We start from the raw sequence: 52,800 nt of genomic DNA on the forward strand, positions 1-52,800 counted from the left end.
TTATCTCTCGCCACTAGATGTCATGTTCCCAGGACAGCAGGACGGGGATCCCAGAGATATACATCACCCAATGGAGGGATTAATCCAGCAAATCAGTCAGCAACCCACAGAAAGCCAAGAAGAATCGAGCACCTTCAAAAAGCCCGGGCTCCCTCCATAATAAGAGAGCCACAGGCCAGAAGCTTTGATAGTGTAGTATGTATTTATTAGTGCAGTAATTTCAAATGGTAAAACACACATACAAAATTCAAATTGCAGCTAAGTAGTAAATCCAGACAGTTGGGGGGCACCTCCAATGCTGACTGATCTGCTGGATTAATCCCTCCATTGGCTGACCACAGAAGTCTCAAGTTTAATATTTTAATATTCTAATGCTTTATTGTAATCATGAATCTTGCTTAATTTATGTTTAATTTATGCGATCAGGTTAATTTCTAACATATGAGCGCTGCATATTTTTATTACATGTAATTGTACACCTATAGCAAGGACAAGATTCAACTTTGCTTTGTTTTTATCTACCAATGTCTCTTTTCTGCATAGGCAGTTTTTGGTAAAGGTAACCGAATCCATTAAGTGCATACATGCTATGTAATGTGTCAGTGTACCACCGCCAGGTATTAATTACTCCTCACAGAGACCCAGTAGGCTCCACCCACTACAGGAGGGGGCGTAGACAAGACCAGTCACCCTGCACAAGGAGAGAGAGCAGCAGTGACCGGTCTTTATTAACACAGATCTGGCAGCAACGCACAAAGCACACCAAGATCCAATAACACACGATTCTTGTATTTAGATGGTATTTGCAGATCCTGGAGTTCAGCTTTAACACTCCAGTCACACTGATCCGACTATGAAATCGTATGCCTTCTAGTGAAGTCACACGATTTCAAAGTCGGATGTCATTCCAACTTCAAGCATGACTTGCAAGACACAGATGTCTAAGCAAGTGTATAATCCAAACGCATTAAAAATGGCTGTGTGTATAAGTGGGTGCTGCAGCGACCGTCTGCTGGAACCGAACAGAATCAGCAAGCGAGAATGTCACCAGCACACCAAGGATCACCAGGATGGGTCCAAAAGGTTTAATAAACGATCACATAGTTACAGCAAGGCACTGTTTCGGAGTCTCGCGGGACCCCTTCATCAGTCATGTGGTGAGACTCCGAAACGTTGCCTTGCTGTAACTATGTGATCGTTTATTAAGACATTTGGACTCATATTGGTGATCCTCGGTGTGCTGGTGACATTCTCCCTTACAGATGTCTATGCAAGTCGCACCTGAAGCAGTGAATGCACTACTTTAGAAATTGGGGCGGCACCAACCAAGTCAGAATCTCACCGATATGTAATTGTGGACAATAGGGTGTGACTTGCCATGCGACTTTCAACTCGCATGGCAAGGCAAATCGCATGGCAAGTCGCACCCAGTGTGACCGGGGTGTTAGCCGCCCTAGTCAAATGAAAAATGTTGTGTGTTTAGAATGTATATTCAAGATCTCAGATTTTTCGTTTACATGTAGAATATTATTTATCCATTTTCAGCATATTTACCAATTTCCAGTAACACAAAAAAACAAAAGTCAAACAAATACCAAATTTATTGGGACAAACAAAACGTAACAGTTATCAACAGTCTCTGAGGAGTTATTTTCCTGGTCCACTTGGCATCCCAATGCAATGCCAAGGACCAAACACAGATTTAGGAAGGATTACAGAATAAATTGCAAACAATTGTTTTGCAAAAAAAAAAAAAAGTCTATAATGTCTTTTTATTGAAATGAACATTTGAAAGTAGTTTCAAGTAACAAAAATGTGGTCCCACAGTTCATATTGAAAATCTTCCTTTGTGATTGGTGCGTTCGGCGAGGAAGGCATCGGTCATACTGAAGTGACCTTTGGTGTTTCAGCTGCTATATCATTTTTAGTGATTATCAAGTTAGCCCCAAACAAGAGGATTTAACTGGGTATTTCAATACCTTTTAAATGTCCAACAGCTGAGTTGTAAGCATTCCATTTTTAATATGCTGAAGGGGGTCATATTGTCAGGTAACAAAAGGCGCCATCTTCTGTTGCAGTTTCTTATATTATTTGCTTCCTCTTGGATTGTAAGCTCCCAGGATCAGGGCCCTCCTAACCCTCTTGCATTGATCTGTATTGTTGCTGTATTGTCTCCCTTTATATTGTAAAGCGCTGAGCAAACTGTTGGCGCTATATAAATCCTGTATAATAATAATATTAATTTGTATGAAGTCCAATCCTGATTGCAATAAAAAAAAAAAAAGAAAAAGTACTGACCAGCTGCAATACCAGATCACAGCTGCAGGGGGTGTTACAAGCAGAATTTGTAACTTTAGTTCCCAATCCTGGTGACTTGAACTCATCCGCTTTTTTTTTTTTTAGACTTAAAACTAAATTCTTGCTTACCAGCAGCTATTATTGAATTACCAAGAAACCATTTCTGTCCATTGAGAGCATCTTGCCGCTAGGCCTCTCCATCTTTGGCAGTAAACCCTGCTCCTAGGTGTAAGTACCACCCACATCCTGCAAATGGAAGAATTTCAGTGGCCTATACGAGTGCAGTGGCACAGAGGATGGGTTATGCTGGGCTCCATAGTCAGAGAAGTATGGTCCCTAGTGACACAAGAAGATGCTTTTGCAGAATAACCACCTTTGTGGTGTCAGCTCTTCAGCTAGCCATGTTATGAAGGTAAGAAATGTAGGCTTCTTTCACGCAGATGGACTCCACTTTGCACATTGGGGGATCTGTCCACTGATCCCCCACTGAGCAGGTGGATGACAGGTCCATGTCCATTCAGCTTATGCAGAGCGGACATGGACACTATGGGCTCTCAAGTGTAAACGGACCAGCTGTCAGTTTACACCCGACTGCCCTCCGATCCGCCCAGACGGAGGGGAATGGATCCACTCCTGTTTTCTTTTTTCATTTTTTAGCGTAACAGATTGGAGGTAGGCGGGTGTAAACAGACACCAGTCCCTTTTACATCTGCTGCTTCATAGAGGTGAATAGAGGGTCCGATCGGGTCCGCCTAAAAAATGGATCAGACCAATCGTGTAAAAGGGGCCCTATCAATTTTCCCACTCATGCGGATGAACCAATCTCTCCCAGCAGCTATTGTATTCTGACAACAGGCACCTGCAGCTGTCAGAATACCTAAACAGTGATTGCATCTGATTGGTTGCAGCTACTGTGCGGCTGACAGTTTTCCGATTGAAGATTGAAGGATGCCGAGTGGAGGGTGCTAACAGGGCCACACATGGATTGAAGTTCATTCAGTGTATGTCCAGCCTTGCTGGCACATAGATGCCCTCTTGTATGGGATGGCCTTTAATCAGAAAACAACTTTAATAAGAACTAGTCACGTAACAAAGTTCTGAAGTCTGGACTAAATTTTTTTTCCCAAAAAAGGCACAAGTTACCAGTAAGTGCCGCATTTCCCAGATGTGCGTGCTACCAAGGAGTCCACTAGACCCAAACAGAAACCGAACCTTCACCATGCTGACAGCTTTGGTTCCACCAGTCTCACAAATATTCAATGAAGCCTTAGCCATCAAGAAGGAGCTGCCCATTGTGAAAAAAGAGGTAAACGCCAAAGCTCAAAGCTGGACCCAAGGCTTATGTTGGTGGGTTAGGTGGATTACCTAGATGCATATAAAAAAAAAAAAAAAAAGAAGAACTTTAGATGTGGCACTTTGCATTGTCTACCTTCAGAAAACCATGTTAGTTTAGGAACTGTTTGTACATGACCGGGGTTTTCTAAACCCAAAACCAAAAATTGAATACATTGCAGCTCCCCATTCATTCGATGTAGTGGCTGCATTCATTTTTTTTTTCTCAGGCTTTTTTTTTACATCCTGTGATCCTGCTAGTAACACTGCCTTTCCAAGGGTGACAACACTCACTATACTGTATATGTGAAGGAGCAGTGTTGTCACCCTAGGATGGGACTACAGATCACCTCTCTCCTCTTCTCCATAACAGGGAGGAAGTGGTCTGTTTTTCACAGAGTTACCTGGGAACAATGTAACTCACGGGTGTCAAACTGACGGCCCTCCAGCTGTTGCCAAACTACAAGTCCCATGAGGCATTGCAAGATTGACAGTTACAAGCATGACTCCCAAAGGCAGAGGCATGATGGGACTTGTAGTTTCACAACAGCTGAAGGGCCGCTAATTTGACACCCCTGATGTAACTGATAACAGCCAACACAGGATGTTATCAGCTCACTAGATTTCTGGCAGGATGAATTATTTATATTTTTGCATTTATTGAACAGATGTCACAAAATACTTTTAGTGGTATATTTAACAGACCAAAAAGGAGCAAATAAGAGAAGCTCATTGTTAGAGTTTACATATTCTTCAAGTAGGATGGCGTTAGGCTGTGGATAAACCTTGCTGACCAATAAAAATCCTGCTGAGTGTGTATAGATTAGATCCTAATCCACTGGATTGTTTCTTAATCACATACATTTGTAGTAAGTACTTTGCCATGTTGTTTAGAACATTGGCCCCTTCCTTTTCTAAGATTTTTGCTCATGGATATGCAAATGAAACACTCTAAAATGCAATGAAAAGCAGCAAATTGAGGCTCTATATTCCCATCATGCACATGGGTGTGCAGACTAAAGATGGCCATACACTAAAAGATTTAATTCATACGAAAATTCTCAGTACATTCAATTACTTGAAGTACTTCAATATTTCGTTTGCTTTTAACATCTGATTTCGGAATAAATGGACTTTTCCGAAATGAAAACCACATATACTGTTAGGAATCCGTTCATTAAAGAAAATTTTCAATTCTGCTCCTTCAATTTTCCTCGCCACTGCAATCAAAAAGGAATATTGATATGACTAATGATTAAAAAAAAATAATTTGAATGAACTTTTGAAGTTGTACCTACAGGTAAGCCAAGGAGGTACAGGGATTATCTCCGAAACTTGCGGTGTTTAGGAGATATTCACACTAGATGCAGCCGGTGATGTCACTGGCACATGCGCTGTGAAAAGATGGCATACCAGTGCCATCCCTTCAGAGCTCCGTGCCGTAAACACGCACTCCTGTGCGCATGCATGGGAGTGACGTCATCACTGCTTGGACAAAGGACTGGAGCCCGCAAACCCGGAAGGAAGACCGGGGGAAGATGGAAGCCTTGTCAGCAGTGACAGATCATCCCTGGAGGGCTTTGTTCTAAGGTAAGTTTTTCATAATGTACTAGTATGTGATATATACTAGCGCATTATGCCATTGCCGTGCAGGGGATTTTTTTTTTTTCTCAAAGGCTGCGGTTTACTACTGCATTAAAAACAAAAATATTGACCAAAATTCTACTAGTGTAAGGCCAGCTTAAAAAGAAGAAAGGAATAGAGACTCCACAGTAGACAATCAGTCTCAGAGTCGGAATTTTATCCTTTCCATTAAGCATCAAGGATTCAAACCAACGGGCATTTGGTGAGCGAACAGTGGAAAATCATTTATATCAGATGCTTTCATAAAATAAAGCAATTATGTTATTATCTACTAATCTTGGTATTTATGGGTGTTCAGTCTTTTGAAGTCTCCATGAGGTCCGGTATGGATTCTTAGTTGCAGCAGGAGTGCAGCATGGTGAGAACAGTCTTCATCGTTCTTTACAACAAATCCATCCATACGACAGAGCAAAGATAGTGTATTAAACACATACAGGAGAAGGATGTCTCTTCATTTAAAAAGAACAAGTCATATTGCTGAGGCTCCAAATCTTGATTGATCCTACAGCACTTTAAATGACCCCTTCAAATGACTGTGGCCCTTAATGGCAAAAGCAGGGACCACTGCCTATTGCAGCCATTCAGATGCCAACTGTGAAAAAGGCATGGAGCTTGCCAGTGCTAATCTCCTTCTGGAAATGCTAGCTGCCTGAGTGTCACGCTGACTTCAGTTTCACAATCCATCGACTTGGCATGGGCCAAGAGTCCAACTTTAGTTCAGCTTGTTCTGCATACTTGCTTTGGGTCATAAGTCCACTGGACCAGCACAATAGCCAAGGAACTAACATTTTTGGATTGAAAGTTGGTAACAGCAGCCACAGTATTTTTCTCATGACAGGTTTACTTTTAAGTGTTACTACCCTCCATTCACTCTATCTGGTCTCCCACAGTACACACAACATGGAAATGCAATTATTTTAGTGAATATAAACTGCTAAAAACCTTTTCTCATCAGCAGTATATAGAAGGCTTGTGACATCTATCAGTGTTCAGCAGAGCATAGGCTAAAGCTTGTAGATGAAGTTTTCATTTCGCTCTAGGAGGATGCACGACCCCTGACCTCTGTGCTGATTGGCCCTGTGCTGGTTACATGCACACTCCCAAGAAAAGAAAAAACCTCTCTAGCAATACACACCAAACTGAGCATGTGCAGAATGACTCCACACAACATTTCTTATCAGGAGCTAAGGGGGGGGGGGCACTGGAAGAAGGGAAGGATCAGGAAAGTCAGCATTTTTACACAATGCAGAGGATTAGCCCTGTAGCTTCTACAGTGAGTGTAACAAGCATGGTTTACTGCATATACAGACTGAATTTACTGTTATGAGATTAGTATCACTTGAAAGCAGAAAGCACATAAGGAAATAGCAGTAAACTCACCACTGACATCTCTGCTTAAAGTAAATCTTGGCCTTGCTCATGCAACAGGTTCTCTTTATTGGCAGGCCCACCATCTGCTAATAGTTGCAAATGTGGAAGGGCTTCAATAGTACCGGAAGGGGTGGAGCTCAGAGGGACAGCCCCCTCGGGCAATTTAGGAGGCCATCTGGGCCTGTCCTATTGTTGCTAGACCTCAGATGTCCATCGTTCAACCCTCGTCTTTCTGCCTGGCAAAATCACTAAGACTGGCTGTCATTCTGACAGCCTGGTCCCACTCTGTGCTGCAGGGTCACAAGACAGTGGCTCCTCTGTAAATGCAGCCTGTGAATAGTGTTGGCTTTATTGGTAAGTGAATATACTAAAATTTTAGTGTCATAAAAACAGTGGGGTAGATTTACAAACACTGGTGCACACAGAATCTGGTACAGCCATACATAGTAATCAATCAGCATCCAGGTTTTACTATCAAAGCTTAATTGAACAAGCAGAAGTTAGAAGCTGATTGGTTACAATGTACAGCTTCACCAGTTTTAGTAAATTTCCCCCAGTATCTAATTTAGTGCAGTGACAATATGCAAAGTTTAAAGTGGTTGTAAATGCTGAAGGTTTTTTTTACCTTCATGCATTATATGCATAAAGGTAAAAAACCTTCTGTGTGCTGCTCCCCCAACAGCCCCCCTAATACTCACCTGAGCCCCCTCTCGATCCAGTGATGTGCACAAGAGCCACGGCTGTCCTGGGACTCCCTCTCCTCATTGGCTGAAACTGCAGCAGGAGCCACTAGCCAGTTAGCCAATGTGAAGGCTCTATGTGTCTTATGGATGGATAGAACTAGGCTTGGGAGCAAGCACGCACCAGTGCCCCTATAGCAAGTGGCTTGCTACTGGGGGCACTGGTCAAGGACGACGAGCCAGAAACGCTGGTGGGGGACCTAAGAAGAACATTGGGGCTGCTCTGTGCAAAACAATTAACAGATATGTCATACTTACCTGCTCTGTGCATTTATTTATTTATTAAAGCTGAAGCTTTAATACCAAGTTAATTCCTCAGCTGATCACAGTTACATTGTGGAATTAGAGGGAATTATTCTCGTCTTCAACCTGCTGCTTTTGGGGTTCATTCAGCCATATAAGCATGACTACTGGTGCAGGGGGACCTGAACTGAAAACAGCCCAGGACCTAAGGCCCTCTTGTGGCACTAAAAGTTGTATTAAACCCAAAAGCAAACATTTATTATAATGCAGCTTACCAATTCTTACCAATGTGATGGCTGCATTAGTTTACTTTTTTAGTCTTTCTTTCCTATATTTTCATGTTGTGATCCAGCCAGTAACTATTGTTTTGCAGCAAAACAAGCTCTGTTGCAATTACGGGGATCATTTACCACTGACAAGGGTGCTTAAAATGATCAGCTTTATGTAAAACCCTTATCCCAAAAGGAAAAAAACTGTATGCTATAACTAATCAAAGTATGAGCCGGAGTTTGATTCAATTTGTTAAATCTGCTAGTCCCTCCCCCTAGACCAAGAGTGTCCAACTGGCGGCCCTCCAGCTGTTGCAAAACTACAAGTGCCATCATGCCTCTGCCTTTGGGAGTCATGCTTGTAACGGTCAATCTTGCAATGCCTCATGGGACTTGTAGTTTGGCAACAGCTGGAGGGCTGCCAGTTTGACACCTGTGCCCTAGACTGACAACGCTGCTATCCAAATGTGCCCCCTGTGCTCCTTCATCCAGAGTGGGGGCAATCTAATACAGAAGGTGTGTTACTGGACAGATCGCCAAGTGAAAACAGGGGGGAAAAAAGATTAAAAGAAGAAAACTAATGCAGCCTCCACATCGAACGATTGGTAAGCTGCAATAGATTACATTTTTGGTTTTGGATTTACCATTACCGTCCAAAAAAGTGCCTCTCTTTTCTGCTGGCTTCCTCTTAGACCTCATTTCCTCCAGCAATGCAAAGTTCTATAGCCAGAAGAGGACTATGGGAACATTGCGATGATTTTCCCTGCCGCCTGTCTACTTCCCAGTAGTTAGTGCTCTTGCGCCGATTGTTTTATGTCCGTAGAATGTCACATTTCTATATAGCTGCACTGAAATCGTTTAAACTGAGGGGCAATTCATGGATTTAGGCCGAAGCTTCAATGGCTACATAGCAGCTCAGTCATCTTAATAAAAGTACCTGCAATTCATTTCTACTCTTACCGATGAATTGTTCACTGAAGGAACAAATGCATCCCTATGGTGTGAGCTACACAGTAGCAGCGATTAACTGCACATAATCACACAATGCTTTAGTTGCAGGCAAAGCTACTTGCTATAGTGCAGGTTATGCCAAATCTAAACATTTGTTCCATTTACTAACAATCAAACCGGAATCTAAGTAAAAGAAACAGCATGGCTGAGCTACTAATAACAGCCAGTGTAGCTTACACCTTCAAGCAGACCAGTACAGGAATGTGATTGTCTGCTGTGGGCAATACCGTCTGTTCCTTTTCTCCACGTTACACAAGGGCCCTGCTCTGTTCTCAGCTGTCCACTTACATCACATAGATAAGAAATGCTACAAAATCAAGTTCTATTATCTCTATAAACAATACATTCCCTTATAGAGATCAAGGTGACAGATTCTGGGAAGGTCCAGAAAACCATTACTATGCCAAGCTTTTCCATATGTCATTTGTAGCAAGGATTGCCCAGGCTATCATTCCGGGCCGTTACACTTCGGCTACACCCTACAGTGACTGATTCTTCAAAAGAATACAAGGCTTTCAAATAATACAAGATAACAGAAAAAGTAATAAAACACAAAAAATAACCGGGCAATGCACAATCTCTATAAAATCAATTGTGTTCTCTTATGAAATGCAACGTGAAATTCAAACAAAGAAACACTTAGTGGCTTAGGCCCAATGGCCCGAGCGATGAGGCAGCTGAAATGCACTGTGGCCTTTCCCTTGAGCAACTTGGGTGCTACATTTATCATCAATGTAGTCATCGAACATGTGGCATAGAATGATGAGCACTTCAGGGTTCTGAACAGGTTTTCACAAAGCAGCTCCAAGGCCAGAAATGTCTTTAGTGCATTGGCTGGTCATGAAGGCCAGAGCAGAGGCACGTGGGAAAGCACGGCAAGTCCCGGCCATATGCCTGTAGAATAATCCTTCAATTAGGAGTGTACAAGGCATGCTTAACATGGTAACACTTCACCAAAAATGTCTGTCCATGTAACACATGTAGAAAGTAGCTGACCTGTCCTCAGGCAAGCTCCGATCAGCGCCAACTGTGTTGGCGATACCGTGAGCCTGATGGAGTGAAGTGTCCAGGTCACCATATTGTAAAGTCATATACAGCCATTAAGGAAAACTGGATCCCCTGGGGCTGAGGCCTGTGCACATACTCATTTGGAATCCTGAAGCTCCTTGGCTTTTTTCAAGATGGGCAGCACATCTCCATCAGACAGGGGGTAATCCTGCAAGAGAGAAAAAAGTGTATTCAAGATCAGGGTGGAGGTTAAGCAGTAATCTTCAGTGAATTCTCTAACAAAAGAATATTTTGTTTTTTCACAGAGTAATCATTATTAAAGTGATTTTAAATCCTCACATATATCCAGTGAAGTGATTGGCCTCAGGTGATCTAAGCAGATGAAAAAAAATCCGCCTACATAAGTTGTACCTGTTTATCCGCAGTCGTCTTATCTCTACATATGTTCAAAGTCCAAAATGTGTACAGCATGTTTGAGAAAGAAGGGGGCTAGGAGCTGAAGTTCCACTCTGCAGAGCTCAGTAAGAGCTGATTGGAGAGAAGGGACACATCCCTAGCACACAAGAACAGAGCTGAGGCTGTCAATCTCAAGCTGTGTGCTGGAAGTCCCTCCCGTCACCTTTTTTCTCTTGGTGTCAGGAAAACGTGTCAGAAGTAACTCATGAAGATAGCATAGGAATGCGGCAGAAGATAGAAAATGACACATAGGGGTAGACTTACTAAAACTGGTGCACTTAGAATCTGGTGCAGCTGTGCATGGTAGCCAATCAGCTTCTAACTTCAGCTTGTTTAATCTGGCTTGGAAAATAACACCTGAAAGGCAATGATTTCTCTATACAGCTGCACCAGATTTTGCACTCTCCGGTTTATTAAATAAATCCCTTAAAGGATAAGTTCACCTTTGCGAACATGTTCCACCCATTTTTAGGGTGGAACATGTAACATGTTCCCAATGCTGCAGCTACGCCCCCTCCCTCTGACACATAATACAGGGGGAAGTTTCCCCGTACTATCTGTCAGATTTGAAAACAGCGTGGCGTCATTCATTCATGGAATTCCTTGAATGAATGAACTGCAAGTCCCGGCAGCCTTAGCGGTTGTTGGCTTGTAGTTTTCAATGAACACTGAAGTTCATTGAAGCTTCCTGTCAGTATATCTGCTTGGCTGTACATCCCGTACATCAAGCAGATATTCTGACAGGTCTGCAGGAGACTTGTATGGCATCAGCCATCTGCTGATCGTTGGTGCAGTGCTTTACAGGCTCCTTTGGACAAAAATAATAAATGCACATTTTTTACCTGCAAAAAAAATTTGCATTTATTATTTTTGTCCAAAATGTGAACTTATCCTTTAATGCTCTGGACTGAGACAAGTACACACTATGAAGAGATATGCTTTTTAATATTTCATGTCTGAGGTTTACAACCACTTTAATTCATACCAAGGTAAAAAAAGAAGTGAAAGAGAGTGAAATAGAGAGGAAAATTAAAGAAAGGAAAAAAAAAGAGTGAGGGAGAGAAAAAAAAAAGAGAAAGTAAAAAAGAGAAAGGGTTTGTGAAAGAAAAAAAATGAGTGGAATAAAAAAAGAGGAGAGGAGAGAGCAAAAAAGAGAGGGTGTGTGAAAGAAAAGAGAAGAAAAGAAAAGGAAAAGTGAAAGAGAGAGAGAAGTAGTAAGCAAGAGAGAGGTGAGAGAGAGGGAAAGAAAGAACAGAAAAACAATCAGGGAGAGAGTAAAATGGAGAAAGGGAATAAAGACAGGTGCTTTATAAAAAGGGACAGGTAGATGGTGACACAGACATAAAAAGGAAGGATGTTGTGCAGCATAGGAAGTGCAAGACACTGAAACATGGTACAGCACGTTCTCTATCCTTGTCTCATCTCTGTTATGCTCACCTGGAGTAGCCTCATGTTCACTGTAAAGTCTCCCTCTAATAACTGATCACGGATCAATCTGAAAAAAAACAAACATTTAGCATTGATTGGAGAACAATGACAGTGGAAACAGAAATTGGAAAACTCTGCAATGTCCTCTGTGCTCAGAAACATAGAAAGGCCTTACTTTCCCCTATTAGCAAAAGTAAACCCTCGCCAAGCTGTTGGTATTATTTAGTAATATCTGTCCCTTAATATATACCAGGGCTCCCAGAGTGCCATCATATCAGTATTACAGCTGTCATATCTCATTTGGCCTACAATGACTATCAATGAAATGTGACATAATATATGTGACAATTATAGAATGGAGATTTTGCTGCCGGGGTATGCAAGACAGAAGAAGCCAGCAGCTTACACAGCTAACCAGGCACCTAGTACTAAAATATCCCTTCTGGGTTGACTAACCTTTTAAATAATTAGGTATAATTAAGTATTTAGTGTTTAAGGGTAAGCATAAAAATACACTATATTGCCAAAAGTATTGGCACACCCCTCTAAACCATTGGATTCAGGTGTTCTAATCCTCTCCATGGTCACAGGTGTATAAAATCATCACCTAGGCATGCAGACTGCTTCTACAAACATTTGTGAAAGAATGGGTCGCTCTCAGGAGATCAGTGACTCCAAGTGTGGTCCCGTGATAGGTTGTCACCTGTGCAATAAGTCCATCCGTGACATTTCCTTGTTACTAAATATTCCACGGTCAACTGTTAGTGGAATTATAACAAAGTGGAAGCAACTGGGAACAACAACAACTCAGCCATGAAGTGGTAGGCCACATAAAATGGCAGAGCGAGGTGGGGCATGCTGAAGCGCACAGAATAGCCAACTGTCTGCAGAGTCAATGGCTAAAGACCTCCAAGCTCCGTGTGGCCTTCAGAGTAGCACAACAGTACATAGAGAGCTTCATGGAATGGGTAGCTGCATCCAAGCCTTACATCACCAAGTGCAATGCAAAGCGTCAGATGCAATGGTGTAAAGCACGCTGCCACTGGACTCTAGAGCAATGGAGACGTGTTCTCTGGAGTGACAAATCACGCTTCTCTGTCTGGCATTCGGATGGACATGTCTGGGTTTGGCAGTTGCCAGGAGAACGGTACTTGGCAGACTGCATTGTGCCAGGTTTGGTGGAGGGGGATTATGGTGTGGGGTTGTTTTCAGTGGTTGAGCTTGGCCCCTTAGTTCCAGTGAAGGGAACTCTTAAGGTTTTAGCATACCAAGACATTTTGGACAATTTCATGCTTTCACCCTTGTGGGAATAGTTTGGGGATGGCCCCTTCCTGTTCCAACATAACTGCGCACCAGTGCACAAAGCAAGGTCCATAAAGACATGGATGAGTGAGTTTGGGGTGGAGGAACTTGACTGGTCTGCACAGAGTCCTGACCTCAACCCGATAGAACACCTTTGGGATGAATTAGAGCTGAGACTGTGAGCCAGGCCTTCTCATCCGACATCAGTGCCTGACCTCACAAATGCGCTTCTGGAAGAATGGTCAAACTTTCCCATAGACACCCTCCTAAACCTTGTGGACAGCCTTCCCAGGAGAGTTGAAGCTGTTATAGCTGCAAAGGGCGGGGCCAACTCAACATTGAACCCAACGGACTAAGACTGGGGGGCCATTAAAGTTCATGGGCGTGTGAAGGCAGGCCGACCAATACTTTTGGCAATATAGTTTATATCTGTTGCAGCTGAAATGCTAACATAGAACATGCTAGCCTGTGGCTCTTCGTTTACGAATTCTATATGATTTATACTTTCACTTATCTAGAGAATCATTTTAAGATTTAGCTTGAAGTGGTACTAAAGCCTAATTGTTTTTTTACTTTAAAAGGAGAACTGTTTGTCTCCCCCCCCTCCACTTCCACATTTTGCACTTTTTGGGGGGGAGCGTCATGGAGGTCTGAGCCAAAAGTTTGGCCCCTCCTCTCCTTCCCCCGCAGCCTTCTGTGATACTTCACAGGTTTCAGAAGACTGCGGGAAAGTTCACAGAGAGCAGCACGCTAAGCGTATGCTCAGTAGGAATCTGGCTGTGAAGCTGCAAGGCTTCACTGAGGGTTCCCTTACTTAAGATGCCGGCACCTGCACCAGAATCCGATTGGAGAATCGGCTCAGGTGAGGAAATCGCTGAACTCCTAGACAGGTAAGTGTCTTTATATTAAAAGTCAGCAGCTACAGTATTTGTAGCTGCTTACTTTTACATTTTCCTGGGGAGCCTGCAGCTCTGCTTTAAAGTAGAACTATAGGCATTTTTTTTTCATTTTGGATAGAGAACATGAAGGGTTATAACCCGTCAGATTTTTTTTCGCCATCTGTGTCCCATTGGAGAGATTTCCCTTCACTTTCTGTCCCATAGCCAAACAGGAAAAGAGAGGAATCCCTGCAAATTATGGGAATTGCTTGGGGACCCTCCAGGTCACCAGAACTAGTGTCCCTATTGGAAGATTTCCCCTCTATTACTTCTCTTGGCTCAACCCAAAATGTGGGGTTTTCTTTTACTTTCAATGACAAGAGTAAACAGGACAAATAGATAGGGTGAATCCCCTTAACGGGGACATAGACAGCAATAAAAACTGACAGGCATTATAATCTCTCTCCGCTCTATCCAAAACAAAAAAAGGTTTTGCCTTTAGTTATACTTTAAAGTGGTTCTGAAGACAGAAGGTTTATTTAGTTTTCAGCATTTCTAAAAAACCTTCTGTGTGCTGTTCCCCCCACAGCCCCCTCTCGATCCAGTGATGTGCATGAGAGCTTTGGCTGTCCACAGACTGTGTGTGTGTGTGCGTGTGTTAGGGATTAGCCAGGAGCGCCGGAGGGGGAACTGAGAAGAGGAGGATCAGGGCTGGTCCATGAAAAACCATTGCACAGAGCAGGTAAGTATTAAAAATATGTTAATAAAAAAAAAATCTGAACTTTTAAATACCATTTTAATGCATTCTCACACCCCACTACCTGTCCTAACCAACCACCTCTGCCCATTCCCAAACACTTACTTGGCTTGAGACAAGGAGTGTATTAGGAGTAAAGCTGGCTAGACACTTATTTTTTTCATTTTTTTTTTCAAGAAAAACATAACAGATTCCCCCATTCACACAAACAAGGTGAATGGAGGTAACCTCCTGCCCCCCAAACATTGTATTCATGTCCCTTTCACAGACGTCTAGCAAATCAATCTATGTCGAGCGAGGACATCAACACACTGACAGAAATTCAGCTAGTCCCTTCTGGCTGTGCTGTTACTTTAGTAACACTGTGTCAGGACTACATAACACCTCCCTCTCTTACAGGGCGATTTGTGTGTTTTGTAGTCTGTAGAGATAGCAAGGAGAAAAGCTAACTAATAACTGTCCAGACACAGAGAGCACAGGTAGTTCAGCTCCCAAGATTTCTGGCTATTTCTTTTAAACTTGAACAGATATAATAAAACACTTATAATGGTATATTTAACAGACCAATACAAGAGCAAATGAAAGATGTTTATTGTTAGCATTTACAGTATCTCACAGAAGTGAGTCCACCCCTCACATTTTTGTAAATATTTTATTCTATCTTTTCATGTGACAACACTGAAGAAATGACACTTTGCTACAATGTGACGTAGTGAGTGTACAGCTTGTATAACATGTAAATTTGCTGTCTCCTCAAAATAACTCAACACACCGCCATTAATGTCTAAACTGCTGGCAACAAAAGTGAGCCCACCCCTAAGTGACAATGTACAAATTGGGCCCAAAGTGTCAATATTTTGTGTGGCCACCATTATTTTCCAGCACTGCCTTAACTCTCTTGGGCATGGAGTTCACTAGAGCTGCACAGGTTGCTACTGGAGTCCTCTTCCACTCCTCCATGATGACATCACAGAGCTGCTGGATGTTAGGGACCTTGCACTCCTCCACCTTCTGTTTGAGGATGCCCCACAGATGCTCAATAGGGGTTAGGTCTGGAGACATGCTTGGCCAGTCCATCACTTTTACCCTCAGCTTCTTTAGCAAGGCAGTGGTCGTCTTGGAGGTGTGTTTGGGGTCGTTGGTTGGAATACTGCCCTGTAGCCCAGACTCTGAAGGGAGGGGATCATGCTCTGCTTTGGTATGTCACAGGACATGTTGGCATTCATGGTTCCCTCGATGAACTGTAGCTCCCCACTGGCGGTAGCAGTCATGCAGCCCCAGACCATGACGACACTCCCACCACCATGCTTGGCTGTAGGCAAGACACACTTGTCTTTGTACTCCTCACCTGGTTGCTGCCACACATTCTTGACACCATCTGAACCAAAGAAGATTATCTTGGTCTCATCAGACCACAGGACATGGTTCCAGTAATCCATGTCCTTAGTCTGCTTGTCTTCAGCAAACTGTTTGCGGGCTTTCTTGGGCATCATCTTTAGAAGAGGCTTTCTTCTGGGACGACAGCCATGCAGACCAATTTGATGCAGGGTGCGGCATATGATCTGAGCACTGACAGGCTGACCCCACACCCCTTCAACCTCTGCAGCAATGCTGGCAGCACTCATACATGTATTTCCCAAAGACAACCTCTGGATATGACGCTGAGTACGTGCACTCAACTTCTTTGATCGACCATGGCGAGGCCTGTTCTGAGTGGAACCTGTCCTGTTAAACCGCTGTATGGTCTTGGCCACCATTCTGCAGCTCAGTTTCAGGGTCTTGGCAATCTTCTTATAGCCTAGGCCATATTTATGTAGAGCAACAATTCTTTTTTTCAGATCCTCAGAGAGTTCTTTGCCATGAGGTGCCATGTTGAACTTCCAGTGATCATTATGAGAGAGTGAGAGCGATAACACCAAATTTAACACATCTGCTCCCCATTCACACCTGAGATCTTGTAACACTAACGAGTCACATGACACCGGGGAGGGAAAATGGCTAATTGGGCCCAATGTGGACATTTTCACTTAGGGGTGTACTCACTTTTGTTGCCAGCAGTTTAGACATTAATGGCTGTGTGTTGAGTTATTTTGAGGGGACAGCAAATTTACATGTTATACAAGCTGTACACTCACTACGTCACATTGTAGCAAAGTGTCATTTCTTCAGTGTTGTCACATGAAAAGATATCAAATATTTACAAAAATGTGAGGTGTGTACTCACGTCTGTGACATACTGTATAGGAACTTCAATGTTCCTGCAAGTAGATTTGCTGTTGCTGACAACTAGAAAACATTAGCCCAATAATTTCTGCAACACTTACATAAGCATGGCACAGGAAACTTTCAGAAGGAAGTCAAATCTGTTCTCATCAGCAAATAGAGAATCCCAGATACGGATGACATCAGGAAGCACAAACTCCTGTGAAAGCAGCAATGTCAGCCAGCGGAAGGCAAAGAACTGTGGCTTGATGTTCTGTTCTTGCTGCAAAGAGATAATTCAACACAGTGATGCACCAGTGTACTGCAAGGAAGAGCTATCCTTCTATAACATAACTATTCTCCATAGTGAACAGGGATATTATTATCATATGATTGTATAACTGAAGTCATTTTTTTAAAAAGAGAAGTAGGGCTTTCCCCCCCCCTATTTATACTTACCTATGTGGATGCAGCATCAGTCCGATGTTACATCTGTCCCCCGCCAGCTCTAAGGGGGAGCAGAGAGCAGGACTGTCATTCACTGCCATCTGCTCAGCCTCTCCAGCACTCACTGGAGCACTAGGCTGTGATGGGGGAGGCAGCAGCTGGCTCAGGATTTCAGCGCTTCGCTGAGCCAGGTGCTAATCCAGACTCTGGGGTGGATCCCGACTTTGCAGTTGAGATCTTTCCCCAGCCCGCACCGTCTGGGTGACGTCAGCAGACTTCAGTCCACTGTCAGCTGAAACCAGGTCACATGAGTGCAGAATGAACCTGTGATCCACAGAAGTACAGCCAAAAAATATTTGGCTGTACTTCTCCTTTAATTCCTAACTCCTTTAGTAAATTAGACTATGTATAAAGGCAAAATCAGCGCAGCACTAACCTTTTCATGCAATATATTCATATTTACCAATTTAAACTGGTGTGTGCAATTTTTTTCACTAATTTTCACCAAAACTGTAGTCTATCAATATCATTTTGTAGACATATTTTACTAAATAATAAAGACTTTTTTCTCCTAGCCACCTGGAACTTCATGAGATTCCCCAAGCTCAAGGCTTTCAAAAGGCAAATCTGACCCGCAGATTCTCAATCAGCACTATTTTTTTTTTCCTATTTCAATACATTTTATGGTTTTCCAATGAGAAAAATAAACAGGCTCATAGTCTGCCCGTGCAGGGGCTCAAGTGTTTAAGCAAACATAAAAATGACTAGCAGAAGCCATGTAAACAACGGAAATATTCCAAAACAAAAACAGAACCACAGGGGTTTCAAAACCTAAGGTCAATGTAGCAGAACCCCTAGGGCTAAAATGTTGCCATCTCAGGGCGGGTACACTCACAGGGGGTACACTTGTGGGTGCTAACCGCCTACAAGAGTATGATCTTCCGAGAGAAGAAACTGGAAAGAAACAAAGAATAAAAAAAGAGGAAACCGGGGGGAGATAGAAGGAAAGCAAAGCGAAGGGAGCAGGAAACAGGACTTCTTGGACTCCACGCCGCAGGTAGTGATTACAGCAGGCCAGAACACACCAAGTGAAGCATGGGAAACAAATTGCAGCTCCACGGTTCCTTGACTTCAAGAAATTTGGGGTGTGAATCTTTCAAAATACTACACATTTGCTTGTTAAGCATCAGAACGGTCATATGTGCTTTCACACCCTGAAAGACAACAGATGGGGTCTTCCAGGCCCGGGCAATGGTCCACGTGGCTGAGGTAAAAAGGTAGAAGGCCAACTTTTGTTGATGAGCATATAAGGCCAGGTATGGAACAATGCAGTAGGGCCAGCTTAACATCTTTGCCAACCGTCAGGTGGAATAGGGTCTTTAGTAGGCCAAACACCCTGGACCAGAACCCCACCAGTTGTGGGCAGCACCACCCAGATGACCACAATTTCTAAAGCATCTGTTGCTACATCCAGGGTATGCATGCACAACCTAGGCAGGGACCCAGTACCACCGCAGGAGAACCTTCTCCTGGTATTTAGCAGTTTATATTTACTAAAATAATTACATTTCCGTGTTCTGTGTACTGTGGGAAACCAGATATAGTGAATGCAGGGTCCTGACTTTAAAGCATTTGGTGACTGCTGTTCAAGCCTTGCTTCAATCTTCCATATTAATGGAGGTCTGGAGATCCCACTCCCATATCCCACTCCCATTGAGTCATACAAGAAAAGGGTGCTGAGGACAGATGGCTGTTCAGGGACACAGACGGCTGAGATGAGACCATGGGATCCCACGGAAAGTTGGCAAGTGTGTTCAAAATGGGTATTGCAAAATGGGTAAGTAGAGCTGTGAGTTACTTATGCTGCTTGCATTAGTAAATAGATAGGAAAATATCATATTTATTTGTTTTATACCTTTTTTTTTCCCACATTTGTTAAGTTACTTCCTGGTTTCCAGACCTAGGCAAATGATGTCATACATCCTAGGAGTGTTCAGGAAGGGGTTTGCTGAGCTAAGAACACCCTGCTGCCTGCATGACTGAGGTAAGAGCAGATGGATTCCAAGAAGTATTTACCAAAGGAATCATCTGCCCTTACGCAAGATGGTCACAACCAGAAACGCTAGGGGCTAAGTGATTTCTCAGCAAAATAAAGGACACATGGATAGATGGGTCAGTTGAATAACAAAATTTAATAATACAGCGTTTTTGGTTTCTGGAGCTCAGATGATGAAGTGTAGTACTGCTTTAACTTTCGGCAACCCACCCTCCTCCCTTGCAAGCATTCTGAGCATTAAACCTATGGATGAAGAAAAGGAAGGGCACATGGCAAAGATCTGACTGCAGAGCTAAAGCATGCCATCTGCAAACCAAATGCTCCAGGTCTGGAGACCACTCAGGCAGCTTAGTAAGATAAAGCAGGATTTCTGGGCTCACTGTAAAATCCTTTTCTTGGAGTCCATTGTTGGAGACCAGAAGTCTTAAACCTTGCGGTTGTACTGGTGCCTACAGGACTGGACACTGGCAAACAAAAAATTGCAGGCCAGCCCAAACTCTCAAGCTACCAACAAGCCTCACATTTGTAGCAAAGGAGTTCCGAGAGCATGATCATAAACACAGATCATAGATTCAGAGGGGTGGGGTATGTGTCCCTCAGTGGACTCCTAGAAAAAGGTGTGTAAAAAATTTTCTTTTTTTCCTCATCCTTTGAAGCTGGAAGTCTTAAACCTTCACTATTTCCAAAAGCAATCCATCTGAAGGGTGGGAAACACAGAAAAAATGCTAACAGGCCAAGGAAAGAACAGAAAACTGGGGACTGTCTGCAGATCAGAGAGCTGCATGAATGACCTTACGCTTGAAGATCCTACAAGTCCATGTGCTTCAGGCTGAGGAAGTCTAACTGCCATTTGTCTATGCCTGAAACATACACAGCTGACAAAAATGAACACGATATGCTTCTCAGGACAGGATCTTTTCTACCTTTCCTCTGCGGCAAGACCTTTGGTTCCTCCTTAAAGATTGATGTATAATTGTTAGATTGAATCCGGATCGGATGAGCCAGTAGGATGGTCCAATGCTGTTGAAACAGTCAAATTGCCTGAAGTTCCAATATGTTGATCAAGAGATGAGACGCCTCCAACCACCATGTCAGGGAATGCCTAGGACTCCTCTTAAGCTGGTGTCCGTCAAGAGGATCCTCCAAAAGATGGGAAGAAAGGACTTTCCTGATTCCACAGCCACATTCTGCAACTAGCATATAACTTAACCTGTTCAGAGACTGGATTGACTTGTTCCATGTCATTAGGGTATGTTGTGTTGTAGAGGTCTGGAGTAAAACTGGGCAAAAGGGACTGCCTTGAAAGAGGCCACCATCAAACCCATGCAAAAACAGAGTTGGACCATCAACTCAGACGGTAGATTTCAAATCTGTTTGGAAGACCATGTCTGAGCTGACTTACCAGCTTGAGATACAACTCCTCATCTTCTTCCTTTAGCATTGAGTACACTCGCTCCATCTTAGCGGTTATTCCACACTGAGAGTCATCCAGGCTTTTGATGAAGTTGTCCCGGATTTCTGCCATTAGGTTAGTGAAGCAAAAGAAGGTATCTGCTTCTGCATGTTCTATTTTGAGAAAAAGATAGTATACATTATAATACCTAATATTAGGGTAACAAGAAAGCCACCTTTGTCACCTCTCTTTGCCTTTACAATTTTTACCCAGGAGGCACCTGGAGGAAAGCACTCATCTATTTCTGCATCCTAAACACTGGGGTCTTTATTCTCTAAAAATCATTGGATGCTAAATTATCTAACCACTTAATGTAAACCTGTATTTTGCCAATGCAGATTAAAGATACAGGTTCACTAATGCCATCATCATCAGCTGCGCCTGCTTCCCACTGGCAGTGAACACAGCAAGCCACAAATAAGTCACAACTTTGAGCTTACACAGAAATAGGTACCGTCCTCCAACCCCGATGTGACAGCAAAAAAAAAAAAAAAGTATGCACTACTGATAGGACTTGCATTACAGGAAATCTATAGAGCTGCATGGGCAAAGTACTGGTTTCCCTGTTCACATGGATTTTATCAATCTCTATAATTTCCCCCAGACTGCCAGGTGGGCTGCAGCTCCCCCCCCTCTCTAGACTCATGAAAGTTCACCCATTGCAAACCAGCATGCTTGTAGAAAGATCCTTTGTTAGACAAATTGTTGTGCATCCAAACACCATCTAATATCTGTACAAAGGATCATTTGTAACTGAATGTAGCTATCTAAAAAATGCCACCTGGGCTGTTTTTTATTATTTTTTTTTTTACATCAATCTCTTGTTTACCTTCTACAGGCTTCAGTTTCTATTCTGATCCAGGAAGGGGATTGGGGGATTCAATATAACATGCTCTGCTTACTTTGCATCAACCTCCCTACATGTGGGGTGTGTCGGTGGCTACACAGTTCAGTCCCCCAGGGGCCTCTGCACACAGTGGTCACAGACCCTAGGTGTTTTAAAAAAAACTGCAAGTGAATTCACAAAGTCTTGGCATTCTCACCTATTAACCGCTTTCCCGACGCCCTATAGCATATATATACACCAGGGGCGGAGTGACCAGTTAGGAATTCGGGCACAGCCCGAGGGCCCAGGGTCAGTAGGGGGCCCAATGAGATGCCCCTGGTACCTTTCATAGGCTTTTTTGGGTGTGGTTTGAGTGTGGGCGAGGATACAGCGGCCCCATGATCCCCTATTGCCCAGGGGCCCCATGAGTTGTCAGTCCGCCCCTGATATACACACACATATATATATATATGTATATGCGTGTGTGTGTGATATTGCGCAGCCTTGCCGCCCTGTAGCAGTATATCTGCGCCCTCGACCCGGAAATGCAAAATCACACACACGTGATTTTGCATTTCCAGGTCGAGGGAGCGCATGCATGCCCTACCCGCACCACCATTGGCAACTTCAGCTGTCAATCACCGAGTCCCAGCCGGTGATTCCCTCGCCGGCACCCAGGGATCACTGAGTATCACTGATGGGGGAGAGCATTAGTAAATAGATATGATATACTTTCCTATTTATTTGTTTTAAACTTTTACATTTCTTCAGTTACTTCCTGGTTTCCAGGCCTAGGGAAGGAGGGGGTTTCTCAGCTAAGCACACCCTACTGCCAGCATGTCTAAACTAAGGGCAGATGGATTCCAATAAGTAAATGCTATATGAATCATCCGCCCTTACTCAAGATGGCCACTGCCACCAATGCTAGGGGGTGTATTTTGAAGTGATTTCTCAAAAACAATAAAGCACAAAACATGAAAGGGAGAGTTTGCTTTAAATATTAAAAATTAATTATATGCTGTTTTTGGTTTGTTTTGCTCACATGCCATGTAGTTCCCCTTTAAGCAATTAGTACTACTTTGATTGAAGCATGTTACTTGCACTGCAGCACACCTTACTGGCACCTAGTGTTTCTTCTTCTCCCCCCAAACTGAACTCTGCTGTACAGGGACTGCAAGAGGCAGATACCAAGTCACATTCAGGTATTTAAAAATACATTTAATCAGGTTTTAAAGAAAACACAGCTGCATTATTAGGTCTTTTATATCTGCCTGAAGTTCATATATTTTTTCTTCAATGATATACAGTTTGTACTAGTAAATGGAGAACATAATGCAGTTCACAGTCATTTACGGACTTAGATCCGCTTACATAGGACTGACATAGCAGGAACAAGACTATCGGGCAGAAAGATGCCTTGGTTTTACCTCACCTTTCCATGTGCTATTGGGGTTGGTGGCAAATGTGTAATAGATTGGCCCAACTATCTCATTCATTCCTTGCACATAGGCGATACCGGGGTTCAGCTTGGCATAGATGAAAAGGATTCGTTCTACCACCTCCCAATGGGCCTCACAGCCACTGGGCAGCGGCTCCAAGTCACTCAGGGAATGAGAAGCTGATGTCTTCATAGGAGAACTCACCTGTATGGAACATGAGAGGAAAAAAGAAATTAGATATCTTTTTCTGGGGGCAGGTGGACCTAAAATATGAGTGATAACATAAAAACACTACCATTCTTTTAACCACTTCCAGACCGGACACTTTTACCCCCTTCCTGTCCAGGGCAATTTTCAGCTTTTAGCGCTATCACACTTTGAATGACAATTGCGCGGTCATGCAACACTGTACCCAAATGAATTTTTTACCATTTTTTTGAGACAGATAAAGCTTTATTTTGGTGGTATTTATTTACCACTGGGATTTGTATTTTTTTTGCTATGTAAATGAAATGTCCAAAAATTTAGAAAAAAAGTGTTTTTTTTATAAAATTTTGCAAATAAATAATATTTCATCATAAATCTTAGCCAAAATTTATTCCGTTATCTTTTTAGTAAAAAAAAAAATCCAAATTAGTTTATAAGCAAAAATTATAATTTTTAAACATTTTTTTTACATTTTTATTTTATTTTTTATATTATTATTTTTTATTTTATTTATTTTTTTTTACATACTGTCACCCTAGCAGTACAGTGTCACCATGGTTACACTGTACTACTTGTGGGGGGTGATGAAGATTTTTTTTTTTTTTTTTACACTGATTGCTTTTACACCCATATAGGATGTAAAAGCAATAATTTCTCTTTCTCTCTGTGTGCATTCTTGCACTCATTGAGAAGTACTGAGTGAGCTGTGATTGGTCACAGCTTGTCACATGGTACAAGGCTTTTGTGAATAGCCTTGTACCATGTGACCTCTGTGATCATTCACAGATTTCACACGTAGTAAGCAATGATGTCACAAGTGACATCTTGCTTACTACTTTGCATGTGATCACTGATTGGCCAATCACTGATCACATGATCGGGACCTCGTATAGAGGTCCCGTCCGACGATCGGTGTTTCACTGTGTCCGGAGGACACAGCGGGCACCGGATCGCGGTGCTGCGCGCTCCCAGGGAGCGCGCACAAGCAGGGTGCGGGGAGGCCGTTTATAGACGGCCACCCGACCCTGCACTGCCACCGTCCGGCCATTTATATACAACGGCCGGACGGGAGGTGGTTAAGCATGTTTAAACAGTAGCATGTGTAGATACTATTGGCCCCTTGGGGTCCAAATTTTGGTTTTCCTTTGGCCAACCTTATGGTGTATCAGATGTTTCTCTGTGCCTGTAGTTCCCCTCCTGTCCACTATATAACCAGGCTCTGTGTTCAGCACTCATCACAGCCTCACAATAAGTCAACTGACAGCGCAGTGGCTGTGTCCAGCAACGTCTTGATGGCCAAAAACAGCATCAAGGGGGGAGGGTGGGAGCTGCTGATGTTACATCCAAGATGGCTGTACTCAGTAGTAGGTTGCTGCCAAACCAGCTGCTTACAAGATCTGTGCTTGTAATCACACTGGAAAAAATAACATTAAAAAGGTCCAGCTCACCTCTAGTCTATTCACCTTACTGTAAATCAAGCCCTGATGAAGAGGGCGCTCTTGGACCTCAAACGCGCTGACCACTTTCTGGATTGTCTCTGATTTTTATCGGAATAAGGTTGTATAGAGCGCTGTGCAAATTGTTGGCGCTATATAATTCCTGTATGATAATAATAATAATCTGGACCTCTTAGTGGTGAGGTGCTTCAATTTCCATTTTTGTTACATCCAAGATGGCGGCATCCAGCAGTAGACAGCGAGCAGTTTCTGCATAAGCACAGGGCAAACCTTTCCGAAGGTATCAACTGGCATAAGTAAGTTACCTGAATACTGGAACTAGATGGAAATGAGGTCTGATGAGGATAATGTGTGCAGTAAGTACATCCTAAGCAATAATGCCCAGCCACTGTTGGCGGGCATGCATGTAGACAGGAAGTGGCCAAAAGTGGCTGCAATAGATCAGCAGCACTGAGATTTAAAAAAAAAAAAAAAGAAAAAAAAGAAAAGAAGAAGAGGAAAAACAACATGCCCATTGTTTATGATACAAAAGTGCTTTCGTAAACTAAATTTTATCCACTTAGGGCTTACAACTACTTCATGCAGGAATGGAAATCACATGTTCTGATTCACAGATGACCCAAATGTGAACTTACTGACAATACAGTATAGATTCCCTGTACAGTGTGCAAACTGTCACGTATAGATTATTAAAATATGTGTTTAAACAACTCAGCATGTAAAAAAAATGTAGATATACCGGTCTGAGCCCATTCTTACATTAGTAAGGCCGCTCCTGTTCCTTGCCACTGTCTGAGACTTGAGCGTTGTCTGTTCCACACGTTTTCTCAGGGTCTCGTATTCATTCTCGGGATCCATGATTAGCTGACAGGGGTAATCCGTGGGGTTCAGGAAAAATGAGAAGTCAGGACACAGTCTCCTGTGTGATCACAAGAACATAGGCAGCTTATGAAGACAGATGTTTAGATGGACTGTATACACAAAAATATCAGCAAGAGATATGGTTCCTATAGGAGAGAATGTTAGGCTGGGCACAAGCAGTACAGTTCTGTCTTAAAAGGTCACTGTCACCTTTCCAATTCAGGGCAAAATGGTCATGTTGGGCAGCACAGTGGCTAAATGGTTAGCACTTCCACCTGGCAGTACTCGGGTCGTTGGTTTCGAATCCTAGCCACGGCACCTCCTGCCTGGAGTTTGCATGTTCTCCCTGTGCCTGCGTGGGTTTTCCTCCAGGTACTCCGGTTTCCTCCCACACTCCAAAGACATGCTGGTAGGTTAATTAGATCCTGTTTAAATTGGCCCTAGTATATGAATGTAAGTTAGGGACCTTAGATTGTACACCCCTTGAGGGCAGGGACTGATGTGAATGTACAATATATATGTAAAGTGCTGCATAAATTGACGGCACTATATAAGTACCTGAAATAAATAAAATAAATGTCTGTATACAGGAACCCTCCCAACCCACTAATACTCCCCTTGTCCAGCTGCTTCTCCCATTGCATTAGTCAGCAAGAGTAACAGGTGACCTCCTCTCATGTGACTGTGCTTTGATCTAGCAGCCAATCGCTAGGCCCGAGTACAGTCACATGACAAAGGGAGTGATGTTTTTGCACCCTTTAGTGTCCAACACAGTAGATTTTGCTGGTGGCTGCAACAGAGGATAAAGCGGCACATGTTTCTGGCAGGGCAAATGGGTCAGGACGTCCCTTTACACACAATGTAACCTTGCCCCAGAATTTGCATTTATTGCTGGGTTCTCATCACAATATCGAGCGATTAACAACTTTACTATCACCTGCCCGCATTGTACTGTACAGGTAGGTCGCTGCCTACTTCTGGGTTTCAGGCGCACCCAATCCCCCCACCCCACCCACCCGCAAAGCAGGGATGAGAAACTTATAATTCTCTTAGTAAAAGCAGCACACTTTACACATAGTTAGGCACACATTTAACACCTTGATTGCCCTAGATGTTAAACCCTTCCTAGCCAGTGTCATTAGTACAGTTTTAGCACTGTATTAATGTCACTGGTGATGTAGGTAGCAGTTAGTGTCAGATTGCCCGCCGCACTCCCATTAAAAATCACTGCTTGCTACCATTAGTAGTATAAAAAATGTTTGCCACCCCCCTCTGCCTATCCCTCCACTGGCTCCCTATCGCCCAACGCATCAAATTCAAACTACTCACTCTGACCTACAAAGCCGTTCAGAACACTGCCCCTAACTACCTAACCAACCTGATTCCCAAGTACCACCCTACCCGTACCCTTCGCTCTTCACAGGACCTCCTTCTATCTTACTCCCTGGTCTCCTCCTCACACGGACGTCTGCAAGACTTCTCCAGGTCCTCCCCCATCCTCTGGAACTCACTACCCCAATCCATCAGACTGTCACCTTCCCTCCTCACCTTCAGGCGCTCCCTGAAAACCCACCTCTTCAGGGAAGCCTACCCCACCCTCACCTAACTGCTGCTCTCCTTCATTCCTCCTACCACTCCATCCCCCACAGCCACTTCCTCCTGTACCACTACCCCCTCCCTCCTAGATTGTAAGCTCGAAAGAGTAGGGCCCTATAACCCCTCGTGTGCTGTTTGTAGTTGCTGTCATGTTTCATGTATTGTCCCCCCCTCTATTGTACAACACTAAGCAAACCCTTTGGCGCTATATAAACTCGATGTAATGTAATGTAATAAAAAAAAAAAAAACTAATTCCAGTATACACCATAGTTTGTAGGCACTATAACTTTCATGCAAGCCAATCAATGTACATTTATTGGGATTTTGTTTTTTCAATCAAAGACATGTAGCAGAATACATTTTGGCCAAAATGTTTGAAAAAATTTAATTTTTTTTTAATAGGATAGGTTTTATAGCAGAAAGTAAAAAATATATTGTTTTTTTACTCTTTTTACCACCAAAAGAAAGCCCTATTTATGTGAAAAAAATTATATAAATTTTGTTTGGACACAGCATTGCATGACCACGCAATTACCAGTTAAAATAACGCAGTACAGTATAGCAAAAAAATGGCTTGGTCATGCAGGGGGTAAAATCTTCCGGAGCTGAAGTGGTTAATAGGATTGTGAAAAAACATGGCCCATCCTGAAAAAAATCAAAGTGGTGGGTAGAGTATTAACAGATAAACCTGCAATTATTTACAAGACGGTTGTTATTATTATACAGGATTTATACAGCGCCAACAGTTTATGCAGCAAGGTTCCCTCGTTAAGGATTGTTATGCCATTAACGTGACTGACAGAGAACATTTGCGTTTTTTTTCCAAGAAAGGATTTTTACCCATATAGAACGAATAATTAGTTATAAGAGAATAATTTCTTTTAACTCTAGAGCTACACGGAGGGAACACAAGATTGATACGTGTGTTCCCTTCCTAAAGAAATGCTAACATCTCTGGCTTTCTAAAAAAAAAAGGAAATAAGTGGACCAAACAGCAGCCTGCTTACCGGACATCCTTGTCTATCTGTAGGAGCACCTCATTATCCTTGAAATATGTGTTCCACCGACTATCTGGATTAGGATTGAGAGGCTGAAAAAAAGACAAATACAAATAAAGCACTTTAAGAATAAAATGCAATCATTTTCCCCCTGATGAAGTCACGTGGTCCTGTGACGATACGCGTAGGGGGGGGGCTCTGACGTCACGACGTTGCATCGGAGAGGCTCGGCGATTCCAGCAGAAGCAGAGGCAGACAGAGAGGCAAAGGCAGAGTAATATACATCTACTGCTGATCTTTATACCCACTGCTGACCTGTACCACAATAGTGCCATATACTGCTGTGTATCACCGCACCTGGCAGCAATAAATCACTTTTTTATACAAGGATAAGGCACCATGGTCTTTCTTCTTTGTTTCATTTGATCTATATTCCCCATACTGGTGAAAGGAGGATACGAGGAAGAGGTGTCCCCAGGAGGGGAAATGGGAGATACTCATAGAGCTTGTTAATACTCATGCATGAGCAGTTGCATATGGAGAAAGAGGAGAGCACAGGAGGATTCCAATAGATCTATATTATCCTTGGAACATCTTGCATATGAGCACTATCCCATCAATCCTGGAAGGATTAAAAGTCTATTTGCCTAAATATATTTAGGCAAATATTAAGGTGAGCGCATATTGAGATCACACGGCACCTGGAGAGAGGGAAAAAGGAATTCACCTGCACATTTGCACATATTTATAAAAGACTTTATTTATGCACTTTATTGATTTTTGTACATCCACTAATGAATTTGCACAATATTGATTGATTGATCACACATGATATGTATTACCACAGATTATGATTTTGATTAATTTATAATATATTCTAATTTATTTTACTTTATTTACAAGTCACAGTAATTAATTTGACATAATATTATTTATGTATCAATTTAAGCACCTTTTAGTGTATTTATAAGTGTGAGATCATTTATAATTAAGGATTTTGTAAATAGGAGCGCGGCACTATAAATTAATTTATACAATTGAACAATAGGAACACAATTAAGTGGGTTTGTGTAAGTGCCAGCGAACCTAGCACACCATACAAGTAGATAATAATTAATAGCTTACTGAATACCTCATTCATAATAGCTCACAAGTATTCACTCTTTAACCTCTTGCCGACCGCGCATAGCCGAATGACGGCTTCACCGCGGCCGGCCAGTTCTGAGTGGACGTCATATGACGTCCTCCCAGAACGCGCTCTCCTGCGCGCCCCAGGGGGCGCGCACCCGGCGATCTCCGTGATCGCTGTGTCCTACGGACACAGCTGATCACGTGATGTGGTGAAAGGCCGATCCCACCGGCCTTTTACCACGTGATCAGCGGTGTCCAATGACACGCTGATCACAGGGAAATGCAAGTGCCGGTTCTCGGCTGCACTTTCCTCACGCTGTCAGATCGTGAGGAAAGTACTGCCGAGAACCGGCAGTTGTCAGAGCGAGGATCGGCACCGATCATCAGGGCACTGATGATCAGTGCCCTGATGATCGGTGCCCAGCAGTGACACCCGCAAGTTCCGCCCAGCAGTGCGCCCACTTGCCCCGCCCACCCGTTCCCAGCAGTGCCCCCACCTGTGCCCAGCAGTGCCCCCACCTGTGCCCAGCAGTGCACCCACCTGTGCCACTCTGCAGTGCCACCTACCTGTGCCCAGAAGTGCCACCTACATGTGCCCAGAAGTGCCACCCACATGTGCCCACCCACCTGTGCCCACCAGTGCCACCCACCTGTGCCCACCCACCAGTGCTGCCCACCAGTGCAGCCCAGCAGTGCTGCCAGTCAGTGCCACCAGTCAGTGCCCAGGGGTTGTGCCAGTCAGTGCCGCCAGTCAGTGCCCAGAAGTGATGCCAGTCAGTGCCGTCTATCAGTACCCATCATCAGTGTCACCTATCAGTGCCGCCTATCAGTGCTGCATATCAGTGCCGCCTATCAGTGCTGCATATCAGTGCCGCCTATCCGTGACCCCTAATTAGTGCTGTCTATCAGTGCCGCCTATCCGTGCCACCTCATTAGTACTGCCTATCAGTGCCCTTTAGTGCTGCCTATCAGTGCCCATCAGTGCCGCCTATCAGTGCCCATTAGTGCCGCCTCATCAATGCAAATCAGTGAAGGAGAAAAAATACCTGTTTGAAAAATTTTATAAAAGAAACAAATAAACTTTTTTTTTTTTTCAAATTTTTTGCACTTTTTTTAATTTATAGCGCAAAAAGTAAAGCGCCCAGTGGCGATTAAATACCACCAAAAGAAAGCTCTATTTGTGAGAAAAAAATGATCAAAATTTCATATGGGTACAATGTTGCATGACCGCGCAATTGTCAATCAAAGTGCGGCAGCGCTGAAAGCTGAAAATTGGCCTGGTAAGGAAGGAGGTATAAGTGCCTGGTAGGCAAGTGGTTAAAGAATAAAATACCCTTCTAATGCTTTTTCATGTTCATAACTTTAGACATTTGTGTGAACAAAGCCAACATCCTTCATTCTTTCATACTTGCACTTCAACACAACTGATCCTTATGCCGCATTACCCTCAGAAGTCTCTGCTCTGCTGTAATAAGGGGGCTGCAAGAGGCTGGCACTACGGCAGAATAAGATACTTACACTGCTTGCATTTAAAGGATAAGCTCACCTTTCAAAAAATAAATAAATGCATTTTTTTTTGCAGGTAAAAAAATGTGCATTTATTATTTTTTGTAGTAGGAGCCTGGAAAGCATTGCACCAGCGATCGGATCGCTGGTGCCGTGTAGGTTTCCTGCAGACTTGTCAGTTTATCTGCTTGTTTGTACACTGCTCAAAAAAATTAAAGGAACATTTTTTAATCAGAGTATAGCATCACGTCAATTAAACTCCTGGGACATTGATCTGGTCAGTTAAGTAGCAGAGGGGGTTGTTAATCAGTTTCAGCTGCTTTGATGTTAATGAAATTAACAACAGGTGCACTATATGGGCAACAATGAGACGACCCCCAAAACAGGAATGGTTTTACAGGTGGAAGTCACTGACATTTTTTTCCCTACTCATCTTTTCTAAATGTTTTTCACTAGTTTTGCATTTGGCAAAGGTCAGTGTCACTACTGGTGGCATGAAGGGATAGCTGGACCCTACAGAGGTTACACAGGCAGTCCAACTCCTCCAGGATGGCACATCAGTACATGCCATTGCCAGAAGTTTTTTTGTGTTTCCCAGCACAGTCTCAAGAGCATGGAGGAGAGTCCAGGAGACAGGCAGTTACTCTAAGTCAGGACAGGGCCGTAGAAGGTCCTTAACCCATCAGCAGGACTGTTATCTGCTTCTTTGTGCAAGGAGGAACAGGATGAGCACTGCCAGAGCCTTACAAAATGACCTCCAGCAGGCCACTGGTGTGAATGTCTCTGACCAAACAATCAGAAACAGACTTCATGAGGGTGGCCTGAGGGCCCGACATCCTCTAGTGAGCCCTGTGCTCACTGCCTGGCACCATAGAGCTCGATTGGCATTTGCCATTGAACACCAGAATTGGCAGGTCCACCACTGTAGCCCTGTGCTTTTCACAGATGAGAGCAGGTTCACCCTGAGCATGTGAAAGGGTCTGGAGAAGCCATGGAGAACGTTATGAGGCTTGTAACATTGTTCAGCATGACCATTTTGGTGGTGGGTCAGTGATGGTGCGCAAAACCATGGGCAGAGGGGTGGCGGTGGACGTAGTTTACTTGGATTTTGCAAAAGTGTTTGACACAGTTCCCCACACATGGTTAATGTGTAAAGTAAAGTCTACAGGCTTGGAAAAATCTGTATGTAAATAAATAGAAAACTGGCTAAAAGATGGTATTCAGAGAGTAGTGGTTAATGAAATATACTCTGAGTGGTCTAGGGTTGTCAGTGGTGTACCCCAAGGTTTAGTGTTGGGACCCTTACTTTTTAATATATTTATAAACGATATGGGGTCTGGGATTAAAAATCCCATTTCAGCCTTTGCAGATGACACCAAGCTGTGCAGTGGAATAACGTCCTTACAGGATGTCTCCAACTTACAAGCCGACCTCAATGCACTGTTTAATTGGGGAGCTATGTGGCAAATGAGGTTTAATGTTGATAAATGTAAGGTTCTGCACTTGGGGGCTAAGAATATGCATGCATCATACATACTGGGGGGGTACAACAGGGGGAATCAATGGTGGAGAAGGATCTGGGGGTTCTGGTAGATCACAAGCTTAATAATGGCATGCAATGCCAAGCTGCGGTTTCTTAAGCGAGCAAAATCCTTTCTTGTATTAAGTGGTATAGACTCCAGAAAGAGAGATATCATATTACCCCGGTACAAATCATTAGTAAAACCTCATCTGGAATATGCAGTTCAGTTTTGGGCACCAATTCACAAAAAGAACATTGGGGAACTGGAGAAAATACAGAGAAGGACAACCAAACTGATAAGAGGCATGGAGGAGCTCAGCTATGAGGAAAGATTAGAGGAACTGAATGTATTCTCTCTTGAAATGAGGAGATTAAGGGGGGTATGATCAACATGTAGAAATACATCAGTGGTTCATATAGTGAACTCGGTGTAGAGCTATTCACCCTGAGGTCATCACAGAGGACAAGGGGGCACTCTTCACGTCTGGAGGAAAAAAAATTTCATCTCCAAATACGAAAAGGTTTCTTCACAGTAAGAGCTGTGAAAATGTGGAATAGACTCCCTCAATAGTTTGTTCTGGCCAGCTCAGTGGATTGCTTCAAAAAAGGCCTGGATTCTTACTTGGGTACACAGAATATAACTGGATACTAACATTTCTAGGTAAAGTTGATCCAGGGAATATCCGATTGCCTCTCGGGGGATCAGGAAGGAATTTGTTTTCCCTGCAGGAGAAAATTGGATCGTGCTTTGCTGGGTTTTTTTGCCTTCCTGGACCAACTGTGGGTATAGGATAACTTCTTTTTTTTTTTTTTATATGGTTGAACTGGATGGACTTTTGTCTTTTTCAGCCAGACTAACTATGTATGTAACTATGGTCTGTGGAGGCATATCCATGGAGGGAAGCACAGACCTCTACAGGCTAGCAAATGGCACACATTAGGTATTGGAATGAAATCATTGGACCTATTGTCAGACCCTACGCTGGTGCAGTGTGTCCTGGGTTCCTCCTGGTGCATGACAATGCCTGGCCTCATGTGGTGAGAGTATGCAGGCAGTTCCTGGAGGATGAAGGAATTGATACAATTGAATGGCCCCCACGCTCACCTGACCTAAATCTAATAGAACACCTCTGGGATATCATGTTTCAGTCCATCCAATGCCGCCAGGTTGCACCTCAGACTGTCCAGGAGCTCAGTGATACCCTGGCCCAGATCTGGGAGGAAATACCCCAGGACACCATCCGTTGTCTAATTTGGAGCATGTCCCGATGTTGTCAGGCATGCATACAAGCACATGGGGGCCATACAAAACTACTGAGTACCATTTTAAGTTGCTGCAATGACATTTCAAATACAATGTACTAGCCTGCTGCATCATTTTTTCCCTTTGATTTTCGGGGTGTCTTTGAATTAAGTCCTCTGTAGGTCGATCATTTTCATTTACATCAAACAATGAGACATCCTTACATTCCTAACACATTACCCAGTCCATATCAGTATAGATATCCAGCAGGAGATTTTTCCTTATTGAAATCTGATGTCAATTTTTTTGAGCAGTGTAAATCCCATACGGATAAGCCGATACTTCTAACAGGAGGACTCAATTAACTAACACAGCACTCACAGAGCCGTGCTAGCTCATTAAAGCAATTCTAAAGGTTAATTTTTTTTTTTTTAAATAACAAACATGTCTATACTTACCTGCTGTGTGCAGTGGTTTTGCATAGAGAAGCCTGGATCCTCCTCTTCTTGGGTCCCCCCCCCAGACTCTCCTGGCTCCTCCTGTCTGTTGGGTGCCCCACAGCACGCAGCTTGCTATGGGGACACCCGCTGCTCCGTGTGTCCATTCACACATGTAGCGGCGGCTTGGCCTCCACCCCCCTCCTCATTGGCTGACTGGCTATGACTGTCTCAGCCACTAAGGAGGCAGAGACCCGGAACAGCCGAGGTTGTCATTCACATCGCTGGATCGCGTTGAGGCTCAGGCAAGTATTGAGGGGGCTGGGGAAACTGCTGCACACAGATGTTTTTTTTTACCTTCATGCATAGAATACATGAAGGTAAAAAAAACTCAAGCCTTTAGAACCACTTTAGCTCACGCTAAGGCTGTAGGGACTTGTAGTCCATTCATTCACAGAACACTGGGAATGAATGATGCGGCTGCGTGAGCGGAGCCCCACATGGCAGCGCTGTTTTTAAAAAGTGACAGCTAGTACAGGGAACTTCTCCCTGTACTTCTGTTGTCACAGGGTGGGGGAAATGGGTCGAACATGTAACAAGTTCCCAAAGGTGAACTTATCCTTTAAAAATGCATTCAAGTATAGATTAATGAACATGAGCAATATTAATTTGTGTGCTTTAAATATGCCTGGAGTTAAAGTGGTTCAAAGGCTCATTCAATACATAAAAAAAAAAAAAAAAAGAAGAAGAATCTTAGGGGTGCAGTTTCCCCCTCAAGCCCCCCTTATACTTACCTGAGCCCCATCTCGATCCAGCGATGTGCATGCGATCCAGGGCTCTCCAGGGTCTCTCCCTCCTCACTGACTCCCACAGCAGTGGGAAGCATTGGCTATTGCTGCTGTCAATCACAGCCAATGAGGAGAGAGCGGGGCCAATTCCATTCACAGGAGCACAGCTCAGGGGGAAGGAACCAGGAGCACCTGCAGCGGACCCAAAAAGAAGACGATCGGGGCTGCTCTGTGCAAAACCATTGCACAGAGCAGGTACGTATGACATGTTTGTTAATTAAAAAAATATATATTTCCTTTAACCCTTTCACTTTAAGCTTTTGGTGGACCTACTGATTTCCTCCGCATAAGCAAAGTACAGGTTCACTTTGTAGCAAATTTTTAGTTTTGGAAGGAAAAGAAAACAATTTTCTTCAGATCCGTTACATACATTGTAAGCATTTCAGCAAAACATATTCCAGATCCCCACTTACAAAGGTCATTCAGTATCAGGCCAGGCAGTTTGTCCTTTTTACATGTTACATGTTTCATTTTGCTGAGGCTTATTATGTATAAAGCCAGTCACTACACGCAAGTTTACATCCAACCTAAACTTACATGGTCTTCCAAAGTAACATCTTCCCTGGACAAGCCATGGTTGGCCTTGGCAATGCCTGGTTGGATGATCATCTCCTTCAGGAAGTGGGCGTAGGTTTCCCTGCAAAAAAGAGCCACAAACTAATGGCCAATCAGAATTAGGCGGCATAACAAGAATGGAGGTATTCATAGTCATACAAACATCAAGGATGTAGCCTTACATGTACAGACTGGAGAGGGTATGGATGTGTGTATTGCCAGCGTAAGAAACAAGTTGCAGATCATGACTTGAGGAGCTATCAGGGGAATATGGCTTTCAATAGAACAATAGGCAAAACCTTTTTTTTTTTCATTTTGGATGGCGTAAGGGTGGGTTATAACCCCTGCCAGATTTTTTTTTATCGCCATCTGTGTCTGATTGCAGAGATTTCCCTTCACTTCCTGTCCCATAGTCAAACAGGACATGAGAGGAAATCCCTGCAAATTAAAGTAGTTCTAAAGGCTCAAGGTTTAGAACATGCATGAAGGTAAAAAACCTGTGTGCAGAAGGACAAGGAGGCACTCTTTACATCTGGAGGAAAAGAAATTGAATCTCCAAACACGGAAAGGTTTCTTCACAGTAAGAGCTGTGAAAATGTGAAACAAACTCCCTCAAGAGTTGGTTCTGGCCAGCTCAGTGGATTGCTTTAAAAAAAAGGCCTGGATTCTTTCCTAGATACACAGAATATAAAATGTATAGGTAAAGTTCATCCAGGGAATATCCGATTGCCTCTCAGGGGATCAGGAAGGATTATTTTTTTCCCTGCAGGAGCAAATTGGATAATGCTTTGCTGGGTTTTTTGCCTTCCTCTGGACCAACTGTGGATATGGTTGAACTGGATGGACTTTTGTCTTTTTACAGCCAGACTGTTTTGTGTGTCTATGGATGCACACAGCCCAATTCGGGAATGCTCCTGCAGGAATGCTCCCTTGCTGCTTGCTGAGGAGGTACCTGGAAAAGTGGAGTGGAGAGTGACAACAAAGGACCTCAAAAAAAAAAAAAAAAAAAAAAAGGGAGGTAAGCAGCCCACTGGCAGGAATTACCACTGTCTATTCCCTTCAGCCTTAAAGTCACCTCCACAACGCCTGGCCCTGCAGCAGCCAACGCAGCCAGTAAGGTAGGCAGTGCCACCCACCAGTCTAAAACAGGCAAGACACTCAGCTCTCCCACTAAAAAATATTTTTGCTACTGAATCAGCCTCAGAGTATACTGATAAACATCTGATCATCGTCATCTGCAGTTTTGCCACTAAAGCCTAGTACACACGACCAGAAAATCGCACATAAAAGCGATCATACAATAATTTGATTGCTGGTACGCAGCTTTCATCTAAAATTATTCGAAGGGACAAGCGCAACATTTTTCTCGTACAATAAAAGATTATACAATTTTTGTTTAATCAGTACAGTTTTCATATGAAAATGCATTACAATACATGACATCACTTCCGAATTTTTATTCTGTCCTAAGAGAATTTTCCTAACTTTAGTAACCTTTTTATCATTGATATGAGACTAGCATGAAAAAAAAAACGGACAATCATTCATCCGATATTCTCACTGTGTGTACGGGGCTTTAGTGTAGTAACAGATAACAATGCCCTCAGGATTGCAGAGATTAGATCAACTCCAGTAATGACCTCGCAAACGGACTAAAATTTCAGCACTGCCGGGTCAACGCCAACAAGTTCCCATGTATGCCAATGTTCCCTTACCTTTGTTTCTTCAGCACAGAATCCCATAATACCCGGTCTGTGGGGAGATAGTTGAGCAGGATCTGCAGTGAAAAAGAGTTGTAGAACATTTTCAGTACTTGTGTATGTCCTGGACTGGGCAAGTCATACTATACGGAGCTACAAACCTTCCAACAGAGACACCGGATGCCTGCTTCGAAGGGGATTCCTGCCAAAGAATAAGGGCAATTATTCACCAAAAGCCAAACCAGCCACGCTTCCATGCTGGAATAATGCTGGAACCGAATTCCTACATTAAACCAGCTTTTCATCACAAAAACAACCATATGGATCATAGCAATCTACCAAAATCAGTCCTGTATAGATATATGGACTGTGGGTGTTAGACTACCATAATCCACTCATTGATTTTGAATTAAAACTTATTGACGATGATTGAAATTACTGTATCATTCCAGCAAAGACCTGGGAGCATTTAGTGCAGCAGCTTCAGGTGCAGAATATGGCAAATACAGTGCTGAAGGGGACATTTGGTGTTAATGGGTTAGATGATTGTGAAAGGGTATGTGCAACCAAAAAGTGTATTTGTTTTAGGCAGAGTAGGAGAGGGTTAAAGCTGTCTTGTTGGGGAAGCTTCCCTTCACTTCCTGCACAGAAGTGAGAGGATCTCTCTCCAAAGTGAAGAGTATTCCCCTTTAAGACAGCTGTCACTGGGGTCCCCATTGGGAGATTCTTGTTCTCCTGTTCTAGTGATAACTGTAAAATTTAGGATTTTCCATCACTTTCTGTCTCAGTGACAACAGTCATCAGGATAAATATAGAGGGTGAATCGCTTTACAGCAAGGGCACAGACAGAAAATAAATACCAGACAGGGGTTCTAGTCCTTCCCTTCTCTGTTCAGAACTAGAAAAAAAAAAGTATTGTGTACAGATACACTTTAAAGTGGTTGTAAAGGCTCAAGTTTTTTTACTTTCAAGCATTCTATGCAGTAAGGTAAAAAAACTTTCTGTGTGCAGCTCCCCCCTCAGCCACACCTAATACTTACCTGAGCCCCATTGTGACCCAGCGATGTGCAACAGAACCTCGGCTTTCCAAGGACTCTCCCTATTCATTGGCTGAGACAGCAGCGGGAGCCACTGGCTTCTGCTGCTGTCAATCACAGCCAGTGAGCCAATGAGGATAGAGGGGGCAGGGCCGAGCCTTGTCTCAGGAGTGAGCCTGCTCTGGTGCCCCCATAGCAAGCAGCTTGTTATGGGGGACCTAGGCAGGAGAGAGGTTCCAGGAGCGCCGGCAGGGGACCCCAAGAAGATGAGGATCGGGGCTGTTCTGTGCACAAACACCGCACAGAGCAGGCAAGTATAACATCTCTGTTATTAAAAAAAAAAGGTCAAGGAGGGTTAGAGCGGAATTAAACTCTAAAAACAAAACCCAGTAGAAGGTAGGGGTTTTCGGCAAAAGAAAAGTGCAAAAGCCTCATCTGCCAGAAAGCTTTTTCTTCATCCTAATAATTCTGTTATGTCATGTGTACATTGTAGATCACATGCATTGTGCAGTGTATACTCTCTGCTCATTCCCAGGAAAAGGTAAGATGCCAGGAATGAGTCAGGTGCCAGGACTGATGCAACTCCTGTGAGTATGCCAGACTGAACAAGCCTTGAACCAGTATTAAACCCTCAGTGGTTTGCAGCTTAACTCATTGAGCTCAATAATATAAGCGTTCCACAGTAAAAGTATTTTGTTAAAGCGGTACTGAAGTCAGACACTGTCCCCTGCAAGTCAATGTGCTAGTATGCATCACAGACTGGCACATTATAGAAAATGTGAAGCCCTCCAGCGGCATGCTGTCACTGCTGACAGGGCTTCCATCTTCACTGCTCTTCCCTCCAGGTTTGTGGGCTTGGCCATTTGAATGGCTGAGCCGCGATGATGTCACTCCCGCACATGATCGCGGCTCAGAGCACACTGCGCATGAGCTGGTGACATCACAGGCTGCAGAAATAGTGAATATCTCCTAACCGGTGCACAGTTAGGAGATATTCCTTGTACCCACAGGTAAGCTTTAATATACGCTTACCTGTAAGTAGAAGTCACCAAGCGGTGTTTACTACCACTTTAAAATTCTTGTCACAGCACTGGCAATTTTCAGTGCTGCTGGCTCCTGCTCTCTCAGTACCGCTTCCTGGGAATAACAGAGAAGAGCATAGGAGTGACTTTCCAATCCTAGGGTATGGGGCTGTGTGCTTCTATTGATACATAGAGTGTAGGAAGACAGAACTCTTGTCCCTGCAGACAAGGGTGGCTCCATAGGATGCTGCAATAGCATGTTGCCACCCTGAAACAGGAATTGTTTATAGAAAAACTGTGGAATATACGTTTTGGAGTTTAAGGCTGTACTCACACTAGCACTTTTAGCCGGTCCTGGGCACAGTACAGCCTCTTGGGCACATTCGATTGTGTGGCGTGAGTGCTCCCATCTGCGCCAGAGACCACTTGGAACAGGTGGTGTCGTGCACGATTCACTTGCAATCCAGTATGATTTGCTGCAGTGAGAGTGAAAACCGAACCGGAACACAGTTCTCCCCATAGAGCACTAGGGTTGTCAGTCTGAACCTCGAACACGGCATTGCCTGCCTGGAGTTTGCATGTTCTCCCTGTGCCTGTGTGCATTGCCTCTGTATTCTCTGGTTTTATCCCACACTTCAAAGACATTCCTCCCACACTTCAATGTCAGACAAAAAAGCATGAGCAAACGAATGCTGAAACTCCTGCACTGGACGATGAGCTCCACAATGTCAATAACCCCACATGGAGTACTTTTTGGGAATGCAAGCCTTACTGCCCTCAACAGACCAGGGAAATCCAAAGGAGCTGTGTGCAAAGAAACAAACAGAGGGTGCAGGGACCTAGTGCATTACCTTCTAACAATGAGATTTATTGTATAAAAGTAGTATATAGTAGTAGAGCTCTGAGGAAGAGATTCTGCCTCGAAACGCGTCAGACATTTGGAGGCCTACAGTCCCTCAACAGCCACCATCTAGGGAGATTGGACCATGCTGTCTTTTTTGTGATGTGCCTTTGATTTTATTCTTTTGTGAGTATACTACTTTTATTCAATAAATCTAATTTTTAGAAACTAATGCACAAGGCCCCTGCGCCCTCGGATTGTTTCTTTGCACACTTCAAAGTCATGCTGGTGGGTTTTTGTCCCCAGTATGTATAAATGTGAATTAGGGACCTTAGATTGTACACCCCTTGAGGGTTAGGGACTGATGTGAATGTACAATATATATGTAAAGTGCTGCGTAAATTGACGGCGCTATATAAGTACCTGTAATAAATAAATAAATAATAAACAGAGCTGTGCAGTAAAACTGGGATCCCTGGCCTGGTTAGCAGGGAAGTATGCCCTGGAACATTTGTAAGTGTTCCCGAGCACACTTTCTTACAAACCAATGTGACTGCAGACCACCAGTGGGGAGGGAGGAGAATCAAACCAGCCATGGTTCACTTTCATGTGGGTTAGCTGTGTTTTCCTATTGACTTCTATTATTATTATTATTATTATACAGTATTTATAAAGCGCCAATAGTTCGCTCAGCGCTGTACATTACAAAGGGGGACAGAACATGTGACAGAACAATACCAATACAATGCAAAAGATGAGGGGATCGAGGGCCCTGCTCCTTAGAGCTTACAATCTAGGAGGGAGGGGATGGTGGTATAGGAGGAGATAGCTGTGGGGGATGGAGTGGTAGGAAGAGTGGAGGAGGTCGGCAGGTTAGCAGGGGGTGGGGTAGGCTTCCCTGAAGAGATGGGTTTTCAGGGTGCGCCTAAAGGAGAGGAGAGTAGGTGATAATCTGATGGGTTGGGGCAGGGAGTTCCAGAGGATGAATGACACCCTGGAGAAGTCCTGGAGGCGGGCATGGGAGGAGGAGACCAGGGAACTAGAGAGAAGGAGGTCTTGTGAGGAGCGGAGTGTGCGTGTTGGGCGGTACTTGGATATCAGGTCAGTGATGTAGTTCGGGGCAGTATGGTGGACAGCTTTGTACGTCGGTGTTAGGATTTTGAATTTGATCCATTGCGAGTTTGTTAAAGATTGGACTTGGGGCTGGAAGGATAGGTTGGAGTCCAGAATGACACCAAGTACTCTGGCCTGCGGGGCAGGTTTGATGGTGGCATTGTTGGATGTGATGGAGAAGTCAATGGGGGGTGCTGTCCGGGCTATTACATTTTGGTGCGTTTTCTGAAACAGCACCAAAAGCCCTACATGCAGGATTTTTGGTGTAATTTCATAAATCGTACCAAAATCGCGGGACATAATAGAAGTCTATGCAGGGGTGTGGTTTTTTTTTTTAAAAACTACTTGCCCAGGGACTAAATTGGTGCCCCAATCTACTTGTCCCTCCTGATGATCTACTTGTCCTGAAAAAAAAGAAAAAAAAAAGTTTAACTAAAACCGTATTTAATTCTGCTTTAATGTCTGGGGTTTTAAACAACAAAAGGTCAAATTAAATGTTTAATATTTTGAACATTGTGCCGTTTATCTCCTCCTCCCCTCCCATCTCCAGCACTGCACCCGGGGACTAGCAGGGAAGGGAGAGACCCTGCGGTGTAATGAGAACCGATTGGGTGCTTTTCAGGAAAGGGGAGTGTCCAGCTTATACTTTATCCCTTTTGCTGCCAGAGACGTTTTTGCGTTTTTTGCACACATTTTGAAAATCATTTAAGGCCTGAAGAATACACAAAACTCCCTAACATTATATATTTTCTGAAATCAGAGACCCTAGAAAATGAAATTGCGGTAGTTCCAATGTTTTATGTCACTCGATATTATCACAAAGGTCTAGGAAACGCAACATTTCAGTAAAAAAATACAATTAACTTAATTTTGTGGGCACAAAAAGCAATAAATTAGCAATTTTTTTTGTAAAATATAAAAGATGAGGTTGCATCGAGTAAACGCAGATCCAACATATGCCTTCCTCTGGATCAACTGTGGGTATAGGATTATAACATTTTTTTTTAATGGTTGAACTGGATGGACTTTTGTCTTTTTTTTCAGCCAGACTAACTATGTAGCATGTCAAACCTTAAATTTGCATGCGCTTGTGAAACGGCAACAAACTTTAGTAACCCTATATTTTCTATAGGTGACGCTTTTAAAGCTCCTATAGGTCATCAGTTTAGCATTACGGAGGAAGTCTGGTGCTAGAATTATTGCTCTTATTCTGGCGTGCATGGCGATATGTAACATGTATATCGCAATTGACGATTTCACGCGTAGACATATAAATATATATATAATTTTTTTTTTTTATATCACATAGGGGACAAAAAGTCCTCCATGTGATGATTTTTGGTGACAGGTTCTCTTTTTTGAGACCCTGCATATCTCCCCTGTACTACACTGGATGTAACAGTGCACGTCACACTGCATTACATTCTTTCCTGGCCTTGATGGACGGGAATCTGTCAACGGGGACCCAGAAGTGATGTCACATCACCTCCTGGTCAGGTCAAGAAGGGGAGGGGAGTGAATGTGTCCACTCTCCTACCTCCCACAGGCACCCACTGAACTGGTCCCGTCGCAGGCAGGGGGGAGCTGAGACTGACACCACAGTGGGCTGTGTGGAAGCAATCAGGCGGCAGCGATGCTGTCTCAAATGCTTCCATCTGAGAGGTGAGCCCGCTGCTTGCCGCAGCAGGGCTAAAGGAAAAAAAAAAAAATCTACCTGCTTGGCGCCCGAAACTACATGTCACAGGCATACGGCGATATGAATTGAACATTCCTGCTATGGGAAAGTGCAGCTAACTTGCATGAAAACCACAGTACACTGCGTTGCACGTTTTTTTTTAGACAGTTAATTATCTCCTAAGTAAATCTAACTTTAGTCAATGTGAAACTAATGAGGGTTTGCCAACGCTGTGGAAAAGAAAACAAAGGCTCAAAGTCCAGCTGAGACAAGACGCCTTACCGTTAAAGCAAAGTTCCCTCAACACAGGCAGCTTGATGAGCGGTTCACTGACAATGCTCTGGAACTCTGCGATTCTGCAAACAGACAAAAATGTCATCAGATTAGTACACATTGCCTCTAGTCCAGGACTCCAGATCAAATCTGCTCCATTCATTCTGCAAACAGGGCAAGGTTATCAGGGTGTTCGCCCCTACATTGACAGATGTCATTGCTATGTATCGTATGAGAGCCTACATTGACAAATGTCATTCTGTATCGTATGAGAGCTTACAGTGACTGATGTCATTGTTCTGTATCGTATGAGAGCCTACATTGACAGATGTCATTGTTATGTAACGTATGAAAGCTTACAATGACCGATGTCATTGTTATGTATTGTATGAGAGCCTACATTGACAAATGTCATTCTGTATCCTATGAGAGCCTACATTGACAGGTATTGAACTTTCAGCTCCCTCCACAGATTTTCAATCAGTGTAAGGTCTGGAGACTGGCTAGGCCACTCCAGGACCTTAATGTGCTTCTTCTTGAGCCACTCCTTTGTTGCCTTGGCCGTGTGTTTTGGGTCATTGTCATGCTGGAACACCCATCCACAACCCATTTTCAATGCCCTGGCTGAGTGAAGAAGGTTCTCACCCAAGATTTGACAGTACATTGCCCTGTCCATCATCCCTTTGATGCGGTGCAGTTGTCCTGTCCCCTTAGCAGAAAAACACCCCCAAAGCAGAATGATTCCACCAACATATTTGACAGTTGGGATGGTGTTCTTGGGGTCATAGGCAGCATTCCTCCTCATCCTCCAAACACGGAGAGTTGAGTTGATGCCAAAAAGCTAGATTTTGGTCTCATCTGACCACAACACTTTCAACCAGTCCTCCTCTGCATCATTCAGATGTTCAGTGGCAAACTTCAGACGGGCCTGGACATGTGCTTTCTTGAGCAGAGGGACCTTGCGGACACTGCAGGATTTCAGTCCTTGTCGGCATAGTGTGTTACCAATTGTTTTCTTGGTGACTGTGGTCCCATCTGCCTGGACATCATTGACAAGATCCTCCTGTGTAGTTCTGGGATGATTCCTCATTTTTCTCATGATCATTGACACTCCACGAGGTGAGATCTTGCATAGTGCACCAGACCTAGGGAGACTGACAGTTGTTTTGTGTTTCTTCCATTTGCGAATGATTGCACCAACTGTTGTCACCTTCTCACCAAGCTGCTTGGCGATAGTTTTGTAGCCCAGTCCAGCCTTGTGTAGGTCTACAATCAGTGGGAGCCATACAGGGGCATTAGCTCCAGTAACTGCCTCCCTGGTGCAACTATCGCCCTCCCTGTGCACCATACATTTCCCCCTGCTGCCCAGGCCCCCCAGTGTCGTTCCCCACCCCCCTCCTGCAGTTCTGCCGGCTTCCCTCCTCTCCTTCCCACCAACAGCTGCAAGCGCACAATAGGATCCTTCAGAATTGAGAGTGGGGGAAGGGTCCGAATATGCCACATTTACATACCCCTTCCTTTTCTGAATGAACACAAGTGATGGTACCGATCATTCATGGTATTCATTCATAACTGAAGCATAGTAACCTGTGTCTGTTTGTTTTTCGGAGGGGGGGCACTGTCAGGTTGGCTGTATGGGGCCCTGTGGTTTCTAACAGCAGCCCTGGTAGTCTTCGCTTCTTGCTTTGAAGTGCTGCACAATTTACTGCTCAGTCTCAAAACGCAAGTCTATTGGAGAGATTTACTCAAACTGGATCACTGAGAATCTGGTACATCCGAGCATGGTAACCAATCAGCTTCTAACTTCAGTTTGTTCAATTAAGCTTTGGCAATAAAATCTGGAAGCTGATTGGTTTCTTTGCAGAGCTGCACCAGATTTTGCACTCTCCAGCTTTAGTAAATAATATCTATGTCTCATCTAAATATACTACAATATTTTTAATAATTATACATTATAATTTAATAAATACATATTATAATTAATATTTCTATTATCACAGTATATGGCTTCATGCACACGTGCCCCTGGGGCTGCAGAACATAAATTTGGGACGTATTTTCCCACCCATGAGCACCAGGTGCTGTGTATAGCTGCCCATAGAAATCAATTACAGTATGAGATGTAGGTGGGTATATGGCAGTAGATATGTAAGCATGAGTACGGACGTATGCCTCTGGATGCAGAAAGTCTGTGTTCAGGGGCGTACTTTGGTAGGCTGAGCATACCTGCGTGCAGCTGCATCCTGCAACTGATTTCTATGGACAGCTGTACGCAGCAGCTGTGGCTCCCGGTTAGGGAAATACACCCAACAGATGGAAGAGTAATTGAACTGAGCCAGTGAGAGCTCCCTCTAGTGATATAGCCAAACTTCTCCATTTATTACAAAATGATAAAAAAACACAAATTTTTATACACACTACAAAAATGATCACCAGATCTGTTCCACATGCGTTTCTGGTTTTTACGACATTTCTGATGCGTTCTGGTGTATTTTTATGCATTCCAGATGCTTTTTTTTGCATCTTTTTCACTGTACTAGAGTCTTGTGTGTATTTATGCATTTTACCACATTCCAGTACAGTCCAGTGCAGGAAAAATGAAGCATGTTCTATTTTCTTTTTCTGTAACTGGAATGCCCTGGAACTGACTGCACTGGTGTGAACTATGCTGTTGGAAACCATATAAACTACTTTCCATGTGTTTTTGATGCAGGAAAAAAAAAACACACTGGACTACATGTGATGTGAACTGGCCCTAAATTTTTGAAAATGAATTCCATGGGCCTCTTTACACCTGAGAGGTACAACGCAGGGTGTTGACGTGCATTCTGTTAAGTTAGCACACCGATTTAAATTGGATGTCTATATACTAAGCGTCCCACCAGGGATAAATGCACAGAACAGGAGGCAGACAGACTGCATCCAAGGCCATGCATCCATTCCTGTACAGCTACAATTGCTCACATGTGCAGGGAGATCCATAGAGCCCCTTCTGCCATTGATTTAGTTTTAACCAGTTGCTGGCAGCAGCCGCACAGAACATTGTCACCTTTGGCTGCATAAACACACAGTGTACAGACCTCCATGCTCTTGTGAATGAGCCCCTTGCTGAAAACGAACTCCACTTTTTGCCTTCCTCTGGATCAACTGTGGGTATAGGATGATGACTTTTTTTTATTTTAATGATTGAACTGGATGGAGTTTTGTCTTTTTTTCAGCCAGACTAACTATGTAACTTTCCCTTTCAGCAGTACAGGACGTTTATTCCTTGTTTAAAGTGATAAGCACTCCAGCTTATTTTTAATACACACCCTAAGGGCTCAACATCGCCGATCATCCTGTCATTGTTTTGTTTACATCACATGAAGAGGATCTGGACAGATCATACGACTTTACACAGCAGCATAACTTTGCACTGATGAAACCACATAGGTTGTGAATTTTTCTTCCGAGAAATTTGAGTGCAAACTTTTAGTGTTTTGTTTTTGTTTTTTTTTAATATGCAGACTTTTACATGCATGTGCTCATCTGTGTTAAATGTCTGAAACAATTATTAACCACTTAAGGACTGCCTACAGCCTTTTTTAAGGTGGACGGGCAGCTGTGCTGCACTGGATCATGTACACGTATGTGATCCACCATTTCTGGGTAGAGGCCGCGTGTCTGTTGCCCAATTTATGGCAGGGACCTGCTGATTGACTTGGCCAATCACAGTACAGATCCCTGTGTTTAATAACAACACAGGGCTCTGTACAGAGATGAGAGATGTGGCTGTGTTTTCTCCCTGCAAAGCAGGTAGAAAAAACATCCACTTATATTAGTAAAAGCAGCACACATTACACATTGTTAGGCAGACAGCTAACCCTTTGGTTGCCCCTAGATGTTAATCCCTTCCCAGCCAGTGTCATTACTACAGTGACAGTGTGCAGTATTAGCACTGATCACTGTATTAGTGTCACTGGTGATGTCAGTGTCTTTCAGTCAGTTCCCACCCAGTATCCGTTAAGCTCTGTACACACGATGAGAATATCAGACGAATGATTGTCCGTTTTTTTTTGGCATGCTAGTCTCCATATCGAAAACAAAGAAGCTACTAAAGTTACGAAAATTCTCGTACGACAGAAAAGATGCAGAAGTGATGTAATGCATTTTTTATTGTACTTTCAGATGAAAACTGTGCTGATTAAATGAAAACCGCACGATCTGGTATCGTACAGGAAAAATGTTTGTGCTTGTCCCTTCGAATAATTTCAGACAAAAGCTGTGTACTACCAATCAGATTATTGTATGATCACTTTGAAAGCGGTATTTTACGTAGGATTTTCTGGTCGTGTGTATTAGGCTTTAGGGTCAGATTGCCTGCAGCACTATCACAGTCCTACTATAAGTAGCTGATCACTGCCATTACTAGTATAAACCTTTTCTATCACCAGCCCCTCCCTCTTAGATTGTAAGCTCCAAGGATCAGGGCCCTCCTAACCCTCTTGTATTGAACTGTATTGAACTGTATTGTCTCCCGTTATATTGTAAAGCACTGAGCAAACTGTTGGCACTATATAAATCCTGTATAATAATAATAGGTAAAAATTCTAGTATATATACCATTTTTTGTAGACACTATCTTTTGTACAAACCTATTAATATACACTTATTGAGATTTTTGTTTACCAAACACATGTAGCAGAATACATTTTTTCCTAAATTTATGAAGAAATGTAATTTATTTTTTTTGGATATGTTTTATAACAGAAAGTAGAAAATATTGGGGTTTTTTTTCAAAATTTTTGTTCTTTTTCCGTTTATATCATAAAAAAAAATAGAAAACCCAGTGGTGATCAAATACCACCAAAAGAAAGATCCGGTTGTGTGGAAGAAAAAGTTTTATTTGCATACAGTGTTGCACGATTGCTCAATTGCCAGTTAAAGTAGCACAGTGCCGAACTGCAAAAAAATGCCCTGGTCCTAAAGGGGTAAAATCTTTCTGAGCTTAAGTGGTTAATGGCTCAGTCATGAAAATTGCGGCTCGCTTATGACAATTTGTAACGCTGCAAAGCCACAAGTTTAGTTTTCATAGCCAATGGGCACATAGGGCTACCTGTTTTTTTTAACTCCTTTCTGTCCAGCCCCAGCATTCCTTTATTAAAATGGAGTTCCACCCGAAAGTGGAAGCTCCACTTGTTTGTCTCCTCCCACCCTTCACAGCCATATTTTGCACTTTTTTTTGGGGGGGGGGGGGGGGGAGGGGGATGTGGATACCTGGTCCCGCTTCCAGCCCAGATCACCGTGGCGAAATGAGCCGCAAGTCCGGCCCCCCTCCTTCTTCCCACAGTCTTCTGGGACATGTGAAGTGAACTGCCGAACCAATCAGGATGCACAGCGCAACTCATGCATGCGCAGTGGGCACCCGGCTGTGAAGCCACAAGCTGTCACAGCCTGGTGCCCACAGTTGAGATGCCGGGTAGAGAAGGGACGGTGCGGGTGAGAACATTGCTGGACTCTGAGACAAATAAGTATGCATATATTAAAAGTAAGCAGCTACATTTTTTTGTAGGATCTGATGCATGGGAGAGTGGGAAGGACTGACACAGTGGTCGCATGATAGGGAGCCAGTCCAGGTGGCTTCCAATCAATAGTATGGACCGAGAGTCCTTAGTGCTTGTTCACATTGGAATGTGATGCAGGAGAGCCATGGTCCCGTGCAGATGCCCGAACCGCATTCCGATCGCAATGCCCTTGTGATCTGCTGTGGGGGTCAGTTAACGTTCATGACACCCTGAACGCAGGTCGCAAACACTTTACGTTTGCCCGCACCGGCCTGTGCCAAACCGCATGGTACAGAGTACTATGCAATGCGTTGCCATGCGTTTAAAAAAAAAAAGTGCATGCACTACTTTTAGAACGGTGCGGTGTGATTTCATCCCATGCAATTGAATGGGCATGAAATACACTGCACAGACCTGCATATGAATCACACAGCGTGTTCCTGTGCGATCCATATCAGGGCATAGTGTGAACCGGTCCTTAAACCCCTTTCACACCAGGTGCTGCTCCCTATTTGAAAGCTGTTTGGGTGCAAGTGCATGGGCCTGAATGCACATCTGCGTTTGGGGCCCTGAATGCACATCTGCGTTTGGGGCCCTGAATGGCTGTTAAAATGGAAGCAGCATCTGTGTCTATGCAGCTGCTGTGTCGCAAATGACATAGTTAGTCTGGCTGAAAAAAAGACAAAACTCCATCCAGTTCAACCATAGGAAAAAAAAAAAAAAAGTTATAATCCTATACCCACAGTTGATCCAGAGGAAGGCAAAAAAACACCAGCACATATGTGATCCTCCATTTCTGGGTAGAGGCCGCGTGTCTGTCACCTGATTTATGGCAGGGACCTGCTGATTGACTTAGCCAATCACAGTACAGATCCCTGTGTTTAATAACAACACAGGGCTCTGTACAGAGATCAGAGATGTGGCTGTGATCCAATTTGCTCCTGCTGGGAAACAAATTCCTTCCTGATCCCCCGAGAGGCAATCTGATATTCCCCGGATGAATGGAACTACCTGCGCAGTGATGCATGGAACACCTATGCATCCCATGTGGGCAAACACAGCCCTCACACAGGTGCATGCTCAAGTACGCTCATGTGAAGAAGGCCTAAGAGAGTTGCTTTACCTGCCAAAGGAATTGTATTTCTGTCCATCCAGTTCTGAAATGTAAACAGCTCTGCAACACAGTACAGCCCTGACTGGCAAAGCAGAAGTCCTGATTTATTTTCTCTGCTGCAGTTCAGTAACACATAGCCCTGGTTCACACCGAATGCAGCTTTGAAATCAAGCCACTTCCATGCATGATTTCAAAGCCACCAGTCAGTGCGATTTCATCTGCAGCTTGCTGACATCTGTGCGACTTCATGCACAGATGTCAATGCAAGTCACACATGAAAGTGACAAAAATAATGCAGGAACCTTTTTCAAAATCGGTGCAAGTCGGAGTCGCACTGATTTAAACACTTCCATAGGCACACGGTGCGACTTGTCATGTGATTTTGAACTGTCAAATTGCATTGGTGTGAATGGGGGCTAAGGGCTCATGCACACCAGCAGAACATGTAATGCATCCTTTAATGCATGCTCGCTGGAATACTGTGTGAGAAGCACTGTGACACATTGCTACTTTTTTTTTCAACTTTATAGATATGTCCCAAAGTGACATTTCATTCCACTATATGCCTATGCACCGCAGCAGGTCCTAATACTGGGGAGCGGTGCCATGCATTGCGCCGTGTACAAAAGCAGACATGCTTCATTATCATGCCATGCATTGCGCCCTGTACAAAAGCAGACATGCTTCATTATCATGCCATGCATTGCACCGTGTACAAAGGCAGACATGCTTCATTATCATGCCATGCATTGCGCCGTGTACAAAGGCAGACATGCTTCATTATCATGCCATGCATTGCGCCGTGTACAAAGGCAGACATGCTTCATTATCATGCCATGCATTGCACCGTGTACAAAGGCAGACATGCTTCATTATGCCATGCATTGCGCCGTGTACAAAGGCAGACATGCTTCATTGTCATGCCATGCATTGCGCCGTTTACAAAGGCAGACATGCTTCATTGTCATGCATTGCGCCGTGTACAAAGGCAGACATGCTTCATTGTCATGCCATGCATTGCGCCGTTTACAAAGGCAGACATGCTTCATTGTCATGCCATGCATTGCGCCGTGTACAAAGGCAGACATGCTTCATTGTCATGCCATGCATTGCGCCGTGTACAAAGGCAGACATGCTTCATTGTCATGCCATGCATTGCGCCATGTACAAAAGCTGACATGCTTCATTGTCATGCCATGCATTGCGCCATGTACAAAGGCAGACATGCTTCATTATCATGCCATGCATTGCGCCGTGTACAAAGGCAGACATGCTTCATTATCATGCCATGCATTGCGCCGTGTACAAAGGCAGACATGCTTCATTATCATGCCATGCATTGCGCCATGTACAAAGGCGGACATGCTTCATTGTCATGCCATGCATTGCGCCGTGTACAAAAACGCACATGCTTCATTGTCACGCCATGCATTGTAATACAACTTGATGCAGCGTCGTGCTGTGGACATTGGGCATAGGCATCAATTGTTTTCTATGTGCCCTTACCTTGGTCTAGACATAGACATGGTGTTAATGAGCCTCAAGACTTCATTCACATATGTGGCCTGGAGGCAATAAAACTAGGCATTTCAGTTTACCGCCCCTCAATCACCCATTGTGCTTCGCAGCCATAGCAAAACGTATGGCAAAGCATGTTGCTTTCAGAGGGCAGAACTGCTGCTGCTGAACACAACCACTGCACTTGTACCAACCATGTGCACTGCATGTGATTGTGGAGTAGAGCAATTGTGGGGTTAATCAGGCAGTCAGGAGGTGACATATTGCCTCCTCACCGCCTGTCAAACACCTCTGAAAAGCAATCTGAGTGTGGATTGTTTTTCGGAAGCCTGCTAGTCCCTGTTGCACATGTGATGTGTAAGTCTAGGTTGAGGTCTATGTACTGCGGTAACACATGTGCACTGACGCGCAGTATTGTGTCATATGTTATAGAAACCCATTCATTCATTTTAAAGGACTCCCATATTCACCAACAGGAGAGTATGGACTTTTTTTTTTTAAATAATACATTGCACCAAAAATGCATTGTAATTGGCGTGTGTTTTCATAGTGCATTGCTGCATCAGTAAGAACGAATGGCAGCGCACCAAGAAGGAAAAACGCGCGTCCAGGTGTGAACAGAGCCTAAAAAACAAACATCAAAGCAGCGCAGAGCACCATCACTGCAACATGGACACTGTGATCCCCAAACATCCCAACTGACAACGCCACGGACTGTGTGTGCGCCACATCCCCACAACCACTCTGGGCACACATACAGATCATCATCTATGGGTATCAGCATGACAGGTCACTGATAACAAACCCCCATCATACATGTCATCACACCCCCCACTATCCATCCATCCCTCTCCTGTGTCCCCGGTACTCCCCCCGGGCTCTCTTACTTGCTCTTGTGCAGACTCGACATGTTGACTTCCGCCGCCTTCTGGGACGTTGGGGGAGGAGACATCCCGACAGGAAGCAGAAACGCCGCCACAGTCACATGTCACCTGTCATCACCTCCTCCTCTTCCACCGGGGATCGTCCCCTCCTACACGGGATCACCTCCCAGTACAGGGGAGTCACCTCCTCCTCCTACACCGGGGATCGTCCCCTCCTACACGGGATCACCACCCAGTACAGGGGGATCTCCTACTACATCGGGGATCGTCCCCTCCTCCTACACGGGATCACCTCCTACACCGGGGATCGTCCCTCCTCCTACACGGAATCACCTCCTCCTACACGAGATCACCTCCTACACGAGATCACCTCCCAGTACAGAGGGATCAACTCCCAGTACAGGGGGATCACCTACTTCTACACTAGGGATCCACTACCAGAACGGGGATCACCTCCTCCTACACGGGATCACCTCCCAGTGCAGGGGGATCACCTACTCCTACACTAGGGATCCACTACCAGAACAGGGGGATCACCTCCTCCTACACGGGAACACC

At 43.8% G+C, this 52,800-nt stretch overlaps 1 protein-coding gene across 1 annotated transcript; it reads right to left on the reverse strand.

Annotated features, from left to right (window-relative positions):
* Positions 1 to 1,583: 1,583 nt before the first annotated feature.
* TBC1D13 (TBC1 domain family member 13) lies at positions 1,584 to 52,395 on the reverse strand. The gene is made up of 12 exons (XM_089669126.1): positions 52,246 to 52,395; positions 43,193 to 43,266; positions 37,384 to 37,424; positions 37,238 to 37,299; positions 35,505 to 35,604; positions 28,290 to 28,372; positions 25,584 to 25,743; positions 23,154 to 23,364; positions 20,845 to 21,008; positions 17,062 to 17,222; positions 11,810 to 11,867; positions 1,584 to 10,124 (listed from the first exon to the last, which is right to left on the reverse strand). Exons 1-12 carry the CDS (start codon positions 52,308 to 52,310, stop codon positions 10,053 to 10,055), a joined length of 1,251 nt encoding a protein of 416 aa, XP_089525252.1. The 5' UTR covers positions 52,311 to 52,395; the 3' UTR covers positions 1,584 to 10,052.
* Positions 52,396 to 52,800: the final 405 nt, after the last annotated feature.

This window comes from Staurois parvus, unplaced genomic scaffold (assembly GCF_062004578.1).
Source record: "Staurois parvus isolate SC_StPar_1 unplaced genomic scaffold, SC_StPar_1.0 ptg000068l, whole genome shotgun sequence".
Taxonomy (NCBI): domain Eukaryota; kingdom Metazoa; phylum Chordata; class Amphibia; order Anura; family Ranidae; genus Staurois; species Staurois parvus.

Excerpts from the sequence above, each read along its gene's own strand:
- TBC1D13 (XM_089669126.1), bottom strand. The coding sequence starts at position 52,310 with ATGTCTCCTCCCCCAACGTCCCAGAAGGCGGCGGAAGTCAACATGTCG. Across the intron at positions 43,267-52,245 it reads TCGAGTCTGCACAAGAGCAA|AATCGCAGAGTTCCAGAGCA; the intron begins GTAAGAGAGCCC and ends GTCTGTTTGCAG. Across the intron at positions 21,009-23,153 it reads CCCCAATAGCACATGGAAAG|AACATGCAGAAGCAGATACC; the intron begins GTGAGGTAAAAC and ends TTCTCAAAATAG.